Raw genomic sequence first — 72,089 nt, forward strand, 5'->3', positions numbered from 1 at the left:
TGATTCTATCTGTTGTCAGTTTGGGCATGGGCATTCCAATTGATTTTCTCCCATGAGGGGGACCTACTTGTAAGCAGAGCTTCCTGATTTGGGCCGTGCCCATGGATGTGGGACTCACCAATGCTGGCAACGGCAGCCTGACAGCATCGTTGGATTTGTACCTCCGGGCTTTCCTTATCGCAAACTTCTCGGTGGGAGGCGATTTCCCTGCAATCTTCTGCTTCAGCAGCGGGACCTGCCTGCAACGGGAGAGGGAGGAAAAAGGGCAGACTGATGGGTTCTCGGTACATAATGATCATACAAGCCGTTTACAAAAGACATTAATAACAAGCTGCGTAGAGGCTGCAAGTTGTAGACTTGGGAGGCCGGTGGAGTCCGGTAACCTGAAGTGCCGTGAGCTACAGGGCTACTGTAAGGGGATAAAATACGGTCACTAGAGTGGAGACAGACCGAGGGTCACGAATGGGGACACTGAAGGTATAGAATTAATCTGACACGTAAAATGGTCCAGATTAAAAGGGCTGATCAGTATTAGGAGGTTCTGAGGAATCGGGAGTTCCTCTGTATTCCGGTAGGGATTGTGATCGACCGATTATATGTAAAACTCGCTTATGTATGTAAAGCACGCGTATACACTCGCTTACAATGGGTTGTGTCATGTATTCAACCAGCATTGTAACCCATGTATAAACTGACCTAAGTTGTACACTGTGAGAACACTGACCACTAGGTGGGAGACACTCCTAACCTGGACCTTCAGGTACAAAAGGGGAAGTTCCACCCACCTTCATCACTTGAGTGCTAAGGAATAAAGGACAGGTCACAGACTGACCTTCTCTCAAGCATGGGCCTCGTGTGCATTTATACTGTATAGTAAGGACGTATCAATGGCGACGAGAAACTGGGATTTAAACCACGCGAGCATGGCCACTAGCAGAACAGACGAGAGGTACTGCGTTAAGGAATGGTTGGGACAGAGATTCAACATTGTTAAAGCAGTACACAGTTCTCCAGGCAGACAAGGGCAGTCGGGCATGCCCCAACATGTAGTCGAACCCAGAGGAGGAGTTCGACAGAGACAATGGCAAGTTGAACGGCGATTCACGCCATTGCAAGGAACAATGCGGCCAGTAATGGGGCCATCAACACCTGTTAATGGCGCACTCAAGGACAGTCACAGGGGCAGTCAGCGACAATCGACTGGCAAGGGACCTTTTGTTTCAAACAACAGCTCATGTTGGAGGCGTGGAGGCACACACTCAGCCGGAGTTTGCAGAGATGAGCAAAATACCTGCAGAAATTGCAGAAATGAATGCTGGGGGAAATCGCTGGAAGCTGAAGTTCAGCGAGTTCATGTGGAACACGTATACAGTTCATATACCAGGACGCCACCGATAATGACGAAAGTGCTCCTCAATGGCATCCCAGTATCAATGGAGCTAGACACGGGGGCCAGCCAGTCCCTGATCTGTATCAAACAGTTCGAAAAGTTGTGGGCATCCAAGGCCAGGAGGCCAAAATTATCGCCGATTGACGCACAGCTACGAACTTACACAAAGCAGATCATTCCGGTGCTAGGCAGTGCCACGGTAGTTGTGACCCACAAAGATTCGGAGAACAGGTTGCCACTCTGGATTGTCCCAGGGGACGGTCCCGCACTACTGGGGAGGAGTTGGCTTGCTGTCATGAACTGGAAATGGGGCAATGTCAATGCAATTTCCTCTGTGGAGCGAGTATCATGCTCACAGATCCTGGACAAATTTGACTCATTATTTCAACCCGGCATCGGCACTTTCATGGGGGCCAAGGTAGTGATTCACATAAACCCGGACGCCAGGCCAGTACATCACAAGGCCAGAGCGGTGCCGTACGTGATGCGGGAAAAGATAGAAGGCGAATTGGACCGCCTGCTGAGGGAAGGCATCATCTCGCCAGTCGAATTCAGTGACTGGGCGAGCCCGATCGTGCCAGTGCTCAAGGCGGATGGGTCGGTCAGGATATCTGGTGATTACAAGGCCACCATCAATCAGGTGTCACTCCAAGACCAGTACCCGCTACCGAGAGCGGAGGACCTCTTTGCGATGCTATCCGGTGGCAAACTTTTTTCAAAATTGGACCAGACCTGACCCAGGAGCTGGCGAGTGAGTCGAAGAAGCTGACCACCATCACGACACACAAAAGGTTGTTTGAGTACAACAGATGTCCATTCGGGATTCACTCGGCCGCCGCGATCTTCCAATGAAATATGGAAAGCCTCCTCAAGTCGATTCCAGGGACGGTGGTTTTTCAGGACGACATCCTCATCACGGGTTACAATACTGAAGAACACCTCCACAACCTGGAGGAGGTGCTACGCAGACTGGACCGGGTAGGGCTGTGACTGAAAAAGGCGAAGTGCGTCTTCCTAGCTCCAGAGGTAGAATTCCTGGGGATGAGGGTAGCAGCAGACAGGATCAGCCCTACTGCGTCCAAGACGGAAGCGATCCAGAGAGCACCCAGACCCCGTAATACGACGGAGCTGCGTTCGTTCCTGGGGCTCCTGAATTATTTTGGTAACTTTCTTCCCAAATTGAGCACGCTGTTAGAGCCGCTACACGTGCTCCTACGCAAAGGTCGCGAATGGGTCTGGGGGGACAGCCAGGAAAGGGCTTTTAATAGAGTACGCAATTTGTTATGTTCCAACTATAATACTATACGACCCATGTAAGAAACTTGTGTTAACGTGCAATGCATCGTCCTATGGTGTCGGGTGTGTGTTGCAGCATGTCAATGTCAAGGGTCAGTTACAGCCGGTAGCTTATGCCTCCAGGAGTCTGTCCCAGGCATAAAGTGGTTACGGGATGGTAGAAAAGGAGGCGCTCGCATGTGTATCTGCAGCAAAGAAAATGCACCACTACCCGTTTGGCAGGAAATTTGAGCTGGAGACAGATCACAAACCCCTAACGTCCCTTTTGGCCGACAACAAGGCCATAAATGCAAACGCATCGGCCCGCATACAGAAGTGGACACTCACGTTAGCCGCCTATGACTACACAAATCGGCACAGACCGGGCACTGAAAACTGCGCCGATGCACTCAGCAGACTCCCACTAGCCACCACTGAGGGGGCTACCGAGCATGCTGCTGAGATGGTCATGGCTGTTGAAGCTTTCGGAAGCGAAGGCTCACCCGTGACAACCCGTCAGATTAAAGTCTGGACAAATAGAGACCCGCTATTGTCTCTAGTCAAGAAATGTGTCCTGAATGGGGACTGGGCAGCCACGTACAGGGCATGCCCTGAGAAATTTAAACCATTTCACAGGCGCAAGGATGAACTCTCGATTCAGGCCGATTGCCTACTGTGGGGAAACCGAGTAGTCATGCCCCAGATGGGCAGAGAGGTGTTCATCAGAGAACTCCACAATGAGCACCCGGGTATTGTCACGATGTAGGCAATTGCCAGGTCACACGTTTGGTGGCCAGGGATAGATGCAGATCTGGAACTTTGTGTTCGCAGGTGCAACATGTGTGCCCAGCTGGGCCATGCGCCCAGGGAAGCCCCCTTAGCCCCTGGCCCGCCAAGCCTTGGTCATGCATCCATGTGGACTACGCAGGTCCTTTCATGGGAAAAATGTTTTTGGTTGTAGTAGACGCCTACTCCAAATGGATTGAGTGTGTCATTTTAAATTCAAGCACAGCCTCTGCCACGGTAGAAAGTCTACGGGCAATGTTCACCGCCCCCTGTCTACCGGATGTCTTGGTCAGCGACAATGGCCCGTGCTTCACAAGCAGTGAATTCCAGGACTTCATGGCAGGCAATGGAATTAACCATGTCAGAACGGCACCGTTGAAGCCAGTCTCAAACGGCCAGGCGGAACGAGCAGTGCAGATAATCAAACAGGGGATGCTCAGAATCCAAGGGGGTTCCCTACAAACCTGCTTATCACGCCTCCTGTTGGCCTATAGATCCCGACCACACTCGCTCACAGGGGTTCCACCCGCAGAGCTGCTAATGAAAAGAACGCTCAAAACTTGGCTATCCCTTATACACCCCACCATGAAAGAAATTATTGAGAGCAGGCGCCAGCCACAATATGACTACCATGACAGGAATGCGAGGGCGCGATGTATTGATGTAAATGATCCTGTTTTTGTCCTCAACTACGCTGCAGGGCCCAAATGGCTTGCAGGCACTGTGATTGCCAAAGAGGGAAATAGGATTCTGGTAGTTAAACTTACCAATGGACAAATCTGCCACAAACACGTGGATCAAACAAAAAGGAGGTTCAGCAACCCCATAGAAGAAGCAGAGGAAGAACACAATATAGAGTTCACTCCACCACAGGTGACCGAACACCGGAACCAAAGGGAGGAGAGCCCAGTCACTGTGGGCAGTCTGGATAGGCCTGAGGCACCGCAAACAGCAGACACTCAGGCCAGCGCCCAACAACCGGAGCCCCAACTCAGGCACTCTACAAGGGAGCGTAAACCACCAGAGAGACTCAACCTGTGATCCTGTGAGACTGAACCTGTGGAATTCTCTACCACAGAAAGTTGTTGAGGCCAATTCACTAAATATATTCAAAAAGGAGTTAGATGAAGTCCTTACTACTAGGGGGATCAAGGGGTATGGTGAGAAAGCAGGAATGGGGTACTGAAGTTGCATGTTCAGCCATGAACTCATTGAATGGCGGTGCAGGCTAGAAGGGCCGAATGGCCTACTCCTGCACCTATTTTCTATGTTTCTATGATCCCAATAAGACTTTGGGGTGGAGGTGATGTCATCTATTCAACCAGCATTGTAACCCATGTATAATCTGACCTAAGTTGTACACTGTGAGAACAATGACCACTCGGTGGGAGACATTCCTAACCTGGACCTTCAGGTATAAAAGGAGAAGCTCCACCCACCTTCATCACGAGAGTGCTAAGGAATAAAGGACTGACCTTCTCTCAAGCATGGGACTCGTGTGCATTTATACTGTATAGTAAGGACGTATCAGGTTAAGAAGAGGGAAGCAACTATGCCTGATGGTTAATGAACCATCCGTTGTGTTAGGTCTTCAGATGCTCTAATAATGACTCCACGAGGCAATGTGTGTACCTGAACTGTAGTGACCTTAGCCCTTTATTGATAACTCCAGAGTGAGGATCACACCTGGTGGCCTGCCTTTTATACTCAGCCTAGCACAGCTGTACAGGTAACCTACAAGTCTCCCACTGCAGTGCCCTCTGGTGGCACACCTTGTAATAGCACAAGCAGTCACCATGTAGGCTACATGACATGTTGTATTAACCTTAGTACAGACTCATGGAAGCATACATATTTAGTACAGAGCCAGGGCAGTAACATGTTTGGGAATATAGATTATAGCAGCATGGGAACAGGATGGTATTGACTGGGAGTTTTGACTAGAGTTCTTAGGAGCGGGATAAGGAAGCACCACACTGGAAAACAAAGTTAATCAACACATCACGAGGAACTGAGGCACAGTTGATACCACTGAACAACACATTCCGGGAGGGCGTCGTGTGATGGGAGATGGACAGGTGGAGGAGAGCCAATCAGAGCCAGTCTGATAAGGGTCAACGAATCAACGTAACTTCGCTGATGGCAGTCGGCCAATCGCTGGTTCTGTAGGAGGGTCACACAGCTCAGAAAATGTACAACTGTCATTACAAACTGTTCTGGGAGGTGTACAAGACTTCTCTCCCTCGAGGTGGATTCCCTGATATAAGGACTCGACACCCGCCTGTATCCGTCCGTATGGCGACCATGGAATCACTCCGACGAAAACTTTGATTCAACAGGTTTTTATTCGAGCATGCTCGGGGCGGTTGTCAATTCCGTCCTCTCGAGGAAGAGAAGTCTTCCTTCTCCCGCAACAGCTACGGACCAAGAGCTGGATGTGGGATCAGGCTGGGTAGCTGTTTGTCAGCCGGCGTGTACACGATGGGCCAAAATGGCCTCCTTCCCTGCTGTACATTTCTATGACTATGATTCTAAAGGCGCTATATAAATACAAGTTGTTGTAAAGTAGTAACAATGGGCCCAAGTTTCCACATGATTTGCGCCTGAATTTTTAGGAGCAACTGGTGGAGAACGGACTATCTTAGAAATCGCAATTCTCCACATTTTTTTTCTGCAGTTTTAGTCAGGTAGAACAGTTCTACTTTGGAACAGAATTTTTTCTTCAAAAGGGGGCGTGTCCGGCCACTGACTCCTGATTTCAAAGTTTCCACAGTGAAAACGTACTCCAAACTAACTTAGAATGCAGCAAGTGAAGATTTTTGTAGAACTGAAAAAACCTGTTCTACACATTAAAAAATCAGGCGCAGGTTACAAATTAGGCGTCCGGAACGAGGTGGGGGGGGGGAGGGGGGGGGGGGAAGGGAACTCATTAAATTCTACAATAAGTCCTTATTTATACTTCTACAAATATTATACAAATAAATCCAACCTGAATAAACATTTATAAGCAAAGAAAAGATTAAATAAACCATCTTCCTACCTGTGTGAAAGTGCTTCAGGCACAGAGAATGCTGCAGTCAGCCTGAGACACCCGTTCTTCCCGCGGGGGGGGGGGGGGGGAGACAATGAGAAGGCTGCAAGAAGCCTCAGTGCTGATGTGCTGATGTGAATGTGCTTTTATTAAAAAATATTCAAAAATTAAACAGCTACAAAGAACTACAAAAATGGCCGAGTGCCAATGTTTCCTTCACACTGAGCATGCGCGAACGCTCCAACGTGCACGCGCAGCGTTGCCGGCAGGAAAAAAACGAATTTAAATAGTACTTACAAAATCGGCGCGAGTGTAGGCTCCGCCCCCCTTGGGCGCCGCGCCAAACAGACAAGGAGCTGCAGGGCGCTCCAGAATTGCGAGTTTTGTTTCCGGCGCAGTTTTAGGCGCGAAAAACGGGCGCCCACCTCGGAGGGGCGCCCGTTTTTTATCGTGTGGAAACTTGGGCCCAATATGTCAGACCTGGTATTGATATTAATGCCGCATCCAACTCAGTCCATCAAACCATGCCTCGTGGTGAGTCGCCCGGCAATTATTTCCCCCCCCCACCCGACCCCGCCAAGAGGCAGGAGCTGGATGTAAAACATCGCGATAGGTGAGCAACCCGCCTGGATCAACTGGTCCAGTCTTCAACAATCTTCAGGATTTACAAAAGCACAATTGGCCGACGGCCTGTGAGCAGGGTGTGGATGTGAAAGTATGTGGGGGAACTGAAAAATGCCGGGAACAAATCCCACACACAATGGGAGATGTCTTCATAAAGAATGTTGACCTATTTAATGTATGCATGCACCCATGAGTATGCCCACAGGTTGGTAGAACTGTTGATGCATCCGAGCCAGGGTGTCCCTGGAGATGGAGCATGCGGTGTCCACCAGTACGCTCACGGCCTTCTGCAAGAGGTGGGCACCAGAGCGACTGGAGTTCATCATCACCCCCGGCAACCAAATTTTTATTTGATCCATTAACGTCCAAAGTATAATTGGTTTATTTTGTTGGTTTTAGTGCCCCCCCTTTAATCAGGGGGCACTTGATTTACAGATCAACTTAAAATAGTTGTAGAGCTGTTGACAAAAATAGTTGTAGAGCTGTTGAGTCGGGAGTGGCTTAGCCAGTCATGTGATGTTCACAAGACTCAATAAAACCCCAGCCAGTTGGGTTCGGGGGATCCAAGATGGGGCAGGTGGTTGTGAGCCTGGTGGATGAACTGGTAATGTGTAGTGTGATTGTTAAACCTTTGCTAATAAGACAACTAGTTCTTAATAGCAATGTGTTGCTATGGATTCTTAAGCAGAGAACCCGTGAAGCAGGTACATAACCACCTACCTGAACAGTTCTACTTCATTGTCACCAAAGGGTTTAGATTCGTGTGCAGGTAACATGGTCAGATACGCTGCTTTCATGTAGACATACATCGCCTGAAGGACAACAGAAGAAACCAGCTTAAATCGTCAGACTCCAATTCATTGGAGGAGAGGTCTTCCTGGCTCTTTCGCAGAGGTGCGATAAGCGGCTAAATAAATAGCGTTATTTCACTAGCCAGGTTCACTAGATTGATTCCTGGGATGAAAGGGCTGACTTAGTGGAATAGGCCTGTACTCTCTGGAGCTTAGAAGAATGAGAGGTGATCTCATTGAATGGCAGAGCAGGCTCGAGGGACCACAGGGCCTACTCCTATTTCTTATGTTATAAACGTTCGTTCTTTTTTATTCCTTCCTCTCAGAGGACCGCATCTTAATTGTTCTGTGCTGAAGGTCAGCAGTGGCTCAGTGGATAGCACTCGCGCCTCTGAATCCAGAAGGTTGTGGGTTCAAGTCCCACTCCAGGAGCTGAGGGAGCACTGCACTGTCGGAGGTGCCGTCTTTCGGATGACACGTTAAACCGAGGCCCCGTCTGCTCTCTCAGGTGGATGTAAAAGATCCCATGACAGTATTTGGAAGAAGAGCAGGGAGAGTTATCCCCGGTGTCCTGGGGCCAATATTTATCCCTCAATCAACATAACAAAAAAAACAGATTATCTGGTCATTATCACATTACTGTTTGTGGGAGCTTGCTGTGCGCAAATTGGCTGCCACGTTTCCCACATTACAACAGTGACTACACTCCAAAAAGTTACTTCATTGGCTGTAAAGCGCTTTGGGATGTCCGGTGGTCGTGAGGCGCTATATAAATGTAAGTCTGGCTTCCTTTCTCCAGGATTTCCCCGGAGTCTCCAGGTATTGTAGATTCATCTCCGGGACACTGCACCACCCCAGGAGAAAAATCACGGGCCAATAAAAATAGTGCTTTATTTTCTTTCAACACTTTAGTTATCAAAATACTGACAAAGAAATAAGGCCATTTCACTAACAGTCACGATCAATCGAATGTCTGTTTCCTTTCCCATTGGTCGTGGGAAGGCAGTGCGTCATGAGAATGGACCAATGGCGGGGGTTTGGGGGTGGAGCGGTTGGGGGGAGGGTGGGTCATGTGACGCAACCTCCAGAAATACACGCACCAGATCTGCCCTTCACCCATGCTGGTGGGCAGTAATATTGGTTCCCCCCTCCCCGCCGTGGCTCTGCCTCTCCATCCATGGCCTGGCTGGTTGACGGAGCCAGAATTCAGTGCTGGGCCGTCTCCTCTGCCTGCTCTCCGGCAACTGGCCGCGGGGACAGCTCCGGGGAGGCGTCGCTCTCCCAGCTCGCCGGTCCCTACGAGGGCCCCACAACGAGGTAGAGCCATTGTTACAGCTTTCTCTTACTTATCCCGTAGGCAAGGGCCCGGCTTCCATCTGAGAACAGCGCACATTGCATAGAATTTCACAGAATTAACGGCACAGAAACAGGCCATTCGGCCCAACTACATAAGAAATAGGAGCAGGAGTAGGCCATTCGGCCCCTCGAGCCTGCTCCGCCATTTAATAAGATCGTGGCTGATCTGATCCTGAACTCAACTCCACTTCCCTGCCCACGCCCCATAATCGTCAACTCCTAATAGGTCTGTGCCGGTGTTTATGCTCCACACGAGCCTCCTCCAACCCTTCATCATCTCACCGCATCAACATAACCTTCTATTCCCTTTCTCCCCCATATACTTGTCCAGCCTCCCCTTAAATGCACCGCTACTATTCGCCTCAACCACTCCCTGTGGCAGCGAGTCCCACATTCTCATCACTCTCTGGGTAAAGAAGTTTCTCCTGAATTCCCCATTGGATTTATTAGTTACTATCTTGTATTTATGTCCTCTAGTTTTAGACTCCCCCACGTGAAAGCAGTTTCAGAAGAACGTAAGAATTCAGAGCAGGAGTTGGCCATTTGGCCCCTCGAGCCATTCAGTAAGATCATGGCTGATCTTCTACCTCAACTTCACTTTCCTGTCCTATCCCCATATCCCTCGATTCCGTTAATATCCAAAAATCTATCGATCTCGGTCTTGAACATACTCAAAGACTGAGCCTCCACAGCCCTCTGGCGTAAAGAATTCCACCCTCTGAGTGAAGACGCTTCTCCTCATCTCAGTCCTAAATGGCCGACCCCTTATTCTGAGACTGTGTGACCCCTGGTTCTAGACTCCCCAGCCCGGGGGAAACATCCTCCCTGCATCTACCCTGTCAAGCCCTGTAAGAATTGTGTATGTTTCAATGAGATCACTTCCCATTCTTCTAAACTCTAGGGCATATCGGCCTAGTCTACTCAATCTTTCCTCACAGGACAATGCCCCCAAACCCAGGAATGGGCACGATGGGCCGAAGTGGCCTCCTTCCGTGCTGTAAACGTCTATGAATCAGTCTGGTGAACCCTTCCCTGCGTCTACCCTACAAAGACCTCTAATTAGATCGTTCATCATTAAAATCAGGAGCTTATCGCGTGAGAAGAACTAGTGTCCTGCCATTCTCTGGTGTAGGGCGCCCAGCATTCCTGGCGGTGCTCCTTAACGAGCAGTAACCCTGCCCCCCTCCCCCATGCCACGCCGCCATTAGCGCATCCCTCACCTTCGACCAGCGGTTCTCTTTGCTGAGGAGGTCCGCGTAGAAGTAGGCCACCTTCCACGCCTGCTTGTAGGTGAAGCACCACATGAGCTCCCAGTAGCACATGTGGTGGAACTGCTTCCAGGCTTGCTGGGCAGCGCAGCCCTCCTCAAACCTGCGGATCGCCTGCGTGAAACACACAGCAAAACTTACTGTAACTACAGCCTCCTCTGGCTTCAAATGGGAACCGTACGATCCTACAAATCCCCTGGGCGGACAGACGCGCCAACGTTAGCGTCCGCGACCAGGCCAACATCCCCAGCACCAAAGCGCTGACCACACTCGGCCAGCTCCGCTGGGCAGGGCCACGCTGTCCGCATGCCGGACACACGAGACTCCCAGAGCAAGCGCTCCACTCGGAACTCCTTCACGGCAAGCGAGCCCCAGGTGGGCAGAGGAAACGTTACAGGGACACCTTCAAAGCCTCCCGAATAAAATGCAACATCCCCCACCGACACCCAGGAGTCCCTGGCCAAAGACCAGTCCGCCCTAAGCGGAGGAAATGCAACCAGGAGGGCGCTGAGCACCTCGAGTCTCGTCGCCGAGAGCGTGCAGAAATCAAGCGCAGGCAGCGGAAGGAGCGTGCGGCAAACCAGTCCCACCCACCCCTTTCCCTCAATGACTATCTGTCCCACCTGTGACAGGGTCTGTGGCTCTCGTATTGGACTGTTCAGCCACCAGAGAACTCACTTCAGGAGTGGAAGCAAGTCTTCCTCGATTCCGAGGGACTGCCTATGATGATGATGATGATGATGATGAACAGTCTGTCCTTCCAGGGGATTTGCAAGATCTTGCGGAGACATCATTGGTGACATTTCTCCAGCGACTTGAAGTGTCTACTGTACATGGTCCATATCTCTGAGCCATACAGGAGGGACTGTTCAGTCACCTAAGGACTCATGTTTAGAGTGGAAGCAAGTCTTCCTCGATTCCGAGGGACTGCCTATGATGAACTTTACATAAGATTTCATAGCAACACATTGCTATTAAGAACCAGTTGGTTTCGCAGCAAAAGGTTTAACAATCACACTACACATTACCAGTTCAACCACCAGGCTCGTCGTGGACCTCCCCCCGAACCCAACTGGCTGGGGTTTTATTGAGTCTTGTGACCGTCATGTGACTGGCTAAGCCACTCACAACTCAACAGCTCTACCAGCCTGTGAGCATCCCGACTGGTGCATACACTACAGGGCTGAAGATGCTGCGAGATAGTAGTTGGTTCTGAAATTTCTCTGTCCATTATTTTAACAACAACAACTTGAATTTCTATAGCGCCTTTAATGTAGTGAAATGTCCCAAGGCGCTTCACAGGAGTATTATTGAGATTTTAAAAATCTGACACTGAGCCGCATAAATAGAAATTAGCACAAAGGCTTGGTCAAAGAGGTAGGTTTTAAGGAGCATCTTAAAAAGGAGGAAAGAGAGGCGGAGAGGTTTAGGGAGGGAGTTCGAGAGCTTGGGGCCCAGACAGCTGAAGGCACGGCCACCAATGGTTGGGCGATTATAATCAGGGATGCTCAGGAGGGCAGAATTAGAGGAGCGCAGACATCTCGGAGGGTTGTGGGGCTGGAGGAGATTACAGGGATAGGGAGGGGAGAGGGCCATGGAGGGATTTGAAAACAAGGATGAGAATTTTGAAATCGAGGCATTGCTTAACCGGGAGCCGATGTAGGTCGGCGAGCACAGGGGGTGATGGGTCAGCAGGACTTGGTGCGAGTTAGGATTCTGGGATTCTACATCACGCACGCAGTTGGGGCCTGCCGCTAGGTGTCTGCAGCCTCTCGGACCCCGCACCTCCGAGCACGGAGAGGCGGCCCCCAGCCCCAACAACAGCCGGTCTCACAGGGAGGATCCTTACCCCGTCGAGGTTTCCTTTGATCTCTTCAATTCTCCCCGAAAAGAACAGGAATATTGCACCCTGCAAAACAAAAAGCACGAGGATCTCATTAGCAAACCGAAGAGGATGCCAACTCTGATTGGCCGCATTCGCGGAGGTTTCATCACATGACCTCCCGTCTCATAAGAACATAAGAATTAGGAGCAGGAGTCGGCCAACAGCAGGCTCGAGGGGCCAAATGGCCGACTCCTGCTCCTAATTCTTATGTTTCTTTTATGGCTGATCTTCCACCTCAACTCCATTTTCCCGCCCGATCCCCATATCCCTTGATTCCCTTAATATCCAAAAAATCTCTAGTCTTGAATATACTCAACGACTGAGCCTCTTCCTGGGGCTAGAGAATTCCAAAGATTCACCCACCCTCCGAGTGAAGAAGTTTCTCCTCATCTCAGTCCTAAATGGTCGACTCCTTATTCTGAGACTGTGACCCCTGGTTTAGACTCCCCAGCCAGGGGGAAACATCCTCCCTGCATCTACCTGGTCAAGGCCCTGTACGAATTCAATGAGATCGCCTCTCATTCTTCTATACTTGGGAGAATATCGGCCTAGTCTACTCAATCTCTCCTCATAGGACAATCCCCCCCCACTATCCTAGTCTCCAATTGCCCTGCCCGTGCAATCAACCTCTCCACCATCTCCATCAAACAAAAGCAACAAAAAAACATACCAATTATTTATGAATGTCCTTATGGATTTTTCTTGGGCTGTCCAAGGCAACGTCCAGGTGACTCCAGGATAATCCCAGAGGGTTGGCAACCCGAGCTAATCACTACTCACTCCCAATAAAATAGGGTCGGCGCGCATTTGAAGACAGGACAAGACTCAGCTTTGGGGCTTTTCACCGTCAGAAAAGCTTGCCAACGTTCATTGCCCACACCTGCACGTGCAAGGCAACAGAAGGCAGTGCCATATAGACCATCAGCAAGTTATTGGAGAACTGTTGGGTTATGAGGGCAATCGGAGTGTCACCACTATTACTTAGGGAGATCGTGGGCGAAGGTGTGGCGAGGGTTTTGTAGCGGAATAGTGGCGGCTGATCATGGGCGGAGGTGCAGCGAATGAGGGTACGGGGCCCAGAAGAGCCGAGGGCCCAGGGGCAGCACAGGCCCAGCCCACACTGCGATATGTGCGCGCACTAGGTCCGTGCAGCAGAGCTGGTCTCCAGTCGTCCTGGTTAACCCTTGCCACTGGACCAAGACCTAGCTCTGTCAAGCCCGTGTGGTGGCTGGTGTGCAACGGTCACCACACGTTAAAAAAATCCACGCACAGGCATCTTCCATCCCCTTCAATTGGAGTTCAGGACTGGAACATCGGGTCCTTCATTGAAACATCTGTGAACTCGCGTGGAAGCAAGTCATCCTCGTTCGAGGGACCGCCTATGATGATGACCACTATTACTATTAGTTACCAGTGCAATTTCAGAGAGTTACCATTGGTGGAATCAAAGTTCCTCCCATCTCCATTTGCCCCTCCACGAGTCGTTGCCCCACCTCCAGTTTCCTGGCCAAAATTTATCCCTCAACCAACACCACTAAAACACATTATCTGGTCATCATCACATCGCTGTTTGTGGGAGCTTACTGCACGCAATATCACATCCAAAAGGTGCCGTCTTTCAGATGAGACGTTAAACCGAGGCCCCGTCTGCCCTCTCAGGTGGACATAAAAGATCCCACGGCACTATTTCGAAGAAGAGCAGGGGGAGTTATCCCCGGTGTCCTGGGGCCAATATTTATCCCTCAATCAAATAACAAAAACAGATTATCTGGGTCATTATCACATTGCTGTGTGTGGGAGCTTGCTGTGCACAAATTGGCTGCCACGTTTCCCACAGTACAACAGTGACTACACTCCAAAAGTGGCTGAAAAGCGCTTTGAGACGTCCGGTGGTCGTGAAAGGCGCTATATAAATGCAAGTCTTTCTATTCTCTATAATCAAACCTCTCAAACCTATCTATATTCATAAAAGAAAATCTTGCATCAGCGCACAGGTGTCACACACCATTACAGATATAAAACAAACAGAGACAGACAAGCAACATAAAACACATGCACCATACTGCCCTCTCAGTCACAGCTTTGTTCAGCTGGTGCCCCTGACTCTGTTAGGTGTGTCTAGGAGGCTGAAGCACGTGGGGCGATCCCGACCGAACTGACCCCCATCCGGACGGAAAGCTCCGAAACCTCCCTCGGGAGCTGTCGCCTCACAAATTGAGCCTCCTCCGGGAAATCCCCTCCGTGCCTTTCAGTTCTGCGTGGAGGGGTTTCCTGTACGAGCTGCTCCTGCACACTCTCCACGTTGCCATCCTCGTCTGCCGTCCGGACACGCTATGGCGCACCATCTTGCCGTCCAGAGGAGGCGGGGGTCCCCGATGGAGTGCTCCCTACGCGGGAGTCCTCCCTCTATTTATTGCGGACTTGGCCTGGAGGATGGTGCACGGAGCAGTCCCGTGCAATAAGTTTTTAAGTCAGTTCACAGACTCAAAGGCCGCCTGCAAATTCTGCGGTCTGGAGGAGTCCGTGTTCCACGTTTTTATTGAATGCTCGAGGTTGCAGCCCCTGTTCCATTATTTAAAGGGGCTGCTCATCAAATTCTGGTTGTACTTCAGTCCCACACTCCTGATCTTTGGGCACCCTGAGCGGAGGGGAGCGGGTAGGTCCGAGGGCCTCCTCGTAGGACAGCTCCTGGGCACGGCCAAGGGGGCCATCAGCCGGTCCAGGCAGCGGGTGGTCGAGGGGGTCGTTCAGCCCGACTGCCCTGCCTCTCTTCCGCGGTTACATCCGGGCCAGGGTGTCCCTGGAGATGGAGCACGCGATGTCCACCGGTACGCTCGTGGCCTTCCGCGAGAGGTGGGCGCCGCACATCATTTCAACAGGGATCAAAATTTTAAATTAATTTGATTTGTCACGGTTCCCTTTAAAGTTTGTTAGTTAATTTGTGGGGCTTTTTGTGCACTTACAAAAGGGGGCACTTAAATTAACATTCTACCAAAATAGTTGTAGAGTTGTTGCATTGTGAGTGGCTTAGCCAGTCACGTGACGGTCACAAGACTCAATAAAACCCCAGCCAGTTGGGTCTAGGTCATCCACGATGAGGTATGCAGTTGTAAGCCTAGTAGATAAACTGGTACTGTTTCGTGTGATTGTTAAACCTTTGTTAGTAAACTAACAGTAATATATTTGCTTCATGGGTTCTTTGCATAAGAATTCATAGCAACACATCGCTATTAAGAACTAGTTGGTTTATTAGCAAAAGGTTTATTACATTACACATTACCAGTTCATCCACCAGGCTCATAACTCCATACCTCATCATGGATCTCCTGAACCTAACTGGCCGGAGTTTTATTGAGTCTTGTGAACATCACATGACTGGCTAAGTCACTCCCAACTCAACAGGCTGTGAGCATAGTCACAGGTGCATGCACTTACACCAACTTGTGCTTAATAGCAATGTGTTGCTATGAATTCTTAAGCAAAGAACCCGTGAAGCAAATACATTACTATAAGGCACGACACAGAGCTGGATTCCCACAGGAAGTACTTGGGTAGGGGCCTTAAAGGGACAGGCCAGACCCCAGACTACGACGTTACTGGATAGCCACTGACTAGACACTAAAAACAAACTCCTACCTTGGGATATCGAGTGAGGTAGGGCTGAAGCAGAACCACTGCGTCCGTGATGTCCTCCTCTCCTGTCCCTGCAGCCAAAGGATAAACATAGAAACATAGAAAATAGGAGGAGGAGTCGGCCATTCGGCTCTTCGAGCCTGTACCGCCATTCAATATGATCATGGCTGATTCTCTATCTCAACACCATATTCCCACTTTCTCCCCATACCCCTTGATGCCTTTTGTGTCTAGAAATCTATCTATCTCCCTCTTAAATATATTCAGTGACTTGGCCTCCACAGCCTTCTGTGGGAGAGAATTCCACAGGTTCACCACCCTCTATGAGTGAAAAAATTTCTCCTCATCTCGGTCCTAAATTTCCTACCCCGTATCCTGAGACTGTGACCCCTTGTTCTAGACTTCCCAGCCAGGAGAAACATCCTCCCTGCATCCAGTCTGTCCAACCCAGCCAGAATTTTATACGTTTCAATGAGATCCCCTCTCATTCTTCTAAACTCTAGCAACGTTAAAGCAGAGTCTGATGCTCGGGGCTGCCAGGAGTAAGTTAGAGGCTTAATGGCATTGGGCCAAAGTGCCATGAAACCTCCAACTTGCTTCTCGCAAAGGGCAACATCTTGGCTCTCGCCAGTACTGCCTCCAAGCATGAATTCAACGTGGGAGGGGGGGGCGGAGGGGGCTCCCTCAGACAGGAAGTTACGTCCGACAAACCCCCACATCAATCCCCCGGGAATAATAATAATAATGACTTTATTTATACAGTAAAATGTCCCAAGGTGCTTCACAGCAGTGTTTTAAGACAAAACAGATAAATTTGACACCGTGCCACAAAGGAAGAAATTAAGGCAGATGACCAAAAAAAGAAGTAAGTTTAAAGGAGGAACGAGAGGTAGAGAGGCAGAGGGGTTTAGGGAGAGCGTTCCAGAGCTTGGGGCCCAGGCAGCTGAAGGCACGGCCACCGATGGTTGAGCAGTTATAATGAGGGATTTTCAAGAGGGCAGAATTAGAGGAGCGCAGACATCTCGTGGGGTTGTGGGGCTGAAAAAGATTAGAGAGAGAGGGAGGGGGCGAGGGCCACGGAGTGATTTGTAAACAAGGATGAGAATTTTGAAATCGAGGCAGTGTTTAACTGGGAGCCAATGTAGGTCAGCGAGAACAGGGGTGATGGGTGAGCGTGACTTGGTGCAGGTTAGTACATGAGCTGCTGAGTTTTGGATGACCTCAAGTTTACGTGGGGTAGAACGTGGGAGGCCGGCCAGGAGTGAGTCTAGAGGTAACAAAGGCATGGGTGAGGGTTTCAGCAGCGGATGAGCTGAGGCAAGGAATGGGGAAAGTCCATAGAAAACAGCCAATGGAGGCTAGCTGACTAGTTGGGGGAAAAAATTAAGAACATAGGAACAGGAGCAGGCCATTCAGCCCCTCGAGCCTGTTCCACCATTCAATGAGCTCACGGCTGATCTACGACCTAACTCCAGCGACCCGCCTTTGGCCTGTATCCCTTATTACCTTAGCTTAACAAAAGGACATCAATCTCAGATTTAAAATTAATAATTGATCACGCATCACCTGCAGAAGAGAGTTCCAAACTTCTACCAACCTTTGTGTGTAGAAGTGTTTCCTAATTTCACTCCTGAAAGGCTTGGCTCTAATTTATGGACTGTGCCCCCTTGTTCTAGACTCCCCATCCAGTGGAAAAAGATCCGTTAAATAATGCTGCTAATTATACAATAACAATCATAATAGTACTTGTACCTCCCAAACCCGCGACCTCTACCGCTTAGAAGGACAAGAGCAGCAGGCGCATGGGAACACCACCATTTCCACGTTCCCCTCCAAGTCACACACCATCCTGACTTGAACATTCAGCCGTTCCTTCATCATCGCTGGGTCAAATTTGTAGAATCCCTCCCTAACAGCACTGTGGGAGCACCTTCACCACACGGACTGCAGCGGTTCAAGGCGGCGGTTCACCACCTCCTTCTATGGGCATCGTCTGGACAGGCAACTAATCCCGGCCTTGCCAGCGACGCCCACATCCAGAGAAATAATTTTTTCAAATATGTACTTTTTTTTTTTAAAAGTGACTTAATTAATGTTTGCAAGGTGCTGAAGGAGATTAACACAGACAATGTGTTTACTGTGCCAAAGGGGTCAACTACATAAGCAATAGGAGCAGGAGTCGGCCATTCTGCCCCTCGAGCCTGCTCCGCCATTCAATACGATTATGGCTGATCTGATCTTGGGCTCAGCTCCACTTCCCCGCCCGCTCTCCATAACCCTTGACTCCCTTCTCTCTCAAAAATCTGTCGTATCTCCACCTTACATATTCCCCTACCAAGGGGACATTAGTCAAAAATGAGGGCAAGCAAAAGGCAGTCAAGCAGGGCTTTTTCTTATAAATAACAATAGAATTGTGTCATAAATTAGCAGGAGGGACCCCTGCATTGACCGGTAGATATGGGTGCAAGGGGCAACTCCACAATCCTGCGCTCCTAGCAGGAAAGCTGCACTTGAACAAAGCCCGGGTCAGAGGTCAAAGACCAATGCTCCCAGCGGGCAGCACGGGATTATAGAGTTAACCTTTCGACGCATTTACTGGAGAGACAAGAGATTGAGAGACACGGAGCGATGTGGGATTAAAGCAGGATGGGGGGGGTGCCATTAATGTTGTTATTTATTCGTTCATGGGCGTCGCTGGCAAAGGCTGGCATTTATTGCCCATTCCTAGTTACCCATAGAAGGTGGTGGTGAGCCACCTTCTTGAACCGCTGCAGTCCGTGTGGTGAAGGTGCTCCCAGCAGTGTTGGTACAACTCTCACTGGGCCATTTCACGGGGGCAGTTAAGAGTCAGCCACGTTGATGTGGGTCTGGAGTCATGTATAAGCCAGACCGGGTAAGGGCAGCAGATTTCCTTCCCTAAAGAACACGAGTGGGGAGTTTCCCAACATTCCGGTAGTTTCATGGTCACCATTACTGATACAGATACTAGATTTATTTAATTAATTGAATTTAAATTCCCCAGCTGCTGTGGTGGGATTCAAACTCGGGTCCCTGGATCATTAGCCCAGGCCTCTGGATTACAAGTCCAGTAACATAACCGCTATGCTATCGTACCCCGTGGCTTGGAACGTTATTTTCAGCCGACGCTTATGTGGTTCTCGGGATTATGCTGAATGTTCAGTTTCTATAATCAACAGCACACTTTGGAATGCTTAAATAAATATATTCCAGCAGGAGCCTGCATCCTGCAGTAGCTCGCTTGTTTTCCAGTGGCCCTGCGTTAAGAGAGTTATTGGTTGAAGAGTTAAGCTGGGCCAGCCAATCGCTGGGTTTCTCAGCTGGCAGGGGCACAGGGAGGAGGGGGCAGAGGGAAAAAGGGGAAAGGAGGAGGAAAAAAATTAGTTAAGGGAAAAGGACAAGGGGCGAGTTCGCCTCGAATAAACCTCTTACCGAGTATGAAGGTGAGGAAGGTATAGTAGCAAAGCAGCAGCATCACACAGAGGATCGCTCGGAGGTTGGGCGCCAACGTGCCATCGTGTAACTGGGACAGACCGTATTCCTGTTGGAAAACAAACCGGCGTCGTCACATTGAGAAGGAAAGACTTGCATTTCTATAGCGCCTTTCACAATCACCGGGCGTCCCAAAGCGCTTTACAACCGACGAAGTACTTTTTTGGAGTGTGGTCACTGTTGTAATGTGGGAAACACAGATGGGAATCGTGCGCCAATCGTAAATCTGATAGTCAGAGTTGCCATGTATATCCGTAAGGAGATGGTGTTGTCGTATTGTGATGCTATCGGGCTGGTGTGGCAGGTTAGGGAGAAAGAAAGAAAGAGAGAAAGAAAGAGAGGGAAAGAAAGGAGGAAGGACCATCGGACATCCCAAAGCGCTCTACAGCCAATGAAGTACTTTTGGAGTGTAGTCACTGTTGTAATGTGGGAAACGCAGCAGCCAATTTGCGCACAGCAAGCTCCCACAAACAGCAATGTGACAATGACCCAGATAACCTGATTTATTTTGTTATGTTGATTGAGGGATAAATATTGGCCCCTGGACACTGAGGATAACTTCCCTGCTCTTATTTCGAAATAGTGTTATGGGAGCTTTTAGGGCAGACGGGGCCTCGGTTTAATGCCTCATCTGAAAGATGGAACCTCCGACAGTGCGGCACTCCCTCAGCGCTGCACTGGAGAGTCAACTTGGATATTTGCGCTCAAGTCCCTGGAGCAGGACATGAACCCACAACCTTCTGACTCAGAGGCGAGAGTGCTGCCCATTCAGCCACAGCTGACTCTCGAGTACAATGAGCTTGAGTCGTTAAGGTCGGGCTCACGTGATTGAGAAGACGTTGTTTTCTTTTTCCAGTGCATCCCATTTCAAGGAGCTGCCGAAAACTCAAATTAACAGTTTAGAGGCACGCAGACATTCCTCCCAAGTCTACTTCCCCCCCTCTAGCAAATTAGGGTTTGCTCCCCCTATTATGTCTGTAATGTACCTATGAATGACTCCACGAGGCAATGTGTTGTACTCAAACTGTAGTGACCTTGGTCCTTTACTCGTAACTCCAGAGTGAGGCAGCCGCATGGTGGCTCCCCTTTTATACAGCCCCTGCCACCAGGGCAGGAAACCCCGGTCTCCACCAGTTGCACCCTCTAGTGGTTCCAGCAGAGTATATACACAGTGTAAACCTTATTGATAGTACACCAGGTAAACAAGTCTCCATCTTTTGCAACTATACAGTGACTACACAGGGAGTATATCTATAGTCTGCATATATAGCACCCCCGACTCAAATTGCTGGGGGCTCAGAACAGTCCAGTTCACAAAACGCACAGGTCTGGTTCGAGCTCCAGCCCCAAATAGCAAAGACAGGCCGAGATGAAACAGTCCCTCTCGGCACAGTCAGGGGTTTGGGTCTATAATGTATGCGCCTGTGCGTATGCTCACAGCTTTGGAGAGCTATCGCACTGGGCACCAACCTCCCTGTCATGGGGAAGCCACGTGCCCAGCAGATACAGCGATGGTGGCTTTGAAAAGGGTCATTGGTAAGTTTTTACCCCGAGCTCTCACGCCTCGTTGCCTTCTGTCCTGACGGTGCTCAGCCCATGCAACATACACACACACACACACACAGAGACACGCACACACTGCGTGTCGCACACGTTTGTGGTGTTTGCACGGTAGGACGTGGGTGTTGTGCCCGGCAAGGTGGGCTTCCTTTCGACTTTTTGGGTTTGGTTCACCGTTCAATCGCTCCCTGCCTGGCTGATTTGTTGGCCCCCAAGTTCGGTTAAGCAAAAAATCCACTGGTACGCTCTCGGCCTTCCTCGAGAGGGTGGGCGCCGGAGGAACTGGAGTGCATCATCACCCCCAGCAACCAAATCTTAAATTTGATTCACATTTACTGTCTAAAGTTTAATTTGGTTAAGTTTGTCGGTTTTAGTGCCCCCCTTTTAATCAGGGGGCACTTGATTAGTACTCTACTTAAAATAGTTGTAGAGCTGTTGAGTCGGGAGTGGCTTAGCCAGTCACGTGATGTTCACAAAACTCAATAATACCCCAGCCAGTTGGGTCTAGGTCATCCACGATGAGGTTTGCAGTTGTGAGCCTAGTGGATGAACTGGTAATGTGTAGTGTGATTGTTAAACCTTTGTTGATAAACCAACTAGTTCTTATTATCAATATGTTGCTATGAATTTTTAAGCAAAGAACCCATGAAGCAAATACATAACATGGTTCAAACTCAGCTCTGCTTGGGTATCGAAGTCTGAAACTGTAGCTGTTGTCCATCAGGCTCTCGGCCTCTTCCCAATGGCGTCAATCCTTTTACTTTGGTGATTTTTGTTGTCCAGATGTTTCCCATTTGGAAATGAGAATCTTCCCATTTCATATCATCAACTTCCAGATCAATCACGTCACGGGTTATATGCAGCGTACATTCTCTCTACTCTCCCCCTGAAATGTACCTCAGCCAAGGTGAATCTGCTGGTACCAACTGCATGCTGGAGCTCAATACTCTTAGTAGCCTTTCCCCGAACCCTTTAAATTGTTCTTTTTATATACAAGGCACAAGTCAGGAGTGTGATGGAATACTCTCCACTTGCCTGGATGAGTTGCAGTTCCAACAACACTCAAGAAGCTCGACACCATCCCGGACAAAGCAGCCCGCTTGATCGGCACGCTACCCACCACCTTCAACATTCACTCCCTCCACCACCGGCGCCCCCTGGCTGCAGTGTGCACCATCTACAAGATGCACTGCAGCAACTCGCCAAGGCTTCTTCGGCAGCACCTCCCAAACCCGTGACCTCTACCCCCTAGAAGGACAAGGGCAGCAGGCGCATGGGAACACCACCACCTCCACGTTCCCCTCCCAGTCACACATCATCCGGACTTGGAAGCATATCGGCCGTTCCTTCATCGTCGCTGGGTCACAATTCTGGAATTCCCTCACTAACAGCACTGTGGGAGCACCTTCACCACACGGGACTGCAGCGGTTCAAGGCGGCGGCTCACCACCACCTTCTCAAGGGCGATTAGGGATTGGCAATAAATGCCGGCCTTGCCAGCGACGCCCACATCCCATGAATACATTTTTAAAAATTGATCTCCTCTGAACAATGCAACTTCAATCACCACTTGCAGTAAAGCATTCCCTTTCCTAATAAGCCTTTACCTGAAAAAAAAAACCCTTGGACCTCCCATTTTTGCCAATGTACTGGTCAATCATTATTAGCCTTTATTATTTAACCTCTCAAACCTTTGCATACTACATAACATGTACTGATTTTATACAGCGTCAGAAGAGACACTGCAGTAAAGTGCTAGAGGAAGTATTCTATATTTATAATATAATGATTAGCCCGTTCAATAATGATTCACACTGATTGACAAAGTGGTGTGATCGTTTCGCACTGGTACAGTCATCTCTAATTAACACAAGCCGCACTCAAAATCACAAGGTAGATACTAATCCAAGGGATAGAATTTCCGATGAGCCCCTCAAGGCCCGATTGCCCGCTGAGAAAAAACGCTAATTTTTCCTGAGTAACGCTGGCGAGAATTTCCATTTTTATGGTTTAAAGTAATTAAAACTAATCCCCCGGCAAGAAAATGGGCGTTGCACACTCATTGCCGGCAGTTTTCTCAGTGGGTAAGTGGAAACTTAGTCATATGGGCAGTCGTTACCGCAATGGATAGTAAGTATTTAAAATTTAGTCCGAGGCTGTGTTTTGGGCCTAGGGAGTGGGGAAACTTTTTTTTTTAAATTTCAATAAAAGAAAAAAGAAAAACATATAGAGCATTCCCCAGACAGTTTTAACCCTAATCGCCGTTTTAAAATAAAAAATAAATAAATAAGGAACCTTTAGCTTAGCTTTCTTTGCAGGGTTCCCCCTTACCGCCCTGCTTAAGCAACTTTTACAGGCCCGTTCCCTCGGCGATCGGGACATCAGTGGTCGAGGCCAAACTTACACCCTGGCGACTTTTCTCAGTTTGTTCCCCGGCGGGCGTGTTCAGATGTGGGCGATACCATGAAAAAAAACTCAGGAGGAAACTTGCGCCAGGCGGAAAAACAGCTCTACCGCCGAGAAAAGACAGGAAAATCTAGCCCCATGTCTCAGCTCACAGAATACAGCACAAAAGGAGGCCATTCGGCCCATCGAGCCTGTGCCGGCTCGGTGGTAAGAGCTCTCCGATTAGTCCCACTCCCCCATAGCTCTTCAAACTTTCCCCCTTCGAGTATTTATTCAATTCACTTTTGAAAGTTACTACTGCATCTGCTTCCACCGCCCTTTCAGGCAGCGCGTTCCAAATCACAACGTATCAGGAAAGGTATACACTTCTACCTAAAGGTCCCTTTCTCTGCCACCTCCTCTCGAGGCAAAGGCAGTAGGGAGGCGATCTTCTCCCTACCTTGTCACCAGAGAAACCAGCAAACTCCAACAACTTCAGGATCCGTGTGGGAAACAGAGACAAGGTCTGAGGACAAAACAAAAGACAAGTAAAAGAAAAAGCTCTTTACAGCCAATGAAGTACTTTTGAAGTGTAGTCACTGTTGTAATGTGGGAAACGCAGCAGCCAATTTGCGCACAGCAAGCTCCCACAAACAGCAATGTGATAATGACCAGATCATCTGTTTTTTTGTTATGTTGATTGAGGGATAAATATTGGCCCCAGGACACCTCCCCCTGCTCTTCTTCAAAATAGTGCCATGGGATCTTTTACATCCACCTGAGAGAGCAGACGGGGCATCGGTTTAATGTCTCATCCGAAAGACGGCCCCTCCGACAGTGCGGCGCTCCCTCAGCACTGCACTGGGAGTGTCAGCCTAGATTTACGTGCTCAAGCCCCTGGAGTGGGACTTGAACCCACAACCTTCTGACTCAGAGGCGAGAGTGCTGCCCACTGAGCCACGGCTGGCACCCGATGTGTCGGTGAATCTAATTTCTTTGAGAACAGTTCAATCTTTTTATTGAGAGCAGTGACAAGCTGCTCTGTGCGCCACGCATCCTCGCACGTCCCCCTCGCGCCCCCACGCACTCCCCACGCCCCCCTCGTGCCCCCACCTTGCTCCTGCACACCCCCTTCTCGCTCCCTCGCTCACCCAAGCGCCCCGATCGTGCCTCCTCACTCCCCCATGCCCCCCACTCGCTCACCCACGCCCCCCACTCGCTCACCCACGCCCCCCCCTCGCTCACCCACGCCCCCCCTCGCTCACCCACGCCCCCCCCTCGCTCACCCACGCCCCCCCCCTCGCTCACCCACGCCCCCCTCGCTCACCCACGCCCCCCTCGCTCACCCACGCCCCCCTCGCTCACCCACGCCCCCCTCGCTCACCCACGCCCCCCTCGCTCACCCATGCCCCCCCCCTCGCTCACCCACGCCCCCCCCTCGCTCACCCACGCCCCCCCCTCGCTCACCCACGCCCCCCCTCGCTCACCCACGCCCCCCCCCTCGCTCACCCACGCCCCCCCCTCGCTCACCCACGCCCACCCCCCTCGCTCACCCACGCCCCCCTCGCTCACCCACGCCCCCCCCCTCGCTCACCCACGCCCCCCCCCCTCGCTCACCCACGCCCCCCCCCTCGCTCACCCACGCCCCCCTCGCTCACCCACGCCCCCCCCCTCGCTCACCCACGCCCCTCTCGCTCACCCACGCCCCCCCCTCGCTCACCCACGCCCCCCTCGCTCACCCACGCCCCCCCCCTCGCTCACCCACGCCCCCCTCGCTCACCCACGCCCCCCCCCTCGCTCACCCACGCCCCTCTCGCTCACCCACGCCCCCCCCTCGCTCACCCACGCCCCCCCCTCGCTCACCCTCGCCCCCTCCTCGCTCACCCATGCCCCCCTCGCTCACCCACGCCCCCCTCGCTCACCCATGCCCCCCCTCGCTCACCCACGCCCCTCTCGCTCACCCACGCCCCTCTCGCTCACCCATGCCCCCCCTCGCTCACCCATGCCCCCCTCGCTCACCCACGCCCCTCTCGCTCACCCACGCCCCCCTCGCTCACCCACGCCCCTCTCGCTCACCCACGCCCCCCTCGCTCACCCACGCCCCTCTCGCTCACCCACGCCCCCCTCGCTCACCCACGTCCTCCCTCGCTCACCCACGCCCCCCCTCGCTCACCCATGCCCCCCTCGCTCACCCACGCCCCCCTCGCTCCCCCACGCCCCCCTCGCTCCCCCACGCACCCCCTCACTCTCCTGCGCCATCCTCACTCACCCATGTGCCCCCTCACGCCCCCTCGCTGTCCCCCTCGCGCCCCCTCACCCCCCATGCCGCCCCCTCACTCGCTCCCTCACTCCCCTCTCGCCCCCAGCCATGAGGAGTTGCAGTGAGCCCCCGCTTGTTACGAGCCACTTCCAGACTCCACCTTACCAGGTTAAACGCGCCAATTCCCAAAGAGACGCCTCCTTCTAAATGGGGGTGATTCGGGCCTTTGCTGAAGAGGTTTGACTGCAAAAAATTATGGAGCTCCCTGTAAACAACAAAGGAAAAGCAAACGTTGTCAGGCGCACACAGTTAGGATCGCGATTTCTCCTCCCTAGTTTCTGTTGCTGATCACTATCCAGCGGCCCCGACTGGAGGTGGGGGTGGGGGGGGGGAAGACATGGTAGAACTTGGCAGTGATGCCTGGGAGGTCGACAAGCCTGCTGACACTCGCTATGAAGGTCGACACATGAAGAATGGACACATGGAAGAAACGGCAAAGAGTGACCAACATCTTCCAGCCACCATCATCATAGGCAGTCCCTCGAGTCGAGGATGACTTGTTTCCACGTCAAAATGTTCACAGGTGTTTCGAGGAAGGACCTAAAATGCCAGATCCCAAACTAAATCCAGAAGGGTGGAAGATACCTGTGCGTGGATTTTTTTAACGTGGGGTGGCCGTTGCACACCAGCCACCACACGGGCTCGACAGAGCTAGGTCTTGGTCCAGTGGCAAGGATTAACCAAGACGACTAGAGACCTGCTCTGCTGCACGAGCCTAGTGCGCACACATATCGCAGTGTGGGCTGGGCCCGTGCTGCCCCTGGGCCCCTTGCCTCTCCTGGGCCCCGATCATGGCCCTCTACATTCTCTCGCCGCTCCTTCGCCCCGACCTCGCTGCTCCTGCTGTACCTGCCCACGCTCCGACCTGGAACTTTGTGACATCCCTCTTCGCTGACCAGTACCTCAGGGACAACAACTTGTATTTATGTTTCTGAGTATTACAGAACAGTTACAGCACAGAAACAGGCCATTCGGCCCAACAGCTCCGACTCTGTGCCGGTGTTTGTGCTCCACACGAGCCTCCTCCCACCCCTCTTCATCTCACCCCATCAACATATCCCTCCGTTCCTTTCTCCCTCATGTGTTTATCCCGCTTCCCCTTCAATGCATCCATGCTATTTGCCTCAATCCCTGTGGCAGCGAGTGCCACATTCGCACCGCTCTCTGGGTAAAGAGGTTTCTCCTGAATTCCCCATTGGCTTCATAATCATAGAAACATACAGCACAGGGGAGGCCATTCGGCCCATCGTGTCAGTGCCAGATGAAAAAGAGCCATCCGGCCCAATCCCACTCTCCAGCTCTTGCTCCATAGCCCTGCAGGATACGGCACTTCAAGAGCCAATCCATTGACTATCTGATATTTATGGCCAGTAGTTCTGGTCTCGCCCGCAAGTGTAAACATCACACAGGAACTTTAATGTAGTAAACCCTCCCGAGGCCCTTCACAGGAGCAATTACCAGACAAGAAATTGGCATCGTGCCAAAAGACATTAGGACCGGTGACCAAAAGGAAGGAGTCAAGATCTTGAAGAGCAGGAGGGGTGAAAATTGCCAGCGACACACTGAAAGAGAAATCTGAACTCACTTGTAAATCATGAAGCTGTTCCTGACTTTAATCCCGCCCTTGATGAAGCTGACCATGTTCTCATCCTGAAAACACAAGGATAGGGGCGGAGGAGTTCACAGTTCAACACCAGCAGTGCTCCTTTCGTATTAAATATCGAGTTTCGTCGCCAAGAGTGTGCAGAAACCAAGCGCAGGCAACGGAAAGAGCGTGCGGCAAACCAGACTCCCCACCCACCCTTTCCCTCAACCACTATCTGCCCCACCTGTGACAGGGACTGTGGTTCTCGTATTGGATTGTTCAGCCACCTAAGGACTCATTTTAAGAGTGGAAGCAAGTCTTCCTCGATTCTGAGGGACTGCCTATGACTGAATGAATGGGTATAAAGAACATCTAATTCCAGGGATGGCTGGACTGTCATATGAGGAGAGACTGGATCAACTGGGCCTGTATTCACTGGAGTTTGGAAGGATGAGAGGGGATAGAAACGCATAAGATTCTGATGGGACTGGATAGGTTAGATGCGGGAAGAATGTTCCTAATGTTGGGGAAGTCTAGAACCAGGAGACATAGTCTTAGAATAAGTGGTAGGCCATTTAGGACCGAGATGAGGAGAAACTTCTTCAATCAGAGAGTTGTTAACCTGTGGAATTCCCTACTGCAGAGAGTTGTTGATGCCAGTTCATTGGATATATTCAAGAGGGAGTTAGATATGGCCCTTACGGCTAAGGGGATCAAGGGGTATGGGGAGAAAGCACGAAAGGGGTACTGAGGGAATGATCAGCCATGATCTTATTGAATGGTGGTGCAGTCTCGAAGGGCCGAATGGCCTACTCCTGCACCTATTTTCTATGTTTCTTTGTAACATCAGAATTTAGCAAAGAAGGACTTGCATTCTGTGGCTCAGGTAAGCCTTTTAAAGCGAGGACTGTGGGATCGTCCCCTCAGTAAGCCCAACCACAGGTCACAATTTAATACTGTTTGGTCGGGGAACTTGGCAAATGGTGACGTGTTTTTAAGTTTGGCTCCAGGCCGGAAGCACCAAGTGAGTGGGCTCCCTTTTCCCTTCACATTACCCTGCATGTGCAGCCAAGTGCGATGGACAAAACGTGCGTTAGACATGACCGGGGGAGGGGGGGAATCCGGTTGGTTGCCGCCTCTGGTCATGCCAAGGAGGAGCGGCAATGGCGGCGGGAATCATTTCTGAGCGGGCGGCGCGTGGCCGGGACATTCGGTGCCGGTTTTAACGGGGGGGGGGGCGCGCGGGGGATGCGGAGCATTACCGCCCTGGAGGGGGCGAGCCGGTGTGCAACGCCCCCTGGTGGCGACACCGTTTCAGAATTTGTATTCCGGGAGAGGCCCGTAGCGCCCCCTAGTGGGACCGCCTGGGAAAGCGGGCGGTCCGAGCAGTACCGGCCACGGCGAGGGAAGGAATGTCCACCCGAGGTAAAGGTGATTGGTTTGTATTTTTGCGAGTTATGTTTATGTGGGGTGAGTAAGATATTGGGAATGCTTTTGGTGGGTTTTTTTTTTAAACCGATTAATTTTTTTTCCCCACAGAAGCCTCTCTTGGGGCGCTCCGAGGCCGGCTGTTTAGCTCGGGATTGTCCCATGCTCAGCCGGCCTGGCGCCTTGAGAGAGATGTGGAACGCTTGCCGTAGCGCCATACTCAGGGCCCAGCCCGGTGAATTTTGCGGCTGCAGGCGCAAACCATTAACGCCGCAAAATTTACCGCCCCGTCGCCATTAGCCCCCAACCGAATTTCCACTCAATCTCTTTAAAGAGAGACTTGCATTTCTTTAGACTGCAGGAAGCCCAAAAGCCCTTCACAGCCAATGAAGTACGTCGCAAGTGTAGTCACTGTTGTAAATGTAGGAAACGCGGCAGCCAATTTGTGCACAGCAAGCTCCCACAAACAGCAATGAGAGAATGGCCACATAATCTGTTTTAGTGATATTGCTTGAAGGTTGGATAAATATTAACCCAGGACACCAGGGATAACTCCCCTGCTCCTCTTCGAAATAGCGTCACGGGATCTTTTACATCCACCTGAGAGCGCGGGCGGGGCCTTGATCAACAGAGAACTAGTTAAACATGCAGCGTCAATAAAGGCAAGGTCTAATGTTGACATCTTCACACGGTGTCAGAGCAGCGACATCTCAGTGATAGTTCAAAGACCATAGGTGAACAGCAAGCTGCTTTATCTGATAATGGTTGGCCACTCTTACCTGTAGGAACGTGAGGGCTGCTCTCTGCAGTAAACACTCTGCATAGCAGACCTCCGCATGGACCTCCTCTGTAAAACAAACCAGGCCCATCAAATCGGCACAACGCCAGGTAAGTGACAACATTAACCCTTGCAGTCCCGTGTTTGCCATTTATATTATAAATACAGCAAGCCAGTTGTGGATCCATGGGGTGGTTGTACTCCAACAACTACCACCACTTGTATTTATATAGCGCCTTTTAACATAGTAAAACGTCCCAAGGCGCTTCACAGGAGTGTTTTAAGACAAAACAAATAAATTTGACACGGACCCACATAAAGGGGAAATTAGCGCGGGTGAAAGAGGTAGGTTTTAAGGAGCGTCTTAAAGGAGGAAACAGAGGTAGAGAGGTTTAGGGAGGGAGTTCCAGAGCTTGGGGCCCAGGCAACAGAAGGCACGGCCACCGATGGTTGAGCGATTATAATCACGGATGCCCAAGAGGGCAGAATTTGAGGAGCGCAGACATCTCGGGGGGGTATGTGGGGTTGGAAGAGATTACAGAGATAGGGAGGGGGCTAAGGCCATGGAGGGATTTATAAACAAGGATGAGAATTTTGAAATCGGGGCGTTGCTTAACCGGGAGCCAATGTAGGTCAAGCGCGCACAAGGGGTGATGGGTGAGCGGGATTTGGTGCGAGTTAGGACACCTCTAGTTTACGTAGGGTAGAATGGGAGAGGCCAGCCAGGAGTGCGTTGACGTAGTCAGGTCTAGAGGTAACAACGGTATGGATGAGTGTCAGCTTGGCTCAACAATAGCTCCCTTGCAACGTCTAATCGAGGCTAACACCAAACAGTGCAGACGTCTTGATTGTGGATAGGTGCTGCGAGGCCCCGTCCGCCTGTTCAGACGAATGTAACGATTGGAAAATGCCACAACTCAAAGAAGGGCAGGGGAGTTCCCACAGTGCCCTGGCCAGCATTCATCTCTCAACCAGCATCAACAAATTGCGGTTTGTGGGACCTTGCTGTGCACAAAATGGCTGCCGTGTTTGCCGTCATTTGTGACAACACTTAATAAAGAAATGAATTGACCGCAAGAGCTTCGTGATGAGCAGAGGACATGAAAAGTGTGATATAAAGGCAGGTTCTTTCTTTCATTGACTAGGGGACATTGCCGGTTAATTGAGAGTATCTCTGGTTTTCACATTTAAATTTAATTAACAACCAGATTACTCTAATCAGAATCTAAATGGCATTTGGATAAAATACTTCAGAAGGTAAGATAAGAAAGCACAAAGGGCCATTGCAACCACATACTATCCATTGTAGACTCCACCCAAGCCCATTTGAACTGTTGAGGAAAGACTGGGTAAAATTCCTCTCTCCCCCAGTAACTGTATCTACCCATCGGAATAAAATAGCTTGTATTTGTAAAAGGGTCCTTGGTTCACTGTCATGTGGACAAACATCTAGCCAACTCTCATACAGAATGATCTCACAAACAGAAAACACCACCAAATAATCGGCTCTGGGTGGTGTTGGTTATAACTTAGGAGCCGATGTAGGTCAGCGAGCACAGAGGGTGATAGGAGTTAGGACACGGGCAGCCGAGTTTTAGATCACCTCCAGTTTACATAGGGTAGAATGTGGGAGGTCAGCCAAGAGTGCGTTGGAATAGTCAAGTCTAGAGGTTACAAAGGCATGGATGAGGGTTTCAGCAGTGAAATGAGGGGGTTGAGGGGAGATGAGGGGGTTACCTTATAATGATAGATTGAGTAGACTGGGTCTTTACTCGTTGGAGTTCAGAAGGATGAGGGGTGATCTTATAGAAACATTTAAAATAATGAAAGGGATAGACAAGATAGAGGCAGAGAGGTTGTTTCCACTGGTCGGGGAGACTAGAACAAGGGGCAACAGCCTCAAAATACGGGGGAGCCAATTTAAAACCGAGTTGAGAAGGAATTTCTTCTCCCAGAGGGTTGTGAATCTGTGGAATTCTCTGCCCAAGGAAGCAGTTGAGGCTGGCTCATTGAATGTATTCAAATCACAGATAGATAGATTTTTAACCAATGAGGGAATTAAGGGTTATGGGGAGCGGGCGGGTAAGTGGAGCTGAGTCCACGGCCAGATCAGCCATGATCTTGTAGAATGGCGGAGCAGGCTCAAGGGACTAGATGGCCTACTCCTGTTCCTAATTCTTATGTTCTTATGTTCTTATGAATGAGCTGAGGCAGGGGCGGAGGCGGGCGATGTTACGGAGGTGGAAATAGACGGTTTTAGTTATGCTGCGGGTATGTGGCCGGAAGCTCATTTCAGGCTCAAATATGACGCCTCCAATCCCATTAAAGCACGTTGCAGAATTGTCCATTTGTGGGCTGGCACCTGGAAGGCTTCCGATTGTCGTAAGAAACCGAAGAGAAAGATACTGCCACCCCTCCCTGACCTGGCCTAGCAGCGACTCCAGACCCACGTCACGTGGCTCATTCTCAATGCCCTAAGAAGTATCCTAGGAAGTCGCTCAGTTGTAAGACCAATTGTTTGCAGCAGTTCGAGAAGGCAGCGGCTCACCACCACCTTCTCAACTCAACTAGGGATGGGCAATAAATGATGGGCAATAAACGCCAGCCTTGCCAGTGTCGCCCACACCCAGGGAACAAATAGAAAGATGGTTATTTTCACGGCTTTAACACATAACCACAGTAGGTTGATCAACGCGCAGCGAGGAACCTCTTGGGATTAGCCACAGGATGTCGTACTATGACTTTCATCGAGAATGAAGAAAGATGTTGATACTGGCGGAGCAGACGCGAGGGAAGTTTAGCTTACTTCTGCTCCTATATCTTATCCTGTGTTGATGCTGAATGGAAGGAGCTTTACTCGGCATCGAAAACTTGCTGGAAAAGCTCTGGAATTCCCTCCCTGAACCTCTCCGCCTCCCTACCTCGCCCTCCTCCTTTAAGATGCTCCTTAAAACTGCTTTGATCAAGCTTTGGATCACCTGCCCGAACAGCTGCCGCCGTGGCTCAGTGTCAAGATTTGTTTGATACGGCGTTTGGAGCGCCGTGGGATGTTTTACTGCCTTTTCTGCACTGTATAAATACAACTCGTTGTAAACTTCTATAAATAGTACAGCAATTAACCTCTTCATCTCCGAGATCGCGTTTTCTTTGCAGGTCACAGCAACACAAACCTTCTGTGAAGTGGTCTCCAGCCGGTTTGTTCACAAGACTCGAGAGGGAACCCACGACAGTCGACTTCTTTCGAAACCTGTTGGAAACAAGCGGCCTATTAGGGCAGGCTGTCCAGTTGGGCACTCCGGCCGTCGGAGTTGTAATGCATCGCTCCGCCTAGTGGACAACTGTGGTAATGCAACTGTTGATGTATAATAATAAAAGGTCAGGTCAGCTGACAAGTGCCTGTGTTAAGAGCCACCTTTTAAGTGTGTGTTTGTGATGTTGTAGAGAATCTATCACATTGGCGACGAGGATGGGATAATCGGATTCCCTAGCTGAAATTTTTGAGGGTGGATCATCCAATCAAACAACAGAGACTTTTGAGAGGTCCTTTGTTTGGCAGCACAGCTAAAAATCCAAGGTAAATTACCCTCCAGCTCCTGATTTACGGTTACTTTAGAATCATCATCCAACCTTGCCATTCCATCTGACTTAGGTACTACAACAGTGGGTGTAGCCCAATTACATAGATCTATCTTAGAGATAATGTTCTCAGTCTCTAGTCTTTTGAGTTCTTGCTCAACTTTCTCCTCGAGTGCGTATGGTACGGTACATTGGTCTGGCGTCCTTCTGTACTCTGACAGGAGTCTCACCAGCCACATCACACATTTGGAAAAACGCACGACCTCAGCCCATGAAAAAAGAAAACAAAAGATTTGCATTTATACTGCGCCTTGTATACGTCCGGTGGTCGTGAAAGGCGCTATATAAATGCAAGTCCTTTTTTCTTTCTTTCACGACCTCGTGACGTCCCAAAGTATTTTAAAGGCAATGAAGTACGTTTTGGAGTGTAGTCACTGAGGGGTGTTGCTCCGCCGGGATCAATATGCACAGAAGTGAGACCTGTGATTGTCACAGGTCAGCTTAATTTGGCTTCATTGCAAATTGGGTTTTATCATAATTCCCGTTGGTTGGAATGCTTCTGTGGGGAAACCTACTTTTGAGCCAGTTTTACATCCTAGCATTTTTACTGGTTTTATTCTTTTACATTGTACTTTAAAGGTGAGAGTTAATAAGGGGTATGGAGAGAACGCGGGAAAGGGGTACTGAGGTTAAATGATCAGCCATGATCTTACTGAATGGCGGTGCAGGCTCGAAGGACCGAATGGCCTACTCCTGCACCTAATTTCTATGTTTCTATGGAAACGCGGCAGTCAATTTGCGCACAGCAAGCTCCCGCAAACAGTAATGTGATAATGACACAGATAATCTGTTTTAGTTACATTGGTTGAGGGATAAATATTGGCCCAGGACACCGGGGTAACTCCCCCAGCTCTTCTTCAAAATAGTGCCATGGAATCTTTTATGTCCGCCTGAAAAGGCAGACAGGGCCTCGGTTTGATGTCTCATCTGAAAGACGGCACCTCCGACAGTGCAGCACACCCTCAGCACTGCACTGGGAGTGTCAGCCTAGATTTATGCGCTCAAGTCCCTGGAGTGGGACTTGAACCCACAACCTTCTGACTCCGAGGCGAGTGTGCTGCCCACTGCATATTTAATCCCTTCAAGCTTTTATCCAATTCATTTTTAAAGGCCACTCTTGAATCTTGCTCCAACACCATTCCAGATCCTAACAGTCCACGTTAACAAAAATGTCTTCACGACGCCTCCAGTTCTTTTGCCAATCACCTTAAATCTGTGCCCTCTGGTTCTCGACCCTTCCGCCAATGGGAACAGTTTCTCTCTATCCCACTCTGTCCAGACCCCTCACGATTTTGAACGCCTCGATCAAATCTCCTCTCAACCTTCTCTGCTCCAAGAAAAGCAGCCCCAGCTTCTCCAGTCTCTCCACGTAACTCGAAGTCCCTCATCCCTGGAACCATTCTAGTAAATCTCCTCTGCGCCCTCTCCAAGGCCTTGACATCCTTCCTAAAGTGGTGCCCAGGATTGAGTAGAATTCTCCAGCAGAGGGTCGAACCAGTGTTTTAGAAAGGTTAGTGAACAAAAGTCCTGGAGTATCTGAACATACACCCAACCCCTCTCTTCCCAATTTATACCAAAATTAGTCAAACACAAATAGTTTAGTAAACTATTCTAAACACACGCAGACATTAAGTTTAGTTGAATAAAAGTTGGCTTAGCTGGGAGACACACTGGCGGAGTATACCCCTCCAGCTAGTGACACAGGACACTGTGTCCATTTCACAGTCTCCATTTCCTGAAATCATCGAACCTGCACATCGCAACTCCCTCTCACCCACTAGCCAGTCATTATTTCTTTAGTTTTAAGGGATTTTCTTTGGTGAATTTTGCTATCATCAACGTGGGGAGATGTCAGTGTTGGGGAATTAAAGACTTTTACACTCTTTAACCAAGCAGCAGAACTGAGCTCTCCCAAATCAAGTACAACACGGCTTAGATACAGTATAGAGCTCCCCCTACACTGCCCCATCCCAGGTCAGGTACAGCACGGCTTAGATACAGGATAGAGCTCCCCCTACACTGCCCCATCACAGGTCAGGTACAGCACGGCTTAGATACAGGATAGAGCTCACACTACACTGCCCCATCCCAGGTCAGATACAGCACAGCTTAGATACAGGATAGAGCTCACACTACACTGCCCCATCCCAGGTCAGGTACAGCACGGCTTAGATACAGTATGGAACTCCCCTTACACTGCCCCATTCCCGATCTCTCTCCAGTGATTCCTGATGGGAAGTGTGCAGTTGGGAAGCATGGCAAGACAGGATCAGGCTCAACTGTGGCATTCCTCATGATTAAACAGCCCACTGAGGAGCACTGCCTAATGCGCAATGCCCTTCAATATGAAGCACCAACATTAGTGTCCTCGACCAGGCCAACATCCCCAGCATTGAAGCACTGACCACACTTGATCAGCTCTGCTGGGCAGTCCACATTGTCCGCATGCCAAACACGAGACTCCCAAAGCAAGCGCTCTACTCGGAGCTCCTTCACGGCAAATGAGCCAAAGGTTGGCAGAGGAAACCCGCAAAGCCTCCCTGATAAAGTGCAACATCCCCACCGACACCTGGGAGATCCTGGCCAAAGCCCGTCCTAAGTGGAGGAAGTACATCCGGGAGGGCGCTGAGCACTTCGAGTCTCGTCGCCGAGAGCATGCAGAAACCAAGCGCAGGCAGCGGAAGGAGCGTGCGGCAAACCAGACACCCCACCCACCCCTTTCCTCAACGACTGTCTGTCCCACCTGTGACAGGGACTGTGTTTCTCGTATTGGACTGGTCAGCCACCTAAGGACTCATTTTAAGAGTGGAAGCAAGTTTTCCTCGATTCCGAGGGACTGCCTATGATGATGATCTACATGATGCACTGGAGGACTGCCGAAGATGACCCCAGCAAAGCGTCAGTAGAAACATAGAAACATAGAAACTAGGTGCAGGAGTAGGCCATTCGGCCCTTCCAGCCTGCACCGCCATTCAATGAGTTCATGGCTGAACATTCAACTTCAGTACCCCATTCCTGCTTTCTCACCATACCCCTTGATCCCCCTAGTAGTAAGGACTTCATCTAACTCCCTTTTGAATATATTTAGTGAATTGGCCTCAACAACTTTCTGTGGTAGAGAATTCCACAGGTTCACCACTCTCTGGGTGAAGAAGTTTCTCCTCATCTCGGTGCTAAATGGCTTACCCCTTATCCTTAGACGGTGACTCCTGGTTCTGGACTTCCCCAACATTGGGAACATTCTTCCTGCATCTAACCTGTCTCAACCCGTCAGAATTTTAAACGTTTCTATGAGATCCCCTCTCATTCTTCAGAACTCCAGTGAATACAATCCCAGTTGATCCAGTCTTTCTTGATATGGCAGTCCCGCCATCCCGGGAATCAGTCTGGTGAACCTTCGCTGCACTCCCTCAATAGCAAGAATGTCCTTCCTCAAGTTAGGAGACCAAAACTGTACACAATACTCCAGGTGTGGCCTCACCAAGGCCCTGTACAACTGTAGCAACACCTCCGTGCCCCTGTACTCAAATCCCCTCGCTATGAAGGCCAACATGCCATTTGCTTTCTTGACTGCCTGCTGTACCTGCATGCCAACCTTCAATGACTGATGTACCATGACACCCAGGTCTCGTTGCACCTCCCCTTTTCCTAATCTGTCACCATTCAGATAATAGTCTGTCTCTCTGTTTTTACCACCAAAGTGGATAACCTCACATTTATCCACATTATACTTCATCTGCCATGCATTTGCCCACTCACCTAACCTATCCAAGTCACTCTGCAGCCTCATAGCATCCTCCTCGCAGCTCACACTGCCACCCAACTTAGTGTTATCCGCAAATTTGGAGATACTACATTTAATCCCCTCGTCTAAATCATTCCTGTGCCCTCCTGTGCAGCAGAGCCAGCCACGGTGCCATGAACTTGGCTGCTGCTGCCCTCCCCTGATGAGTCATCCCCCTCAACAGCACTCAAAGCACTGTATCTGTTTTGCAGGGGGATGACCACAGGGGACCCCTGCACTACCTTCCTTGCACTGCTTTTCCTGCTGGTCTTCCATTCCCTGCAATTCCTACTCTGACTAGCACGTGGCACTAGTAGCAATCCCGAGATTGCTACTTTTGAGGTCCTACCTCAGTGCCGGGAAGGGAGCAAAAAAGCGGATCAAAGTTAGCACAACATTCAAACCCAGGTCCCCGAGGCAAAAGCTGGCATTGGGTCATTCATAAACCATTACGTCAGCCTTCAAAAGCCAAAACTATCAACAGTTGGCGCCTGTTGAGTATAATAGCCATACTCTGTCAAAATGATTGTGGCCTGGGAACGAGACTATTCTTATCCGTATGTAAATAACTTCAGGCAAATACAGGGTTTATGAGGCTCCTGTATAAGCTGTGCTGTGAACTGACAGAGAACACTCACATTATGGCTAACCAACACTACACTGTCCAAATTAATGAATCTTTTTTTTTATCTGTGGATTCCCTTTTAAAGGATAGAATGACACAGCCTTCCACTGAAAAGTAAACCAACTGGCCCACACGCAACATCACGGACTCTACATTTCCACAGTTAGAGCATCAGCTTGGCTCAACAATAGCTTCCTTGCCTTGGAGTCAGAAGTTGTAAGTTCAAGAAAGACTTGCATTTCAATAACGTCTTTCACGACCACCAGACGTCTCAAAGCGCTTTACAGCCAATGAAGTACTTTTGGAGTGCAGTCACTGTTGTAATGTGGGAAGCGCAGCAGCCAATTTGCGCACAGCAAGCTCCCACAAACAGCAATGTGATAATGACCGGATATTCTGTTTTTTTGTTATGTTGATTGAGGGATAAATATTGGCCCAGGACACTGGGGATAACTCCCCTGGCTCTTCTTCGAAATAGTATCGTGGGATTTTTTTTTTACACCCACCTGAGAGAGCAGACGGGGCCTCGGTTTAACGTCTCATCCGAAAAACGGCACCTTCGACAGTGCGGCACTCCCTCAGCACTGCCCTGGGGAATGTCAGCCAACACTTTTGTGCTCAAGTCTCTGGAGTGGGACTTGAACCCACAACTTCCTGACTCAGGAGGCGAGGGTGCTGTCCACTGAACCACGGCTGCAACGTCTAATCTAGGCTGACACTAAACAGTGCGGACTTCTTGATTGTGGATAGGAGATGCTTTGCAGTTGAGACGAGGCCCCGTCCGCCTGTTCAGATGGATGTAAAGATTGGAAAATGCCACAACTCAAAGAAGGGCAGGGGAGTTCTCACAGTGCCCTGGCCAGCATTCATCTCTCAACCAGCATCAACAAATTGCGGTTTGTGGGACCTTGCTGTGCACAAAATGGCTGACGCGCTTGCCTACATTGGTGACAACACTTAAAAAAGAAATTAATTGGCCGCCAAGAGCTTCGTGATGAGCAGAGGACATGAAAAGTGTGATATAAAGGCAGGTTCTTTCTTTCATTGACTAGGGGACATTGCCGGTTAATTGAGAGTATCTCTGGTTTTCACATTTAAATTTAATTAACAACCAGATTACTGTAATCAGAATCTAAATGGCATTTGGATAAAATACTTCAGAAGTTAAGATAAGAAAGCACAAAGGGCCATTGAGGCCATTGTAGACTCCACCCAAGCCCATTTGAACTGTTGAGGGAAGACTGGGTAAAATTCCTCTCTTCCCCAGTAACCGTATCTATCCATCGGAATAAAATAGCTTGTAGTTGTAAAAGGGTCCTCGGTCACTGTCATGTGGACAAACATCTAGCCAACTCACATACAGCAAGATCTCACAAACAGAAAACACCACCAAATAATCGGTTTGGGTGGTGTTGGTTCTAACTTAGGAGCCGATGTAGGTCAGCGAGCACAGCGGGTGATGGGTGAGCGGGACTGGGTGCGAGTTAGGACATGGGCAGCCGACTTTTGGATCACCTCTAGTTTACGGAGGGTAGAACGTGGGAGGCCGGCCGGGAGTGCGTTGGAATAGTCACGTCTGGAGGTAACAAAGGCATGGATGAGGGCTCCAGCAACGGACCCTCACTCGATCCCCCTCCCCCGTAGTGCCATACCTTTGACAAATCTCCTGTGCTTCTTTCATCGTGTGACCGGCACTGATGATGTCATCGTGTTCAAAGGTCATCATTGCCTGCATTTCCAAAATGGTGGCATATATCAGAGCATGGTACATGCTCTCCTTTACCCTGTCAAACAAACAAGAGATACGTTATTGAACCTGGCGTCAGCACCTCTGAATCAGAAGACATTAGAGTCGGAGCACATTTTCTCAGCTGACGCCCCAGTGCAGCACTGTCAGAGAAGCCATCTTTCAAATGTAATGCTAAACGAAGGCGCTATCTACTTGCTCAGGCCAGTCTCCGCCCCTGCTTCAGCTCATCCGCTGCTGAAGCCCTCATCCGTGCCTTTGTTACCTCCAGACCTGACTATCCCAACGCACTCCTGGCCGACCTCCCACGTTCTACCCCACGTAAACTTGAGGTGATCCAAAACTCAACTGCCCGTGTCCTAACTCGCACCAAGTCCCATTCACCCATCAGCCCCTGTGCTCGCTGACCTTCATTGGTTCCCGGTCCAGCAACACCTCAAATGTAAAATCCTAGTCCTTCTGTTCCAATCCCTCCATGGCCTCGCCCCCTTCCCTATACTTGTTAACTCCTCCAGCTCTAAAATGCTCCAGGTGCCTAGGCTCCAGGCTCTGGAATTCCCTCCCTAAACCGCTCCGCATCTCTCCTTCTCTCTCCTCCTTTAAGACGCTGCTTAAAACCGACCGAACTATCCCAATATCCCATGCAGCTCGGTGTCAATTTTCTTTCATAATCGCTGCTGTGAAGCGCCTTGGGATGTTTTACTACATTAAAGGCGCTATATAAATGCAACTTATTGTTTGACATGGCACTACTCAAAGCAGGGCACCGAGTTCTCCTGGGCCCTAGCCAACAATTTATTCAGGATTTACAGCACAGAAACAGACCATTTGGCCTAACCAGTCCATGCCGGCGTTTATGCTCCACTCGAGCCTCCTCCCGTCTTTCCTCATCTAAATCTATCAGTAAAACCCTCTATTCCCTTCTCCCTCATATGTTTGTCCAGCCTCCCCTTAAATGCATCGATACTATTCGCCTCAACCACTCTCTGGGTGAAGAAGTTTCTTCTGAATTCACTATTGGATTTCTTGGGGACTATCTTATATTGATGGCCTCTAGTTATGCTCTTCCCCACAAGTGGAAACATTCTCTCTGTATCCACTCGATCAAAACCTTTCATCATTTTTAAAGACCTCTATTAAGTCGCCCCTCAGCCTTCCTTTTCCAAGAAAAAAAAGAGACCCTTCCTGATGTGTATACCCTCGCATTTCTGGTACCATCCTTGTAAATCTTCTCTGCACCCTCTCCGGTGCCTCTATATCCTTTTTATAAAATGGTGACCAGAACTGTACGCAGTGTGGTCTAACCAAGGTCCAATACAGCTTTAGCATAACTTCCCTACTTTTCAATTCTATACCTCAAGAAGTAAACCCTGGCCTCAACCAGCACAGGTACTACCAAAAACAGATTATCCACGGCTTTGTTCATTTGATTGTGGGATCGTGCTGTGTGCAAAATCAGCGCGCGTTAGCGCTTTTTGCTTACTGCAGCGACTGCACTTCAAAAAAAGAATCCATTAGTTGTAAGTTTACACTGTGACATTCTGAGGGCTTGGTGAGGTTTGATATACATGCAAGTTTTTCCCTTCAGGATTAGGTGACAGATTTAAATACAAGCGCCGTCTCCATGGAAACAAAGACCATGACCGGATAGTTCCCAGGGTGCGGCCCAAAGGACGATGAGAATTGGAAAAAGCCATGGGTTGTACCTGCCTGGCAGTTGTACCCGATACTGACGGAAGTTCATCGAACCGCGACATCAACTCTGTTTCTCTCTGACCACCCCCCCAACCCCCTCACCACCCCCCCACCCCCCTCCCCAACCCCCTCCCCCTTCCCACCACCCCCCCACCCCCCTTCCCACCACCCCCCCACCCCCTCCCCCTTCCCACCACCCCCCCACCCCCTCCCCCTTCCCACCACCCCCCCACCCCCTCCCCCTTCCCACCACCCCCACTTCCCACCACCCCCTCCCCACCCCCCTCCCCCTTCCCACCATCCCCTCCCCACCACCCCCCCCTTCCCACCACCCCCTCCCCCTTCCCACCACCCCCACCACCCCCTCCCCACCCCCCCACCCCCTCCCCCTTCCCACCACCCCCTCCCTACCCCCCCACCCCCCTCCCCAACCCCCTCCCCTCCCCACCCCCCCCACCAAACCCCAACCCCCTCACCACCCCCCTCCCCCACCCCCCCAACCTCCTCACCACCCCCCCCTCCCCAAACCCCTCCAAACCCCTCCCCACCCCAACCCCCTCCCCACCCCCCCAAACCCCAACCCCCTCCCCACCCCCCAAACCCCAACCCCCTCCAAACCCCTCCCCACCCCCCACCCTAACCCCCTCCCCACCCCCCCAAACCCTAACCCCCTCCCCCCCACCCACTCCCCACCCCCCCCAAACCCCAACCACCACCCCACCCCCCCAACCCCCTCCCCACCAAGTTTTTATTTTCTGTTTTTATTTTGTATTTGGTTCCGGGGCGGTTTTTGCACCTTACAGGCCTCCCCCTAACCCGATGATAAAATCCCGGCGCGGTACTGATGACGTCATCAGGCCATGACCTCTGAACTTAAAGTAGGCCACCCCTGCCTGTAGCGGGAGCCCCGACTGTGTTGCAAATCGGCGGAGATGATGAAATCGTCAAAACTGACGGGGAAGAAGTGCAACTTTAGGGGAGGTACGGCAATCAGCCGAATACTGACCCCCTCCCACGCACCCTTCCCGCTGACCCAGGGGGTTACAATCCAGCCCAGAACTCACAGTCATTTTCTGCTTTTATTTAACATTTCCAGCATCCGCAGTGTTTTTCTTGTATATCTGACAATGTGTTTCTTTCACATCCTGAGCCGCCCCGATGTGTGTGAGAACATCACCGCAGGTCGAGGCTATAAACAGAGCTGGAGCGCCAGGCCCTGGAACATCGTGGGTGGAGGTGCGGCGAATGAGGGTACGGGGCCCAGGAGAGGCGAGGGCCCAGGTTCAGCACGGGCCCAGCCCACACTGCGATATGTGTGCACCATATGTAGGCCCATGCAGCAGAGCAGGTCTCCAGTCGTCCTGGTTAACCCTTGCCACTGGACCGAGACCGAGCTCTGTCGAGCCCGTGTGGTGGCTGGTGTGCAACGGCCAGCCTACGTTAAAAAAATCCACGCACAGGCATCTTCCACCCTTCAACATGTAGTTCGGGACCTGGAATATTAGGTCCTTCATTAAAACACCCGTGAACTCATCCCTTTTTGGCGTGGAAGCAAGTCATCCTCGATACGAGGGACTGCCTACGATGACGTCGACCCGACAGTGTCAGCTGTGGCTCAGTGGGCAGCACTCTCTCGCCTCGGAGTCAGAAGGTTGTGGGTTCAAGTCCCACTCCAGGGACCTGAGCACATAAATCTAGGCTGCCCCACTTTCACCTTATTCCGCGTTATTGCTTTTGATTGGGTAGCTGCCCTCCTCAATGTTGCCCTCGTTGTATACGGAGCTACAGGTGATTCTCGGCTGCCATTCTACAGATAACATGGTCCCAATTGACACCTAGTCATCCGGGGAAGCATGCTGAGTTGAGGCGAGCTGCTTCTCCAAGTCAGAGGGTTGTGATTCAAGTCCCATTCCAGGAGAACATAAATCTAGGCTGACACTCCTAGTGCACTGCTGAGGGAGTGCTACACTGTCAGAGGTGCCGTCTTTCAGATGAGACATTAAAACCCCGACTGCTCTCTCAGGCGGACATTAACGATCCCGCGGCACTATTTCGAAGAAGAGCAGGGGGTGTTCTGGGGCCAATATTTATCCCTCAATCCACATAACAAAAAAAACAGATTATCTGGGCTGTAAAGCGCTTTGAGACGTCCGGCGTTCGTGAAAGGCGCTATATAAATGCAAGTCTTTCATCGCCAGTCGTCAAACCTGCCTCCAGGGCATATCTCCTTCAGAGACATTACCCTCTTCTCCTTCTCCGAGGGTGGTCATTCCTGCTGGAGTACATATTTCGTCAGGCACCCACTGACTTTCCCACATGTTTCTCCCCCTAAATTAGATTGTGTTTTAAAAACTGAGTTTTGATTGCCTCCCCAGAAGATCACATGGTTTCAGGTGGGGTGGAGAGCTTATATATTGTGATACCCTTATGTGGGACGATGACAACAAGTATTTATATAGCGCCTTTAACCTAGTAAAAATATCCCACGGTGCTTCACAGCAGTGTATCAGCAATTTCCAGGGGCTCAAGACTGTAGTGCTGTTAGAATCAGCTTAAGTGATGTGTCCTTTGGCTTGACAGGCACAAGCAAATTTTTCAGGGTTTCATACACCTCGGGCCCTGCTTCAGTTAAGAAAATAGCCCGTTTTCTTTCCAACAACACCCGGTTAGGGTTTTCATCATCGGGGAATTCGATGATACTATTTGCAGTGAAAAACATTTCTAGCCGCTGCACATACGCTCTGAAACTTTCACGGTCGCGTTGAAACTCCCCCAAGCGCCCTATTATTCCCATAGGCGCGGCCACCTGGACTCTGGCAGTTCAGCCAAGTGTGCTTGTAATTTACCTTGGATTTTTAGCTGTTAATCAAAACAGAGAAGCTCCCAAAGTCTCTCTGTCAGTTGGCCGAATCATCCACCAACAAAAATTTCAGCTAGGTTATCCAAATATCCTATCCTTGTCACCAAGGTTATGTTTTCAGTACGACATCACAAACACATAGGCTGTAAGATGGCTGATAAGTTCAGGAAGCCAGTGAGGTAACTCTCTTGTTATTGTTGTTAACAACAATGGCTGCAATGCCACAGTAGCTCACTGGGTGGAGCTATATATATTACAGAAACATCTAAGGAGATGTTAGGGCAGATGAGATATAGATTTTAAGCAGCGTCTTCAAGGAGGAAAGAGAGGTATAGAGAAGCGGAGAGGTTTAGGGAGGGAATTCCAGAGCTTAGGGCCCCAGGCAGCTGAAGGCACGGCCACCAATGGTGGAGCAATGAAAATCGGGAATGCTCAAGAGGGCAGAATTAGAGGAGCATGAGGCAGAAGTTGTGGGACTGGAGGGGGTTCTGGAGATGGGAAGGGGTGAGGCCATGGAGGACGGGAAGGATGGAGCAATGGGCCGTTTCCTGACCCTAGTTGTTAGGATGTTCGTATCTCACATGGACACACCCCGTGTGAATGGTGGGTTGGGGTGGGCTATTTCGGCATGGCAACTGTCACACCCGAGTCCAATCCCTTCCTCACCCAACGTCCACATGCACGTACCTTCCAGCAGAGGTCGCTGGTTAGCAATCAGGAGCCGGAGCCCTGGCTGATGAACATAAGAACATAAGAAATATGAGCAGGAGTCGGCCATTCGGCCCCTCGAGCCTGCTCCGCCATTTACTAAGATCATGGCTGATCTTCTACCTCAACTCAACTTGCCTGCAGCACTGTCCCCATATCCTTTGATTCCCTTAATACTCAAAAATGTATCGATCTCTGTCTTGAATATACTCAACGACTGAGCCTCCACAACCCTCTGGGGTAGAGAATTCCAGAGATTCACCACCCTCTGAGTGAAGAAATTTCTCCTCATCTCAGTCCTAAATGGCTGACTCCTTCTGCATAACGCCCTGATCGCCGAAATTACACGCGCTATACAAACGCAAGTTCCAGGTCTATCGTGACACCCATACTGCCACTGCGGGGATCACCAGACCCAACACAGTGGGGGGGGGGGGGGGGGGAGGGTGCAAATTGATGGTGGGATCTTCTTTTTTGGTCTGTCTCGGTGCCGCACTGGATGTTGCATAAACCTGTGGGGGGCGCTGGACTTGGAGGGGTTGGTGATTCGGGACCGGCTCACTCCTGCTCCCAAAATTCAGTCTAAAGTCGTAAGAACATGAGAAATAGGAGCAGGAGTAGGCCATACGAGCCCCTCGAACCTGCTCCGCCATTTAATACCATCATGGCTGATCCGACCATGGGCTCAGGTCCACTTCCCTGTCCGCTCCCCATACCCCTTATCCCCTTATCGGTTAAGAAACTGTCTATTTCTGTCTTAAATGTATTCAATGTCCCGGCTTCCACAGCTCTCTGAGGCAGCGAATTCCACAGATTTACAATCCTCAGAGAAGAAATTCCTCCTCATCTCAGTTTTCAATGGGCGGCCCCTTATTCTAAGATCATGCCCTCTAGTTCTAGTCTCCCCCATCAGTGGAAACATCCTCTCTGCATCCACCTTGTCAAGCCCCCTCATAATCTTATACGTTTCGATAAGATCACCCGAATTCCAATGAGTAGAGGCCCAACCTCCTCAACCTTTCTTCATAAGTCAACCCCCTTCATCTCCAGAATCAACCTCGTGAACCTTCTCTGAACTGCCTCCAATACAAGTATATCCTTTCGTAAATATGGAAACCAAAACTGCACGCAGTATTCCAGGTGTGACCTCACCAATACCCTGTATAATTGTAGCAAAACTTCCCTGCTTTTATACTCCATCCCCTTTGCAATAAAGGCCAAGATTCCATTGGCCTTCCTGATCACTTGCTGTATCTGCATACTATCCTTTTGTGTTTCATGCACAAGTACCCCCAGGTCCCGCTGTACTGTGGCACTTTGCAATCTTTCTCCATTTAAATAATAACTTGCCCTTTGATTTTTTTTCTGCCAAAGTCACGTTACTTGTCCGACTAACGGCTCCATCTGTGCCCCCAACAAATCACACTGCAGCCTTCGATTTACAGATCAAAGAATCATAGAAATTTACAGCACGGAAGGGGGCCATTTCGGCCCATCATGTCCATGCCGGCCAACCAATAGCTACCCAGCCTAATCCCACTTTCCAGCTCTCGGTCCGTAGCCCTGCAGGTTACGGCACTTCAAGTGCACATCCAAGTACTTTTTAAATGTGCTGAGGGTTTCTGCCCCACCACCCTCTGGTTGAAGAAATTTCCCCTCAAATCCCCTCTAAACCTCCAACCAATTACTTTAAATCTATGACCCCTGGTTGTTGACCCCTCTGCTCAGGGAAATAGGTCCTTCCTATCCACTCTATCCAGGCCCCTCATAATTTTATACACTTCGATAAGGTCTCCCCTCAGCCTCCTCTGTTCCAACGAAAACAACCCTAGACCAACATTCTGGGCATCATGTGATATGACTGACATTAAACATACTTTAAGGATGGCTGGGGGTTACAAAAGCGATATACAGGTAGCGGCCTTCTTGTAGTGAAAGCTCCCGGGACGGTCGGAAGTCTAACACCTCCGGAGGCCGAGCTTGATCACCGTGAGTCTGAAGCAAACCAGGGTGTCCGAGTCTGTTGTATAACCGCAATAGTTATTGTAACATTGGTGCCTGAGTAATAAACTCGCATTTGGCCAATACACTCGAGCCTGAATCACACGGATTCATTTAACTGAGTTTTAATTGATTTCCTAACAAAAAGGAATTCAACAGCGAAGTGCTTTGGGATGTCTCGATGACGTGATAAATGCAAATTAGTTCTGACTATCTCTGCTCTTTAATTGCCCCTTCATGCAGAGTGTTTTTCCAGGTAATTCATTTTTGAAGACAAAAGGAATCTTTTTTCTTTTTTTTTTTTAATATATACATTCACGGGATGTGGGCGTCGCTGGCAAGGCCAGAATTTATTGCCCGTCCTTAATTGCCCCTTGAGAATGTGGTGGTGAGCCGCCTTCTTGAACCGCTGCAGTCCGTGTGGTGAAGGTGCTCCCACAGTGCTGTTAGGGAGGGAGTTCCAGGATTGTGACCTAGCGACGATGAAGGAACGGCCGATATATTTCCAAGTCAGGATGATGTGTGACTTGGAGGGGAACGTGGAGGTGGTGGTGTTCCCGTGGGCCTGCTGCCCTTGTCCTTCTAGGGGGTAGAGGTCGTGGGTTTGGGAGGTGCTGCCAAAGAAGCATTGGCGAGTTGCTGCAGTGCATCTTGTAGATGGTGCACACTGCAGCCACGGTGCGCCGGTGGTGGAGGGAGTGAATGTTGAAGGTGGTGGGTAGTGTGCCGATCAAGCGGGCTGCTTTGTCCGGGATGGTGTCGAGCTTCTTGAGTGTTGTTGGAGCTGCACTCATCCAGGCAAGTGGAGAGTATTCCATCACACTCCTGACTTGTGCCTTGTAGATGGTGGAAAGGGAGTCAGGAGGTGAGACACTTGCCGCAGAAAACTCTGCTCCTGACTGAGTAACCAGGGAAAGGAGAGGGAGGAAACCCCTCAAATCGTTTGCAAACTGTAGGCAGGAAACAGGAAATGGTCCCCCTTCCCGAACTCCCTGTAAACACACAACCAAATCCTAGCTACTATGAACGTGACACCAGCCATGCAGGTGAGGAGAGGGGCATTTGGATCTGCAGGTTCACTACGCCACAGTTGCCCTATCACCACTTTTACAATAAGCAGGACTAGAGTGGTACATCAGCCAGCCCGTGAACCTGTCCTCAATCCCCACACCCGCCTTCCATACCAGAAATAAGCTATTACCATCAATGTGCACAGCACTGGGAAACGTTTCAGTATGTTGTATGGGTAAAAGAAAAAAAAAATACTTGGATTTATATAGCACCTTTCATGACCACCAGATCTCCCAAAGGGCTTTACAGCCAATGAAGTATTTTTGGAGTGTAGTCACTGTTGTAAATACGGCAGCCAATTTGCGCACAGCAAGCTCCCACAAACTTCAATGTGATAATGTCTAGATAATCTGGTTTTTTTGCAATGTTGTTTGAGGGATAAATATTGGCCAGGACACCGGGGAGAACTCCCCTGCTCTTCTTCAAAATAGTGCCGCGGGATCTTTTACGTCCACCTATGAGAGCAGACGGTTTAACGTCTCATCCGAAAGGCGGCACCACCAACAGTGCAGCACTCCCTCAGCACTGCACTGGGAGTGTCAGCCTAGATATTTTTTTTTTTTTTAACGTGCTCAAGTCTTTGGAGTGGGACTTGAACCCACAACCTTCTAATGGAGAGGCGAGTGTGCTGCCCACTGAGCCACGGCTGACATGGGTAGGCACAGACTTCCGCAACAGTTAAAAACTCAGCCACGGGGGAACTATGTTGGCTGCACCATTGGCAGCCGTCCAGGCCCGAAGGGTGGAATGACCTCCCCAAACCCCTCTGCATCTCTCGCCACCTTTAAGACGCTCCTTAACTCCCACCCCTTTGCCAAGCTTGTAGTCATCCGCCCTTATATCACCGCCTTTGGCTCAACCACTATTTTTGTCCGATTACGCTCCGTGGGATGTTTTTCTTTTCTACGTTAAAGGCGCTATACAAATGCAAGTTGTTGCATGAAAATTTACACACCGCCCCATCCGGTAGCCACTGTGGTGCATTGTACCTAAATTACAACTAACGTATAACGTAACAAAGCTGTAACGTCAGACGGAGTAAGCATATTGATGGCATTAAACCGAGGTCCCGTCTGCTCTCTCAGGTGGACAAATAAGATCCCACGGCACTATTTTGAAGAAGAGCAGGGGGAGTTATCCCCGGTGACCTGGGGCCAACATTTATCCCTCAATCAACATAACAAAAAAAAATTATCTGGTCATTATCACATTGCTGTTTGTGGGAGCTTGAGGAGCCTGAGGAAAAGAGTGTTCGAAGACCAGGCCCTCAAAACTGCCACCAAGCTCATGGTCTACGGGGCTGTAGTAATACCCGCCCTCCTGTATGGCTCAGAGACATGGACCATGTACAGTAGACACCTCAAGTCGCTGGAGAAATACCACCAACGATGTCTCCGCAAGATCTTGTAAATCCCCTGGGAGGACAGATGCACAAACTTTCACGCCCTCGACCAGGCCAACATCCCCAGCATTGAAGCACTGACCACACTCGATCGGCTCCGCTGGGCAGGTCACGTTGTCCGCATGCCAGACACGAGACTCCCAAAGCAAGCGCTCTACTCGGAACTCGTCTGCGGCAAACGAGCCAAAGGTGGGGCAGAGGAAACGTTACAAGGACACCCTCAAAGCCTCCCTGATAAAGTGCGACATCCCCACCGACACCTGGGAGTCCCTGGCCATAGCCTGCCCTAAGTGGAAAAAGTGCATCCGGGAGGGCGCTGAGCACCTCGAGTATCGTCGCCGAGAGCACGCAGAAACCAAGCGCAGGCAGCGGAAGGAGCGTGCGGCAAACCAGGCTCCCTGCCCACCCTTTCCCTCAACCACTGTCTGTCCCACCTGTGACAGGGACTGTGGTTCTCGTATTGGACTGCACAGCCACCTGAGAACTCATGCTAAGAGTGGAAGCAAGTCTTCCTCAATTCGGAGGGACTGCCTATGATGATGTGCCAAAGTTGGCTTCCGCATTTCCTACATTACAACAGTGACTACACTTCAAAAGCACTTAATTGATTGTAACGCGCTTTGGGACGTCCGGAGCTTGTGAAAGAGCTTTCTGATTTCCCTCCTAAATAGCTTAGCTCTAATTTTAAGATTATGTCCCCTCGTTTTTGATTCCCCCATCAGAGAAAATAGTCCCTCTGTATCTATCCTATCGAATCATTTCCACATTTTAAACACCTCGCAGATCAGATCGTAGAATCATAGAACGGTTACCGCACAGAAGGAGCCATTCGGCCCATCGAGCCCGTGCCGGCTCTCTGCAAGAGCACCTCAGCCAGTCCCACTCCCCCCGCCCTTTCCCCGTAACCCTGAAAACTTTTTTTCTTCAGCTACTTATCCAATTCCCTTTTGAAAGCCACGATTGAGTCTGCCTCCATCACCCTCTCAGGCAGCGCATTCCAGATCCCAACCACTCGCTGCGTAAAAAAAGGCTTTTCTTACATCACCTTTGGTTCTTCTGCCAATCACCTTAAATCTGGGTCCCCTGGTTCTCGACCCTTCCACCAATGGGAACAGGTACTCTCTGTCTACCCTGCAGATCATCTTTCAGTTCTCTTTACTCAAGGGAATACAAATCAAGTTTATGCAACCTAATCTCATAATTTAAGCCTCAAAGCCGTGGCATCATTAAACCCCAACAACAACAACAACTTGCATTTATATAGCGCCTTTAACTTAGTAAAACGTTCCACGGCATTTCACAGGAGCGTTATCAAACACCGAGCCACATAAGGAGATGTTAGGGCAGGTGCGAAGTAAGTTTTAAGGAGCGTCTTGAAGGAGGAAAGGGAGGTAGAGAGGCGGAGAGGTTTAGGCAGGGAGTTCCGGAGCTTGGGGCCCAGACAACAGAAGGCACGGCCACCGATGGTTGAGCGATTATAATCAGGGATGCTCAAGAGGCCAGAATTAGAGGAGCGCAGACATCTCGGGGGGGGTTTGTGGGGCTGGAGGAGATTACAGAGACAAGGAGGGGCGAGGCCATGGAGGGTTTTGAAAACAAGTATGAGAATTTTTTTTTTTAATTCAATCGATTTTCTGCTTAACCAGGAACCAACGCCTTGTGACCTCCTAGTTTCCTGGATTCTGTTAATCTCCAACCCCGGCCAACATTGTATGAGACAACCCCTGATAAGATCTGAATCCACACAGTCGGGATAAATTCAACTGCTGTTGACTCACAAGGCAGGAGGCAGGCAAGAATAGTTTACTCAAAGCTTGTGAGCCGGCTTCTGAGTAAATACAGGTCCACGTCAGCTGATCCTATACCACCACCCGGCATAGCTCCAACAAGACACACTCAGGCTTTCTGGCTTCAGTTTTGCTTCAGTCTCCCCCTCCACCATTAATTTCCAGAAGGCAAATGGAAAGTGGGCCTTTATTGCAAGGGGGACAGAGTATAAAAGTAGGGAATTCCTGCTCCAATTGTACTTCTCCTCCTCTTGGACAGTCCCTCGGAGTCGAGGATGACTGGCTTCCACACTAAAAATGAGTTCTCGGGTGACTGATGAGTCCAATGCGGGACCTACGGTCTCTGTCACAGGTGGGGCGGGCAGTGGTTGAAGGGACGTTGGTTGAAGTGCCGTTGTGTTGGAATGTTTGGGTCGTCGTGCACTCCTTCCGCTTGCTCCCGGCAAAGAGACTCGAGGTGATCGGCGCCTTCCCGGATTATTCTCTCTGCTCTTTGAGCAGTCTTGGGCCAGGGATTCCCAGGTGTCGGTGGGGATGTTGCACTTTTTCAAGGAGGCCTTGATGGTGTCCTTGAAGCGTTCCCTCTGCCCACCTGGGGCTCGCTTGCCGTGTCAGAACTCCGAGTAGAGCGCTTGTTTTGGGAGTCTCGTATCGAGCATGCGGACGATGTAGCTGATCGAACGTGGTCAATGCTTCGATGCTGGGGATGTTGGCCTGGGCGAGAACACTGACATTGGTGTGCCTATCCTGCCAATGGATTTGCAGGATCTTGCGGAGGCAGCATTGGTCAGACTTCTCCAGTGCTTTGATGTGCCTGCTGTATATAGTACAACTGGGCGTACAATTTTGATCTCATTACTTAAGGGGGGATATACTTGCATTGAAGGCAGTTCAGAGAAGGTTCACGAGGTTGATTCCTAAGATGAAGGGGTTGTCTTATGAAGAAAGATTGAGCAGGTTGGGCCTATACTCATTGGAGTTTAGAAGAATTAACAGGTGATCTTATTGAAACATACAAGATTCTGAGGGGGCTCGACAGGGTAGATGCAGAGAGGATGTTTCCCCTTGTGCGGGAATCTAGAACTAGGGGGCATAGTTTCAGAATAAGGGGTCGCCCATTTAAGACGAAGATGAGGAGGAATTTCTTCTCTCAGGGGGTCGTGAATCTGTGGAATTCTCTGTCCCAGAGAGCTGTGGAGGCTGGGTCATTGAATATATTTAAGGTGGAGATAGACAGATTTTTGAAAGATAAGGGAATAAGGGGTTATGGGGAGCGGGCAGGAAAGTGGAGTTGAGGCCAAGATCAGATCAGTTTTGATCTTATTGAATGGCGGAGCAGGCTCGAGGGGCCAAATGGCCGACTCCTGCTCCTATTTCTTATGTTCTTATGTTCTCCCAATGTCCACACATACAGTCCAGCCCGGCTCAATGCAAAACAATTACAAGCAGAAGCCTTAGCCGATCTCTCCCGTCCCTGGTATAAGTGCATTGCAAAGCCAATTGCTGTCTAGGTCCGAACCTCTGGAGGCTTCAAACATCCTTTCTTGATGATACAGATTCATAACAATACTTTAACAATCTTGATGCAAGGAGATGTGAAGCAACTGGAAAAATTAATTTTTTTCTTGAAAGAAAAACGTTTGGTGTCTAATAATTCAGATATTTTTGGACAACCAGGTTCAAAACTGCATAGGTGTCAGTCTTAAGTTAAAGAACATGCAATTATAAATTAGCTTTGTCGCACTTCTCTAAACATCCCAGAGCTGTTCACATCTGAAGGGTTACTCTAAAGTGCCAGTTCTGTTGTTCAGGCAGCTAGTTTGTGCACAGAAAGATCCCATAAATGAGGTGCATGAGCAGTCCATCTGATTTTGGTTTGAGCTGGGCCAATATTTATCCCTCAACCAACCTCACTAAAAACAGATGATCTGGTCATTATCACATGTGGGAGCTTGCTGTGCGCCAATTGACTGCCACGTTTCCTACATAACAACCACGGCCACACTTCAAAAAGTACTTCATTGGTTGTAAGGTGCTTTGGGACATCCCGAGGCGCTATATAAATGCAAGTCTTTTGTTTTTTCTTTCTTCTAAACCAGGAGAACTCACTTTGGTCCTTTCAATAGAGCCATGGGACCCTCAACGATAAACAAGTTGATGGGGACCTCGGTTTAATGTGTCACCCATAGGATGGTGTAATGTATGCACCTGTGAGTATGCTCACAGGTTTATAGAGCTGTAGCCCAGTACGCTCTCGGCCTTCCGCGAGAGGTGGGCACTGGACGGACTGGAGTGCATCATCACCCCTGGCAACCAAATTTTAATTTAATCTTAATGTCTAAAGTTTAATTTGTTTAAGTTGTCAGGTTTAGTGCCCCCCCCCCCTTAAAGCCAGGGGGCACTTGTATAATTTGTGTTTTTAGTTCCCTCAAAGAAAAACCCAAAAAACAACAAAAAACAAGGGGGCACTTGTTTGAAAGTATTTGGTGTGTCGTTCCCCCACCCCCCCCCGCCCTTTAACCAGGGGGCACTTCATTAAAGTGCACAACTGAAATAGTTGTAGAGCTATCATCGGGTACACGTGCGGCCTCCCGCGAGAGATGCGCACCGGAGGGACTGGAGTGCATCATCGCTCCCGGCAGCCAAATTTTAATTTGATTTAGGTTTACTGTCTAAAGTTCAATTTGTTTAAGTCTGTCGGTTTTAGTGCTCCCCTTTAATCAGGGAGTACGTGTATTAATGTTTGCAACAAAATAGTTGTAAAGCTGTCACGTGATGTTCACAAGACTCAATAAAACCCAGCCAGTTGGTTCGAGGTCATCCACGATGAGGCATGCAGTTGTGAGCCCGGTGGATGAACCGATAATGTGTCGTGTGATTGTTAAACCTTTGTCAATAAACCAACTAGTTCTTAATAGCAATGTATGGCTATGAATTTTTAAACAAAGAACCCATGAAGCAAATACATTACAGACGGCACCTCCGACAATGTAGCACTCCTCCATTGCTAACTAGGTTATGAGCTCGAGTTGGGTATAATGGGCTTGGGGGGGAGGGGTGGGGGAGTGAAAGTTAATGGCAACAATGGAAAGTTTACCTCGGTTTCAGCATCTCCAGGCTCTCACTAAATTGGTTGTTGAGAAACATGTCCATAGCTGACATACATTCATCCAGGGATGTCTTCAGGTCTACACTTGGGGCACTGCACAAAATGAAATCGGAAAAAAAAAGAATCAGAATATTTTTCACTGTTATTTGCTCTCTGCCCCTGTTGAAGGCACTGACCTCCTCACTGGGGTACATAGAATCCTAGAAATTTATCGAACTGAAGGAGGCTATTCGGCCTATTGTGTCGGCTGAAAAAGAGCCATCCATCCTATCCCACTTTCCAGCTCTAGGTCTGTAGCCCTGTAGGTTACAGCACTTCAAGTGCACATCCAAGTACTTTTTAATTGTAATGAGGGTTTCTGCCTCCACCACCCTTTCAGGCCGTGAGTTCCAGACCCCCACCATCCCCTGGGTGAAAAAAGTTCTCCTCTACTCCCTTCTAATCCTTCTACTAATTATTTTCAATCTGGACCCCACTGCTTATTGACCTCTCTGCTAAGGGAAATAGGTCATAAGAACATAAGAAATAGGAGCAGGAGTAGACCACAGCCCCTCGAGCCTGCTCCGCCATTTAATACATTCATGGCACCTTGTCAAATGCCTTCTGAAAGTCCAAATACACCACATCCACTGGTTCCCCTTTATCCACCCTGTTCTTTACATCCTCAAAGAATTCCAGCAAATTTGTCAAACATGACTTTTCCTTCATAAATCCAGGTCCTTCCTATCCACTCTATCTAGGCCCCTCATAATTTTATACACCTCAATCAAATGTCCTTTTAGCCTCCTCTGTTCCAAAGAAAAAAACCCCAGCCTATCCAATCTTTCCTCATCGCTAAAATTCTCCAGTTCTGGTTACATCTCCTAAATTTCCAGTTCCATATGTCCCAGATCCTCCTAATGGCTTTGCTCCCTCACTGGGGTACAGTTCCATGTGCACCAGCCATCCTCAGGAGTGCGGTATCACGCGAGTATAGACTGCACCAGTAATTTCCAGGGCGATTTCTGCTTTCTCTCGGCAACGAGCAAGGAAAAACCATAGCAAACTATGAAGGTGTGGCTATCCCAGCATTCATAGCGGTCGTGAAAGTCCCCTATTAAACACAAGAACGTAAGAAATAGGAGCAGGAGTAGGCCCCACGGCCCCTCGAGCCTGCTTCACCATTCAATGAGATTGTGGCTGATCTGATCTTGGCCACAACTCCACTTTCCTGCCTGTTCCCCATAACCCTTGACTCTCCTGTAGTTCAAGAATCTCTGCCTTGAATATAGTCAACAACCCAGCCTTCACAGCTCTCTGGAGTAGAGAATTCCAAAGATTCACGATCTTTTAAATTTATACGGCCTGTGCTTTTAACAGATGGTTTTCTTCCAACGCCATAAATGCTGGGTTAGTTCGATTTCACAGCTGCAGGAGAAAGCAATACGAAGTCTCACAACAAGAGGGTGTGCAGTGTGTAGCAAGAACAAAAAAAAATACGTTAAAAAGGAACGTTAGAAAAAGACAAGGGAGACAACAGGAAAGATTGGCGATAGGAGATTGTGTTGGTGTCTCCTGGGGGTTCCTGTCACACATGATAATAGATGCAGCTTGCCACTTTAGCTCATTAGTTGTTAGCGATAGCACACTCGCCTCTGAGTCAGAAGGTTGTGGGTTCAAACCCCACTCCAGGAACTTGAGTACAAAAATCTAGTCTGACACTCCCAGTGCAGTGCTGAGGGAACACTGCACTGTCGGAGGTGCTGTCTTTCAAATGAGATGTTAAACCGAGGCCCCGTCTGCTCTCTCAGCTGGACGTCAAAGATCCCATGGCACTATTTTGAAGAAGAGCAGGGGAATTATCGCCGGTGTCCTGGCCAATATTTATCACTGAAACAGATTATCTGATCATTATCACATCACTGTTTGTGGGAGCTTGCTGCACACAAATTGGCTGTCGTCCTCCCCCGACATGGCAACAGTAGTTACACTTCACAAAGTTCTTTATTGGCTGTGAAGCGTTTTCGGACGTCCGGTGGTTGTTGAAGGCACTATAGAAATGCAGGTCTCCCTTGTTCAATGTAGCAGAGCCATACAAATGAGGAAGGTCCCAGGTTACCTCTCTGGGCTGGGCCGAGTTAGCAGAGGCAAGCAGTAAGGATACAACGATTGGGCCCAGTACCCTTGGGGGTGAGGGGGTTCTTAAAAAAAAAAATACACAGACACACATGGATGGAATAGGACAAGGCCATTTAGCCCCCCATGCCCATTACCTAATCAGAACGTGGACAATTTGTCCTGTTGCTAACGCTACCTAAATCACCCCAATGCCTGAGAGAGGTTGCTAACTAAAAATACATTCGTAGAAATATCATACAAGTTTTGCCCATTGTCAATACTTATACAGCTGCCAAACCCAGACAGTAACATCATCATCATCATCATCATAGACAGTCCATCGGAATCGAGGAAGACTTGCTTCCACTCTAAAAGTGAGTCCTTAGGTGACTGAATAGCCCAATACGAGAGCCACAGTCCCTGTCACAGGTGGGACAGACAGTCATTAAAGGAAAGGGTGGGTGGGACTGGTTTGCCACAAGCTCTTTCTGCTGCCTGCGCTTGGTTTCTGCATGCTCTCGGCGATGAGACGTGAGGTGCTCAGCGACCTCCCAGATGCACTTCCTCCACTTAGGGCGGTCTTTGGCCAGGGACTCCCAGGTGTCGGTGGGGATGTTGCATTTTATCAAGGAGGCTTTGAAGGTGTCCCTGTAACGTTTTCTCTGCCCACTTTGGGCTCGTTTGCCATGAAGGAGTTCCGAGTAGAGCGCTTGCTTTGGGAGTCTCGTGTCTGGCATGCGAACAATGTGGCCCGCCCAGCGGAGTGTGGTCAGTGCTTCAATGCTGGGGATGTTGGCCTGGTCGAGGAAGCTAACGTTGGTGCGTCTGTCTTCCCAGGGGATTGGCAGGATCTTGCGGAGACACAGTGGTTATGTTACAGGACTAGTAATCCAGAGGTCTGGACTAATGAGCCAGAGACGTGGGTTCAAATCCCACCACGGCAGCTGGGGAATTTAAATTCAGTTAATGAAATAAATCTTGAATTAAAAAGCTAGGATCTGTAATGATGGCCAAAAAACTACCGGATTGTTGGAAAAACCGAGAACTAATGTCCTTTAGGGAAGGAAATCTGCCGTCCTTACCCGGTCTGGGCCTATAGCAAGCCATTCAGTTGTCTCAAGGGCAACTGGGGATGGGCAATAAATGCCAGCCTTGCCAGCGACGCCCACATCCCATGAACAAATTTTTTTAAGAAACATCGTATCACCAACTGCCTGGTCTATACTACTTGAAAATGGGAGAACAGTGTAATAAGACCCCCAAGGTCCAAACACACTTCAAGAGAATGTTGTCTTTTTAACCTCTCTTTTAATTTCACTTTTGTCGGGTGGTATCTGGAGTCAGGACAACCTACTTGGGAGGGGAGGAGGAGTGGTTTGAATTCTTACCCACTCCACTTTTGTTTTGTGAATTTTGTGCTCACGGAGGACATTAATGCTGGAAAGTGAACCATTTTCAGTTCGACCATCGCCGATTTAAATGGCAGTTCTTCACATAACAAAAAAAAAATCTTACGCCGCTTACTGGAGGAGCCACAGATACCAAGCACGAGAGGTCGAAACCGAAATATAGTCAAACAAACGCATATTGAGGAGGCTATTGAACACAGAGAAACAAATGGTGAGGCCACATATTGAACATAAGAAATAGGAGCAGGAGGAGGCCATTAGGCCCCTCGAGCCTGCTCCACCATTCAATAAGATCATGGCTGTCTTCTACCTCAACTCTACTTTCCTGCACTGTCCCCATATCCCTCGATTCCCTTAGTAACCAAAAATCTATCGCACTCTGTCTTCAATACACTCAACGATTCAGCATCCACAGCTCATTGGGGTAGAGAATTCCAAAGATTCCTTCCTATAAGCAATAAGGCAGTTAGATGCAGAATCAAGCTCCCTCTGCTCTGCCCCAACTGCATGCCTCAATTCGCATTGGAACTCCAACCCCCCCCCCCCCCCCACCCCCACCGCCCCACGCTACACAATAGCAAATAGTACAGATGCTGGACTCTGAAATAAAAACAGAAAATGCTAGATATACTCAACAGGTCAGGTAGCATCTGTGGAGAGAGAAACATCGAAACATAGAAAATAGGTGCAGGAGCAGGCCATTCGGCCCTTCGAGCCTGCAATCACCATTTAATATGATCACGCTGATCATGCAACTTCAGTACCCCACTCTTGCTTTCTCTCCATACCCCTTGATCCCTTTAGCCATAAGGGCCACATCTAACTCTCTTTTGAATATATCTAACAAACTGGCCTCAACAACTTTCTGTGGTAGAGAATTCCACAGGTTCACAATTCTCTGAGTGAAGAAGTTTCTCCTCATCTCGGTCCTAAATGGCTTATCCCTTATCCTTAGCCTGTGACCCCTGGTTCTGGACTTTCCCAACATCGGGAACATTCTTCCTGCATCTAACCTGTCCAATCCCATCAGAATTTTATATGTTTCTATGAGATCCCCGCTCATTCTTCTAAATTCCAGTGAATATAAGCCTAGTCGATCCAGTCTTTCTTCATATGTCAGTCCTGCCATCCCAGGAATCAGTCTGGTGAACCTTTGCTGCACTCCCTCAATAGCAAGAATGTCCTTCCTCAGATTAGGAGACCAAAACTGTACACAATACTCAAGGTGTGGTCTCACCAAGGCCCTGTACAACTGCAGTAAGACCTCCCTGCTCCTATAATCAAATCCTCTCGCTATGAAGGCCAACTTCACCGCCTGCTGTACCTGCATGCCAACTTTCAATGACTGATGCACCATGACACCCAGGTCTCGTTGCTCCTCCCTTTTTCCTAATGTGTCACCATTCAGATAATATTCTGCCTCCCTGTTTTTGCCACCAAAGTGGATAACCTCACATTTATCCACATTATACTCCATCTGCCATGCATTTGCCCACTCACCTAACCTGTCCAAGTCATCCTGCAGCCTCTTAGCGTCCTCCTCACAGAGTCAATGTTTCGGGTCTGTGACCTTTCGTTACAACTGGAAAAAGTTGGAGATGAAACCAGTTTTATGCAAGTGCAGAGGAAAGGGGGAGGGGAGGAAAGAACAAAAGGGGAGGTCTGTGATAGGGTGGAAGGCAGGAGTGGTTAAAATACTGTAAATGGGCTTGGCAGAATCATCAACAGTCTGGTCTGAAATAATTTGTGCAGAGGTTATGATCTGAAATTGCTGAACTCGATGTTGAGCCTGGAAGGCTGTAAAGTGCCTAAACGAAAGATGAAATGCTGTTCCTCGAGCTTACGTTGAGCTTCAATGGAATGGTGCAAGAGGGCGAGGACGGAGAGGTCAGACTGGGAGTGGAACGGAGATTTAAAGTGACAGGCGACCGGAAGCTCGGGTTCATGCTGACGGACTGAATGGGGGTGTTCCACAAAGCGGTCAACCAATCTGCACTTGGTCTCCCAAGTGCAGAGGAGGCCGCATCGTGAGCAGTGAATGCAGAATACTGGACTTATTTCTCCATCTCTCACACCAGTTATTCCCAAGTGACACTGCCAATTTAGCAACGAGTTAGATGTAGTTAAATATTGTGGGCCCATGCTCAGTAGGAACTGGGTTGAAACCCCTCAAAATCACTTTACACAGGGCCCTGTAATGTATGCACCGGTGAGTATGCTCACTGCTGTTGTGAAAGGGCTGCTCCTCAAATTCTGGTTGCACTTCAGTCCCACGCTCCTGGTCTTTGGGCACCCTGTGCGGAGGGTAGTGGGCAGGTCAGAGGGCCTCCTCATAGGACTGCTTCTGGGCCTGGCCAAGGAGGTCATCAGCCGGTCTAGGCAGCGGGCAGTTGAGGGGGTCGTTCAGCCCGACAGCCTGCCTCTCTTCCGCGGTTACATCCGAGCCAGGGTGTCCCTGGAGATGGAGCACGCGGTGTCCACCGGTACGCTCGCGGCCTTCCGCGAGATGTGGGCGCCGGAGGGACTGAAGTGCATCATCACCCCCGGCAACCAAATTTTAATTTGATCTTAATGTCTAAAGTTCAATTTATTTAAGTTTTAGTGCCCCCTCCCTCTTTTAGCCAGGGGGCACTTGTATAATTTGTGTTTTTAGCACCCTCAAAAAAAAACTAAGGGGGCACTTGAAAAAATTTTGGAGTGTGCCCCCCCCTCTTTAATCAGGGGGCACTTGATTACTGATACAACTGAAATAGTTGTAGAGCTGTTGCGTTGGGAGTGGCTTAGCCAGTCACGTGATCACAAGACTCAATAAAACCCCAGTCAGTTGGGTTCAGGGGATCCACGATGAGGCAGGCATCTGTGAGCCTAATGAATTCTTAAGCAAAGAACCCACGAAGCAAATCCATTACAATAGTCCAATCCTTTGCCCATGCCACCACTGTCTTGGCGAGTTCGGCTAACACAGACATGCTTTGGTGGACCTTCCAGATCTGTGTAGCTCAGTGTCACACCACAGTGATGGACTTGCCCACTAAGCCATGGATAGAGAAGGGTCCCCACTCTTAACCCAAGCCTGCAGGCCTGCTCTCGTGCACTCAAAGGTGACTGGTTGAACAGCAGGAATCGCCAGAAGGAAAACATTCCTCCAAGAAAAAACAGGAATTGATAATACAAAAACAGCCAAGAAAAGACTTTCATTTATATATCCTTTTACAACCTCAAGAAGTCCCAAAGTGCTTTTTGAGGTGTAGCCACTGTTATAATGAAGGAAACGCGACAGCTAATTTGCGCACGGCAAGCTCGCACAAGCCGATAATGACCAGACAATCTGTTTTAGTGACTTTGATTGAGGGATAAACATTGGCCCAGGACACCGGGGAGAACTCCCCCTGCTCTTCTTCAAAATAGCAGCGTGGGATCTTTTACGCCCACCTGAGAGAGCAGACGGGGCCTCGGTTTAACGTCTCATCCGAAAGACGGCACCTCCGACAGTGCGGCGCTCCCTCAGCACTGCACTGGGAGTGTCAGCCTGGATTTTTGTGCTCACGTCCCTAGAGTGGGACACTTGAACCCAAAACCTTCTGACTCAGAGCTGCTGGATTTATGAATATGTGTTTGTTAATTCTCCTTTTCTGGGGAATGAAAGTAAAGGAGCCAGGAGAAGCCATGCATCGACTTGTTGGAGTGCAAGTGACATTTGAGAAAGGTTCGGTCCAACATCTTTTTGCAGGACAGTGATTGTGAGAAAAAACATTGAATTCCCTCTCTGCTTGGGAAAAGTGTGTCATAAAAGATATGGTGGCTTTCTCAGAGTAAATATAACTCAATAGCTTCTGTTAATGGCACCCCACCCTCATGTAAGTAGTGCTACCCATTCAACCTGTGTGGGCTACGCATTTGGTTAAAAGCACGACAGAATAAATTTTATTTTATTACAATGCATTCCAGGAATTGAAACAAGGGCTTTGGAGATCGTGTTCCAGGATTGCATCCATTTTCCCAGGAAAAAAAATCACAATTGATTAAAAATGACCAGTTACATACCTCCTCTATTGCGTACAGTTTTGGTCTCCTTATTTAAGGGGGATATACTTGCATTGGAAGCAGTTCAGAGAAGGTTCACGAGGTTGATTCCGGAGATGAGGGGGTTGACTTATGAAGATAGGTTGAGTAGGTTGGGCCAATACATATTGGAGTTCAGAAGAATGAGAGGTGATCTTATCGAGACATATAAGATTCTGAGGGGGCTCGACAAGGTGGATGCAGAGAGGATGTTTCTCCTCGTGGGGAAATCTAGAATTAGGCGGCATAGTTTCAGAATAAGGGGTCGCCCATTTATAGGCCCAACCTACTCAACCTTATTTCACAAGACAACCCTTTCATCTCAGGAATCAATCTCGTGAACTTTCTCTAAACTGCCTCCAATGCAAGTATATGCACAGTCACAGTTGAGGTCATTTGTCATCACCTACAGTACACTCCCAAAGCAAGCGCTCCACTCGGAGCTCCTACACTGCAAGCGAGCCTCAGGTGGGCAGAGGAAACGTTTCAAAGACATCCTCAAAGCCTTCTTGATAAAGTGTAACATCACCACCGACACCTGGGAGCCCCTGGCCAAAGACCGCCGTAAGTGGAGGAAGTGTATCTGGGAGGGCGCTGAGCACCTCGAGTCTCATCGCCGAGAGCGTGCAGAAACCAAGCGCAGGCAGCGGAAAGAGCGTGCGGCAAACCAATCCCACCCACCCTTTCCCTCAACGACTGGCTGCCCCACCTGTGACAGAGACTGTAATGCCTGTTCAGTCACCTGAGAACGCACTTTTAGAGTGGAAGCAAGTCTTCCTCGATTTCGAGGGGACTGCCTATGATGATGACTGGCATCACCTCTTCAACAAGGGGCAGAAATGTCCTTGGAACTGCCATAACTTTGCTTAGATATGTACAAACCTTTTGACTAGGTGGTTTATGTTAATTCTCCCTCCTTCCAGTACAGGGTATAGGATGTAGAAATTCTCTCAGGCTCATTAAAATAACACTACGCAGAAATGAAGTCAGCACAAATCTATTCATAGGTGCACCAACGTTAGCGTTCTCGCTCAGGTCAACATCGCCAGCATCGAGACATTGACCACGCTCAACCAGCTCCGGTGGGCGGGCCACATTGCTTAATGACCCGGAACTCGCGGCTGAAGAGGGTGGTGGAAGTGGAGACGATCGATGATTTCAAAAGGAAATTGGATAGGCGCTTGAGGGAAATAAAGTTGCAGGGCTCCGGGGATAGAGCTGGGGGAATGGGACTGACTGGGTTGCTCTACAGAGAGCCGGCATGACTCTATATTGCAGACTGTAAGAGCTGTCTTGGCTCCTGCTACTTGTTTCGAAAACAATTAAGAAACTCGGGTTAGCTCATGGCCACCCGAGTGGCACTTAAGTGCTTTGTAACTGCATAGGAGCCCAGAGATTGTGTTGCTGCCTTGTTAACACACACGGTCCCCCGCCACGTGATATTACTGGCTTGTGTAATTTGGTTTATCTTTGGGAAAAATCTATATTTAAACCAGAGTTGTTGCAGACTGCTGGGGATTAATCGCATCTTTTTCTTTCATTCCCACAGGCCTTGAAACTGTGGAAAGAAAGTCGCTTCCCAAAAAACAGACGGGCAGGGTCATTTATTTCATCAGTGCATGTGGGATCTTGAATTGTGCAAGATGACTGTGCCCTATCCATAGCAAGAGCGACGGCACTTCAAGTTATCTTGTTGTAATTGAAGGGCTTTGGAATGTCCAGAGGGGCGTGATCACGGTGACCCTTTTCATTCTTTCCCAGGATAAGAACACAAGAAATCGGAGCAGGAGTCGGCCATTCAGCCCCTCGAGCCTGCTCCGCCATTCAATAAGATCATGGCTGATCTGATCTTGGCCTCAGCTCCACTTCCCTGCCCACTCCCCGTAACCCTTTTCTCCCTTATCGCTCAAAAATCTGTCCATCTCCACCTTAAATATATTCAATGACTCAGCCTCCACAGCTCTCGGGAGCAGAGAATTCCACAGATTTACAACCCTCTGAGAAGAAATTCCTCCTCATCTCAGTTTTAAATGAGCGGATCCTTATTCTGAGACTATGCCCCCTAGTTTCCCCTATGAGTGGAACTACCCTCTCTGCATCCACCTTGTCGAGCCCCCTCATTATTTTATATGTTTCGATAAGATCACCTCTCATTCTTCTGAAGTCCAATGAGTATAGGCCCAACCTACCTTCATAAGTTAATCCCCTCATCTCCAGAATCAACCTAGTGAACCTTCTCTGAACAGCCTCCAATGCAAGTATATCCTTCCTTAAATACAGAGACCAAAACTGTACGCAGTACTCCAGGTGTGGCCTCACCAATACCTTGTACAGTTGTAGCAGGACTTATCTGCTTTTATACTCTATCCCCCTTGCAATAAAGGCCAACATTCCATTTGCCTTCCTGATCACTTGCTGTACCTGCATACTCACCTTTTGTGTTTCATGCACAAGGACTCCCAGGTCCCTCGGTACTGCAGCACTTTGTAATTTTTCTCCATTTAAATAATAATTTGCTTTTTTATTTTTTCTGCCATCTTACATTTTCCCACATTATACTCCATCTGCCAAATTTTTGCCCACTCACTCAGCCTGTCTATATCCCTTTGCAGATTTTTGTGTGTCCTCCTCACAATTTGCTTTCCCATCCACCTTTGTATCATCAGCAAACTTGGCTACATTACACCCTGTTCCTTCATCGAGATTGTAAATAGTTGAGGCCCCAGCGCCAACAGAGATTGTTCAGCCCGACTGCCTGCCTCTCTTCCGTGGTTACGTTCGCGCTATGGTGACCTTGGAGATGGAGCACGCGGTGTCTACTGGTACGCTCACGACCTTTCGCGAGAGGTGGACTGGAGTGCATCATTACAACAGGGAACAGAGCTTCAATTTGATTTGTTAAGGTTCCCGTTAACGTTTCTTTGTTAATTTGCGGGTTTAACAAGGGGCCACATGGTTGAATTGTATTATTTTTAAAAAGGGTGTGAGGCGTGAGACTCGGAGTTCTCCACTGGATGAGCCAATGAAGGAGCTTCATATGATTGCATTAATATATGTGCACCAAGTGTAGTTCAAAGACCTGAGCGTGGAACGCACATGGTTTGCAATCATTCACATCAAGGCTTTATGAGGATAAATTTTACAATGTGGCATTCCTGGAGCATAACGTTATGTGAGTTAGATGAGGTCCTTACTACTAGGGGGATCAAGGGGTATGGTGAGAAAGCAGGAATGGGGTACTGAAGTTGAATGTTCAGCCATGAACTCATTGAATGGCGGTGCAGGCTAGAAGGGCCGAATGGCCTACTCCTGCACCTATTTTCTATGTTTCTATGTGACATGAGCACGGGGCACAGAGCTGGAATTATAGCTGGCCCATATATCTGTGCTGTAAGCCTCAGAGTGAACAGGTTGGAGTTCAATAAAAGGACTTGCATTTATATAGCGCCTTCCACGACCAGTGACGTCTCAAAAGTGCTTTACAGCCAATGAAGTACTTTTTTGGAGTGTAGTTACTGTTGTAAGGTGGTAAACGCAGCAGCCAATTTGCATACAGCAAGTTTCCAGAAACAGCAACGTGATAATGATCAGATAAATCTGCTTTTGTTAGGTTTATTGAGGGATAAATATTGGCCAGGGTACCAGGGATAACTCCCCTGCTCTTCTTCGAAACAGTGCCATGGGGTCTTTTACATCCACCTGAGAGAGCAGACGGGGCCTCGGCTTAACATCTCACCTGAAAGACGGCACCTCCAACAGTGCGGCGCTCCCTCGGCACTGCACTGGGAGTGTTGGCCGAGATTTTTTTTTTATGGGCTAGAGTCTCTGGAGTGGGACCTGAACCTACAGCCTTCTGACTCGGAGTGTGCTACCCACTGAGCCACAGCTGACACCAATAAGGTGAGACCAGCAAGTGACTCCCTTCCCACACAGGGAGCCGATGAACGCCTCCTTCCCCGGTGCCGCCATAACACCCCACCGTCGGGACCTTCCTGTCACGAGATGCCCTTGTCTGTCAGATCAACCCACTCACTTTCTCCAGGAACAGCGAATATCTTTGGCTACACAGTTCCTGCAAGACACCCATCCTGCGGCAGCAACATCCCACAAGCAGACAGCAGACCATTTAGTCTGGGTGTTTGTTTCGTGTCGTCGCTCGAGGGAGGAATGTTGACCAAGAATCTGAGAGAATTCCTCGCATTCCTCGAATCGTACCGTGGGATGTTTGACATCCACCTGAGCAGTCGGGAGGAGCTGTGGTTCCGCATCTCTTCTGACGGATGGACATCAGGACAGCAGAGCTGTCATAACGCCTACCTAGGCCCTTCCCATCGCTAAATGCCTCTCACCATCACCCCACTCACTTTAGAAACAGAGAGACAGAGAAAATAGGTGCAGGAGTAGGCCATTCGGCCCTTCGAGCCTGCACCGCCATTCAATATGATCATGGCTGATCATGCAACTTTAGTACCCCACGCCAGCCTTCTCTCCATAACCCCTGATCCCTTTAGCCGTAAGGACCACATCTAACTCCCTTTTGAATATATCCAACGAACTGGCCTCAACAACTTTCTGTGGTAGAGAATTCCACAGGTTCACAATTCTCTGGGTGAAGAAGTTTCTCCTCATCTCGGTCCTAAATGGCTTACCCCTTATCCTTAGACTGTGACCCCTGGTTCTGGACTTCCCCAACATCGGGAACATTCTTCCTGCATCTAACCTGTCCAACCCAGTCAGAATTTTATATGTTTCTATAAGATCCCCTCTCTTTCTCCCTTAACGTCTCAATACATGAAAAACAGCCAAACCAGTCTGTAAGACTGCAGTTCAAATATTGTCTATCGCTCTTAAAAAAAAATTGGTGAAGATCTTTGGACCCACTTAACTTTGACATCCCTTCAAGCCCCCCCCCCCACCCCCGCCCCCCCACCGCCTGTAATGTATTTGCTTCATGGGTTCTTTCCTTAAGAATTCATAGCAACACTTTGCTATTGAGAACTAGTTGGTTTATTAGCAAAGGTTTAACAATCACACTTCACATTACCAGTTCATCCACTAGGCTCACAACTGCATACCTCATTGTGGAACCACGCTGCCAGTATATCTTCTTGCTGTGCTCCACTTGCACCATCCACCTTGGCTACTGAAAAACTGACCTGTGCAGTAATATGGTGAGGCCACACCTAGAATACTGCGTGTAGTTTTGGTTTCCATATTTACGAAAGGATATACTTGCTTTGGAGGCAGTTCAGAGAAGGTTCACGAGGTTGATTCCGGAGTTGAGGGGGTTTGACTTATGAGGAAAGGTTGAGGAGGTTGGGCCTCTACTCATTGGAGTTCAGAAGAATGAGAGGCGATCTTATCAAAAAGTATAAGATTATGAGGGGGCTTAACAAGGTGGATGCAGAGAGGATGTTTCCACTGATAGAGGAGACTAGAACTCGGGGGTATAATCTTGGAATAAGGGACAGCCCATTTAAAACTGAGATGAGGAGGAATTTCTTCTCTGAGGGTTGTAAATCTGTGGAATTTGCTGTCTCAGAGAGCTGCGAAAGCTGGGTCATTGAATAAATTTAAGACAGAGATAGACAGCTTCTTAACCGATAACGGATTAAGGGGTTATGGGGAGCGGGCGGGGAAGTGGACCTGAGTCCATGATCAGATCAGCCATGATCTTATTGAATGGCAGAGCAGGCTCGAGGGGCTGTATGGCCTACTCCTGCTCCTATTTCTTATGTTCTTATGGGTTCTAAGTGAAGGCTTGAATCAGTGAGCAGCACTCTCGCCTGAGTCAGAAGGTTGTGGGTTCAAGCCCCACTCCAGAAGCTTGAGCACTGAGCTGAGCCCGACACTGCAGGGAACGCTCGAAGGAGTGCTGCATTGTCAGAGGCGCCCTCTGTTGGATGGGACATTAAAGCCTGGTGGTCTGGGCCAGCTCGGGTGGATGTAAACAATCACATGGCACTATTACAAGAGCGGGGAGTTCTCTTGGTATCCGAACCGCGAGGAAACAACATCACCTAAAGCAGATATTCTGGTCATTCATTTCATTCTTTGTGGGCTCATGCTGTGTAAAGACTTGGTCCATTTTTTTCTTCGCACCTCTATGGAGCACTGTGGGACAATTTTCTACGTTAAAAAGTTGCTATACAAATGCAGAGAAACGCGAGCCCCCATACATAAAAATATGTGGACTGAGTAGTAGCGAGTAAAGAAAAGCAAAAACATAAGAATGTAAGAAATAGGAGCAGGAGTAGCCATTTGGCCCCTCGGGCCTGCTCCACCATTCAATAAGATCATGGCTGATCTGATCCTGGCCTCAGCTCCACTTCCCCGCCCGCTCCCCATAACCCTTTACTCCCTTATCGCTCAAAAATCTGTCTATCTCCGCCTTAAATATATTCAATGACCCAGCCTCCACAGCTCTCTGGGGCAGAGAATTCCTCAGATTCACAACCCTCTGAGAGAAGAAATTTCTCATCATCTCAGTTTTAAATGTGCGGCTCCTTATTCTGAGACTATGTCCCCTAGTTTTAGTTTCCCCTATGAGTGGAAATATCCTCCCTGCATCCACCTTGTCGAGCCCCCTCATTATCTTCTATGTTTCGATAAGATCACCTCTCATTCTTCTGAATTCCAATGAGTAGAGACCCAACCTACTCAACCTTTCCTCATAAGTCAACCCCCTCATCTCCAGAATCGACCTAGTGAACCTTCTCTGGACAGCCTCCAATACAAGTATATCCTTCCTTAAATACGGAGACCAAAACTGTACGCAGTACTCCAGGTGTGGCCTCACCAATACCTTGTACAGTTGTAGCAGGACTTCTCTGCTTTTATACTCCATTCCCCTTGCAATAAAGGCCAACATTCCATTTGCCTTCCTGATTACTTGCTGTACCTGCATATTCACTTTTTGTGTTTCATGCACAAGGACCTCCAGGTCCCTCTATACTGGAGCATTTTGCAATTTTTCTCCATTTAAATTATAATTTGATTTCTTATTTTTTCTGCCAACCTCACATTTTCCCACTCCATCTGCTAAATTTTTGCCCACTCACTCCGCCTGTCTATATCCCTTTGCAGATTTTGTGTGTCCTCACAATTTGCTTTCCCACCCATCAGCAAACTTGGCTACATTACACTCAGTCCCTTCATCCAAGTTATTAATATAGATTGTAAATAGTTGAGGATCCAGCACCCATCCCTGCGGCACCCCACGAGTCATTGTTTTCCAACTTACATTTATATAGCGCCTTTCACATCCCAAAACGCTTTACAGCCAATAAATACTTTTGCTGAAGAGTAGTCACTGTCACAATGTAGGAAACACGGCAGCCAATTTGCGCACAGCAAGCTCCCACAAATGGCAGTGAGACAATGACCTGACCATCTGTTTTGGGTGTTGGCTGAGGGATAAATATTGGCTAGGACACCGGGGAGAATTCCCCTTCTCTTCTTCGAGATAGTGTCATGGGATCGTTTATGTCCACCTGAGAGAGGCAGACAGGACCTCGGTTTAACATCTGACAGATGACACCTACAGCACTGCACTGGGAGTATCAATCCAGATTTTTGTGCTCAAGGCTCTGGAGTGGGATTTGAACCCACAACTTTCTGGCTCAGAGGCGAGGGTGTTGCCCACTGAGCTAAGATTGCTACTGTGACAAGACAGAGTCTAACTACCATCTGTTGATATTCAATGGCATTACGATTGCCCACTCCTGACCTCCTCAAAGCCTCTTCACCAACTACAAGGCACAAGTCAGTGTGATGGAATATCAGCTGCAAAATAAGTTTAACACTACCTTCCAAACCTGCAACCCCTACCACCTAGAAGGACAAGGGCTGCAAGTGTATGGAAACACCAGCTCCTGCAATTTCCCCTCCAAGTCACCCTGAGTTGCACATGTATCCTTGTTCCTTATGGTCGCTGGGTCTAAAGCCTGAAACTCCCCACCCCACTGTATTATGGGAGTACCTTCACCACACGGACTGCAGCGGCTCAGGAAAAACTCCCACCACCACCTTCTCAAGAGCAACAATAGATGGGCAATAAAGTCTGTCGATCCCAGCCTTGAATATATTCAGAGACTCAGCATCCATCGCCCTCTGGGGCAGAGAATTCCAAAGATTCACAACTCTCCGAGCGAATAAATTCCTCCACATAGAAACATAGAAAATAGGAGCAGTAGTGGGTCATTCGGCCCTTTGAGCCTGCACCGCCATTCAATATGATCATGGCTGATCCTCTATCTCAACACCATATTCCTGCTTTTTCCCCATATCCCTTGATGCCTTTTGTTTCTAGAAATCTATCTATCTCCCTCTTAAATATACTCAGTGACTTGGCCTCCACAGCCTTCTGTGGTAGAGAATTCCACAGGCTCACCACCCTCGGAGTGAAAAAATGTCTCCTCATCTCGGTTCTAAATTTCTTACCCCGTATTCTGAGATTGTGACCTTGTTCTAGACTTCCCAGTCAGGGGAACATCCTCCCCGCACGCAGTCTATCCAACCCAGTCTGAATTTTTTACGTTTCAACGAGATCCCCTCTCACTCTTCTAAACTCTAGTGAATACAGGCCTAGTCGACCCAATCTCTCCTCATAAGACAGTCCAGCCATCCCAGGAATCAGTCTGGTGAACCTTCGCTGCACTCCCTCTATCTCGGTCTTAAATGGGCGACCCTTTATCCTGAGACTGTGACCCCCCCCCCCTCCTCACCCCCACCACACACACCCCTAGTTCTAGACTCTCTAGCCAGGGGAGACAGCCTCTTAGCATCAATCCCTCTCAGAATCTTGTATATTAAACCAAATCCACAAAACCTTCAGCAGAGGCCTGGGATAAGAACAATAGGAGCAGGAGTAGGCCATACGGCCCCTCGAGCCTGTGGGATGAACTGGACAATGCTGTGTCACATGGACTAGTGAAAAGGGCAAATAGAATAACAGGAAGAGCCATACCGGTGGATCTGTGAGGGGCAATGAATCATTAGGATTCGGATTAGGAAGGTTCTTGATTTGGTCTCTGGCCCATTAGGAGTAATGTTAATCTCAGCTACAGTAAATGAAGTTGGGGGGGGGGGGGGGGGGTGGAGGAAGAAATATCAACAAGGATAATTAGAGGTCATCAATTTAAGATTACCAATAACAATTTTTATTTATATCGAGCCTTTAACGTAGTGAAATCCCAAAACGCTTCACAGTCGTAATACAAGACAAAACAGATAAATTTGACACTGAGACACAGAAGAAATAATTATGGCAGGTGACCAAAAGCTTGGTCAGAGAGGTAGGTTTTAAGGAGCAATTTAAAGGGGGAAAGAGAGGTAGAGAGGCAGAGAGGTTTAGGGAGGGAGTTCCAGAGTTTAGGGCCCAGGCAGCTGAAGGCACGGCCACCGATGGTTGAGCGATTATAATCAGGGATGCTCAACACTGAAAGAATGAAGGAGTAAGTGAGAAGAATTTTCTTTAAACAATAAAAACGAGGGTTGATAGAACTTGGAATCAATGGTGCAAGCAGAACCCATAATAGTTTGTAACAGGAATGTGGGTAAATATCTGGTAAACAAAAAATGATTTTAAAGGATCTGGGAAAAGGGGCAAGAGTAGATAAGAGCTGGTACGGGTGCAGTGGGCTGAATGGCCTCCTTCTGTGCCACAAAACTCTACAGGGGTGAAATCGGTCTATGCCAGAGGCACAAAATGTGCTGATAGAGAATCGGCAGCCCGTTTTACACCCATCTCCTTCCCCATTTAAGTTACAGGAAGAAAATCAGCCCATTTTTACTTAGAATATACACAGCACAGAAACAGGCCGTTTAACCCAACTGGTCCATGCCGGTGTTTATGCTCCACACGAGTCTCCCACCCGACTTCACCTCACCCTGTCAATACGCCTGCACTTGTCCAAATGTCCAAATCTCTGCTTCCCTCATCCTAACTCTCACCCATCACCCCCCTGTGCTCGCTGGCACTCGGTCCAGCAACGCCTCGATTTCAAAATTCTCATCATTGTATTCAAAACCCTCCATGGCCTCGCCGCCCCCTCTCTAAAACCTCCCCCAACCCCACAACCCTCCGAGTTCTCTGCGCTCCTCCTATTCTGGCCTCTCCTGCATAGCCGATTATAAATCGCTCAACCATCGGTGGCCGTGCTTTCAGCTGCCTAGGCTCTAAGCTCTGGAACTCTCTGCCTTAATCTCTCTGCCTCTCGCTCTCCTCTTTTAAGAAGCTCCTTAAAACCCACGTCCTTGACCAAGCTTTTGGTCGCCTGTCCCAATGTCTCATGATGTGGCTTGGTGTCAAACTTTGTCTGGGACGTTAAAGGCGCTACGTAAATGCAAGTTGTTGCATAGACCGATTTAAGAATGTAAGAAATAGGAGCAGGGGTAGGCCTGCTCCACCATTCAATAAGATCGTGGCTGATCTGATCATGGTCTCAGCTCCACTTCCCGGCCGCTCTCCATAACCCTTTTCTCCCTTAT

At 49.3% G+C, this 72,089-nt stretch overlaps 1 protein-coding gene across 1 annotated transcript; it reads right to left on the reverse strand.

Moving 5' to 3' along the window:
- Window positions 1-7,822: 7,822 nt before the first annotated feature.
- On the reverse strand, window positions 7,823-54,107 carry LOC139237819 (tetratricopeptide repeat protein 39A-like). Its single transcript, XM_070867047.1, has 12 exons — window positions 54,019-54,107; window positions 39,303-39,434; window positions 32,776-32,852; window positions 29,607-29,674; window positions 27,400-27,464; window positions 25,920-26,019; window positions 23,955-24,020; window positions 19,490-19,598; window positions 16,043-16,110; window positions 12,371-12,430; window positions 10,474-10,635; window positions 7,823-7,918 (listed from the first exon to the last, which is right to left on the reverse strand). Exons 1-12 carry the CDS (start codon window positions 54,081-54,083, stop codon window positions 7,823-7,825), a joined length of 1,068 nt encoding a protein of 355 aa, XP_070723148.1. The 5' UTR covers window positions 54,084-54,107.
- Window positions 54,108-72,089: the final 17,982 nt, after the last annotated feature.

The sequence above is a fragment of the Pristiophorus japonicus genome, chromosome 24 (genome assembly GCF_044704955.1).
Source record: "Pristiophorus japonicus isolate sPriJap1 chromosome 24, sPriJap1.hap1, whole genome shotgun sequence".
NCBI lineage: Eukaryota > Metazoa > Chordata > Chondrichthyes > Pristiophoridae > Pristiophorus > Pristiophorus japonicus.

Excerpts from the sequence above, each read along its gene's own strand:
- LOC139237819 (XM_070867047.1), bottom strand. The coding sequence starts at position 54,083 with ATGTCAGCTATGGACATGTTTCTCAACAACCAATTTAGTGAGAGCCTG. Across the intron at positions 27,465-29,606 it reads CAGCCCTCACGTTCCTACAG|GATGAGAACATGGTCAGCTT; the intron begins GTAAGAGTGGCC and ends TTGTGTTTTCAG. Across the intron at positions 19,599-23,954 it reads CTGGTTTCTCTGGTGACAAG|GAATACGGTCTGTCCCAGTT; the intron begins GTAGGGAGAAGA and ends GTTTTCCAACAG.